This window comes from Alligator sinensis, unplaced genomic scaffold (assembly GCF_000455745.1).
Source record: "Alligator sinensis unplaced genomic scaffold, ASM45574v1 scaffold1153_1, whole genome shotgun sequence".
Taxonomy (NCBI): Eukaryota; Metazoa; Chordata; order Crocodylia; family Alligatoridae; genus Alligator; species Alligator sinensis.
This window is the reverse complement of record NW_005842549.1, coordinates 354,903-418,601: the sequence shown is the minus strand read 5'-3', so window position 1 is coordinate 418,601 and position 63,699 is coordinate 354,903. Positions and strand designations below refer to the sequence as shown.

At 45.2% G+C, this 63,699-nt stretch overlaps 1 protein-coding gene and 1 long non-coding RNA gene across 5 annotated transcripts in view; both read right to left on the bottom strand.

The window, feature by feature from the left end:
* Window positions 1-3,215, bottom strand: part of LOC102372178 — a 9,938-nt gene extending 6,723 nt beyond the window's left edge. The window contains exon 1 of the long non-coding RNA XR_324803.2: window positions 3,148-3,215. This is a non-coding gene — a long non-coding RNA (uncharacterized LOC102372178). The remainder of the gene's footprint in view (window positions 1-3,147) is intronic.
* Window positions 3,216-16,883: 13,668 nt separating this feature from the next.
* On the bottom strand, window positions 16,884-43,641 carry APLP2 (amyloid beta precursor like protein 2). 4 transcript variants are annotated; one of them, XM_025213818.1, is made up of 17 exons: window positions 43,469-43,641; window positions 42,030-42,159; window positions 38,199-38,311; window positions 36,524-36,705; window positions 35,736-35,953; window positions 33,819-33,986; window positions 31,494-31,624; window positions 31,086-31,160; window positions 29,802-29,960; window positions 29,257-29,385; window positions 25,725-25,824; window positions 24,953-25,126; window positions 24,231-24,266; window positions 21,247-21,329; window positions 19,935-20,009; window positions 19,315-19,479; window positions 16,884-18,376 (listed from the first exon to the last, which is right to left on the bottom strand). In XM_025213818.1, the coding sequence occupies exons 1-17, from the start codon at window positions 43,586-43,588 to the stop codon at window positions 18,275-18,277; spliced, it is 2,160 nt and encodes a 719-aa protein (XP_025069603.1). In that variant the 5' UTR covers window positions 43,589-43,641; the 3' UTR covers window positions 16,884-18,274. The 4 variants fall into 4 exon arrangements, with proteins under 4 accessions (XP_025069603.1, XP_006032197.1, XP_025069604.1 ...); XM_006032135.2 differs by lacking the exon at window positions 24,231-24,266; XM_025213819.1 differs by lacking the exon at window positions 33,819-33,986.
* Between the last annotated feature and the right edge of the window lie 20,058 nt (window positions 43,642-63,699).

The window sequence follows — 63,699 nt, the reverse complement described above, 5'->3', positions numbered from 1 at the left end:
CATCCCTGCCCGGAGGGGTTTTCTCGGGTAGCCTCTAGCCTCAGGGCCCACCCCATTGCAAGGGGCAGCTCTCTGAATACTGGGCTGCAGAGGGACAAAGCAACCAAAGAAAGCCACCCAGTCCAGGCTGAAGCTTATATGGCTAGAAGGGCCTCTCAGGGCACTGAACCCATACATATATTTGCAGGCCCCTATTATCCAAAGGGTCTGAAAAAAATCATCTGCTCCAATCCCTCTCATACACGACAGCCACAAAGCACATTACAAAAATAACCTAAAATGACCTACAGCATGTCACAGGAAAGCAGCGGGGAAGACGAGAGCACTGCCAAGGCTTGCAGCGATGAGCTAATCCTACTAAGGAAGTACATGAAATAATGGGATGAATAAATAACAAATTGGAAAAGATTACATTTATAAAACTACCAGAGGGTGGGGGGAGGAAGCATCCCATCCTGAGTTAGTGTCAAGCTTTTGGTCTCATCAGGAGTGTTCAGGGGAACAAACCAACTGAGGAAGAGTTTAAAGATGGTTTTCCAGGAATAAGGAAGCTCTCAATACAGTAGAGAATTGAGGGGAAAGAGCCCAACTGTCTCACAATTCATGCCCCTAGGACACTTCCTCCCACATTTAGGGAGAGGGTAGAATAGGGACTGGAGAGTTATTGTTTCAGGAATCAAAGAAAGAATGGAAGAACTAGCCAAGTGGGTACAAGTGCTGCCCAAGGCAGGGGGGGAAATGATGGAAACCTTGGCTCCTGTCTAGACCCAAAGGAACTAAATAAATGTCTTTTCAAGAGAGTAGAACATGCCCGGAGGCTCCAAGCAGCTTGGGAAGGAGACAGAGCTGCTGGATTAAAGTTAAACAAATGTAAACGCTGTGCAAGTAAAAGACCATACCTGCGAGACCAAGGTGTACGAGCAAGTAGCAGTAGGTAGAGGCCTGTACCAAGCTGTCTACCCTAACAAGCAAGGGAGGTGCACAACGATTCTTTGGAATGGTGAAAGGATTAAACTGAAGGAGGCTGAGGCCCCAGTCCCAAGGCATTATGACAGTAAACACAAAACTAAGTTGTTCAGAGACCTACAAACCCAACGTGGGCTGGCAGTAGAAAGTCATTGAGCTCTGATGACATCAACAGTGGTGCTGGTGTCATGGGAGGGATGGGGATCCATGCAATGTTGTAGGGCACCTTTAATTAGCAATGTTCAATTGGTTTCTAATTCAGCTAATAATAACATTAGTAACCATAGTGGTCATTCCATTCCACTCGGAAAGGATGATGCAGGTAATAATCGTTCCTTTAAGAGACTTTGACCTGAACCAGTGAGAACTAGGTGTGTGTGTGTGTGCGTGCGTGTGCGTGCGTGCGCGTGTATGTGCGCGCATGCATGTACATGCGTGCTGGAGCATTTCAAGTGAAGCAATGCAGATCTCTTAGCTCTCTCTGTAGCACTGATTTCTGTCACGCTCCGAGACACCAATGAATAGCACACACATAGAGTAGCCCTGCTGTGAGGAGTTGCATGTGCACAGATTAAGAATCATGTCAATTATGTTTCAATAAATTGCCAGGAGCTAGCGGAAGATGTTCCTAGGTGGGAGGCTACCCATTTAATGCCCTGATGCCAAGGGCACAATACACAGCTCTGAACCTCTCCTTATCCATGTCCCATGCCTCGCAGATGGCATCCAAAGTACTCCTAACTCCCCCGACCCCATTGCTGAGCTGCACTAGGCCACTGGCCCAAGCTTTCCATTATTACTCCCTCCCTGGCTCCATTGCCAAGCTGCACTCAGCCTCATGCCTTCTCACTGGGGCCTCAACTCCCACTCTGGGCTCTAGCCCCTCATACTTTCCCCCTCCTGCGGTCACTACTCTGCCCCCTCATTGGGGCTGTGGGCCGTACACCCCTTAGGCTTCAGGTGCCTGCTGATGTGCTTGGACCTCACTCTCAGCCTACGGCCCACTCGGGTCTCAGATGTTTGTCAACGTGCTTGGACCTCACTCTGCTTCAGGCCTCGGGCCTAAGGTCCTCCTAGCCTTCATGATCTTGCCCAAGCCTGGTGCTTTTCTGTTGGGGTGTGCTCCCTTAGCCTTTCCCCTCCGTGGGGTACCTGCAAAGCAGCAGGGGCTAAGGCTGTCTGGCGCCCCATACTCACCCTTCACTAGGGAGGCACAGGTGTGGCATTTCCTGGAAGCTGCCCTGCCACAAGCAGCTCCACCACGCCATCCTCCCCAGCAGGGTGTAGTTTTAGGTCACTCCCCAGGAGCAATGCAAGCCGACCTGCCCTGGTCTTTCTTCTCCCCTCCGGGCCCCTCATTCCAGCACCCTAGTGCAGCCTCCGTCTCAGACTGCGCTCCTCCTATGGCCCATCTCTCTCAGACTCATGGACAACTGGTGCCTCCCGAGTCTGGGAGGTGTGCCAGATTGCAGATGTGAGGGAGGGAGTCCCCCAGAGGGTGATTGCCGAACCAGAGGCAAAACCGGAAGTGCACTTCCGGTTTTGCAGCTGACGCTTCCAGGGGGTGCATGGCGAATCTCAGGGGGTACATGTGCACCCGCATGCACCCTCTACCAATGCTCAGACCCCTCATCAGATGCCTCCCATCCAGAGGCTGTGCTTCAGCCTTCTTCATCACAGCCCGCTGCCCAGCTGAACTGGTCCTCCCTTTGGCAGTGATGTCCCCCCATAGAAGGGACCTTCATCCTCTCTAGGCTTTGGCCCCACCTCCAGGCCAGTCAGGGTGCCAGTAGCTCTCCACAGCCCTAGCCTGCCCCTCATGGTGGGTGTGCTTGCCCTTTGGGCACTCAGGCTCTGGTCCCAGCCTGGACACCCTGGCCTCGGTGCAGCAACAGCTGACCCTTGCATTCCCCAGGGGTCTCTCTCTGGGCCCCACCATGAACAGCCATCTCCTACTGGGCTTGCCTCAAACCCCAGAGATTTTGTACGAGCCAGCCCTTCACTCAGCTGGGCTCCCCCTGGCCTCACCCCTGCCAGCTCCACTCAGGGGCTTGTCTAGCCTTGTGCAGGCCCACAAGCTATAAGCCCCTTCCTAGGCTGACCCTGCTCTCCCTAGGCCCAAAGCCTTCTCCTGGGGCTCAGGACCCCACTGGGCCTCTAGGAACCTGCACCTGCACCTACCCCAACCTCCAGGGGGTCCTGGGAGCAGCAGTGCTCAGGCAAGCAATGTGACCTCAGCAGCATCCCTCCAGCAACTGCTGGCTCTGCCCTGCAGGACCTGTTCTTATACTGAGGCTTTGCAGCCCACCTCTAATCAGGTGGCCTGCTGGCTGTCATGTGACCGCCTGATGGGCTCTGCAGTCACCTGCAGGATGGCCTCACAGCCTGCTCAGCTCCTTAAAGTGGCAGGCACCACAGGTGCACTGCCACACTGTCAAGCCAAAGATTTAGTTTGCATTCAAGGTGTATTTTTCATAGGCCAGAGATACTAAATCACAGCGTGGATTTGGGTCTGAATGTTGAGATGTAGTGGCTGAGGTCTAGTGACTTGATTTCTGGCTAATGCCCTCAGAATAAATACTAGCACCAATTTGAAATTGTTTCTTTTGTTAAACACTTGAGCCCATGGTGTGGATCGCTCATGTCTGCAAACCCTGGGTTGTTAGAAAGACAAAGAGCACAAGAGAAGGAAAAGAATATAAAACCTTGACTGCACGTCTGTGGAAATGCCTTCTTCAGTATTCAGAACACTCTTGTTTTAATGAGGTGGCAAATGGAGGAAGAATGATGGGGGAACAGGAGTGTTTCTGACTATAGAAGAAAACTTATCATTTTATTTTCTTCAGATTGGATTTGTGCTGTATCCCTACTGGGGAGGGCCATGCTGGGACCAAACCGACCAGGGCAACATTATGTTCATCACAATGTGCTTCTTCTGGCATTATTATCTAGCTGCTCCCTCAATTACAGGTACATCGTACCTGTTAGGCCAATGTTAGGCAGGGGTGGGTGGGAGGATGGTTTATATGCCTTACACAGAGGGTAGTCGGCTTGTGTTGTTGACAATACTTTTTGGTGGCAGTAAAATAGATACAGAGCTGTTTCAGCTCCATGAGGCCCTGCAAGTTTTATGATGTGCTTTGAGTGTTTGCCACTTAATGACCTGCTGAGGCCAATCTCATGAGACAGTGCAGAAGATGTAGGTCTGGTAATTATTGCCATTGAGAAAATTTTCACTGAAATGGTGTTTCAACAAAAAATAAATCAATCTGCTTTTCTCTAAATTGCCGTGCTGAAAAAATGTGTAGACTTTGACTAAATTTTGGTTGCCATAGTGCTTTGTTACGCTTGTCCAATGTTGGACATCTGACTTTTCCCCCATTTTCTAAACAGAATCTTTCAAATTTTCATTTCAAAATGAATGTCATTATTTTCATATATTATTAACATGTTTTAAACGTCAACATTGGAATGAAAAGTTTACAATTTTGAATCTAAATCAAATATTTCAATTGACTCATGACAAAATTTTTCAGAAGTTCATTTCTTAATCTTAATTTTGGGAATCTTAATTTTTTGTGTTTGTTTTGTTTTGTGTTTGCTCTATTGGTTGATTTTTTTGCTATCGATTCCAAAATTGTGGAACTTCATGCCATATGAAAAGTCTGGTTCCCACCCAGCTCTACTTATAATTAGAAAAAGAGAATACAATCGAATTATTGAACTGGTTCACTGCTACCAGATGCTAAATGTATCCCAGCTGCCTTTTATATGGGTCAGTCAGTCAAACCAATACAGTATTAGGAAGATTAGGCCTGTGTGCATTGAAAAAACATTTTCTCTGTGCATTGCGCATTGATGTGACTAAACTGATAATCATCGCTTTGGAGCTATGGTCATTTTGGGATATAATGAAAACTACCAGCAAGGAACCTCATGCGTAGTATTATTGTTTCATTTCCCTAGGCAAATGTGGTGAGATTCCAGAAATGTCTTAGCATACAGGAGGGAATATTTTCCCACTGGGTAAATTATAGGCAAATCTCAACTACGTTGAATGAAATTAATTCCTTTGCAGGGAACTGATGAAAAATGCATGCCTCACTCCAATAGGGTGACAGTGGGATTTAGGGGCAAATGTATGCTTTGTGCCAGCACTATGCAGAGGTGTGTGTCACTCCTCCTGCGGTGCTTCAGTGTTTTGTGTTTAACTGCACTTTTGTCAACATCTATTAGTTGGCAGCTGCCTTTAGAGGAGGAAGAGAAACTTTGAGTAGACAGAGCCTGAGAAAGTCAAATTAGACACTTGCTCCTATTTTATCCTATTGGATCAGATGAACAGTAAGGACTGCAAGGAATTTTAAGTGGAGGATTCTTTCTTAGAGTGAAAAGACCTCCCACATGTGCCCTGCAAATATCCTGTTTGTAGGAACAAGTGAGCAGCCTTCCTCCTTCCAAATCTTTTATGCATGGATCCAGATTTTGATGCATGTACTTGGTTTGTGGGGAAGGACAATCATTGATGCTGCTCCAGTTACTGCACAGTCAGTGTCAGTGTCTAGTGTAGACACGGCTTAGAAGTCATTTTCTGCCGCTGTGCAATAGGCCTGTGCGAAGTGGCTAGTATTCGCTTCGGATTCAGCTGATTTGGGGGACAGTGATTCGATCTGGTGATTCGAATCACTGTCCTGAATCAATTCGGCCAAATCTGATTCGGAGATTTGGCTGCTGCCGAATCTCCGAATCAGCCAGGCCCATCCCCCGCAGTCCGGCAATAGCTGCCCCACCCACCCCAGCTCCCGGCACTTGTTAACAAAAGAGCCCCGGTGCTCAGCGGGGGCTGCCGGGTGGGAGGCAATCCCCACTGGCCCCCACTGCCCCATGCTGCATGGCGGGCTCTGCACAAGCCCCCCAATCCCTCCCACCCTGCCTACCTCGATTGCTGCAGCTCTGGCCCTCCTTGAAGAAACAAAAAAAGAGAAAAACCCCACACTCCCCGTTCCTGCCAGTTGGGGGCGATCCCCACTGCCCCCCGCTGCTCCATGCCATGGGGGAGCTCTTCCATGAGCCTGCCAAAGCCCCAAGACTGCTGCAGGAGCAGTGAGTCCCGGGGCTTTTCTCTGTTTATTTTTTCTTAAAGGGCCAGAGCTGCTGTGGGCAGGGCAGCCATGGGTGGACTCAGGTGTGGGGGGCATCAGGGGGCTCGTATAGAGCGGCGATCCCCACTGCCCCCCGCTGCTCCATGCCATGGGGGAGCTCTTCCATGAGCCTGCCAAAGCCCCAAGACTGCTGCAGGAGCAGTGAGTCCCGGGGCTTTTCTCTGTTTATTTTTTCTTAAAGGGCCAGAGCTGCTGTGGGCAGGGCAGCCATGGGTGGACTCAGGTGTGGGGGGCATCAGGGGGCTCGTATAGAGCCCCCCATGCAGGGTGGGGCAGCGGGGGCAGCAGGGATCACCCCCTGCCTGGCAGCACCCAGTGAGCACCGGGGCTTTTCTTTAAACAAGTGGGGCAACCATGCTGGGGGGACTGGGGGAGTGGACAGGGGATAGGGGCTGGCAAGGGTCCCCCCCATGGTTCCATCCCCCCTTCCCCAGCCCTGCTTCCCCTACCCTCTTACTTACCAGCTCACAGTCCAGCTGCAGCTCCCTGCTGCAGCCACCGGGGACTGCCCGAATCATCAAAGCTCTCCAAATCTTTTCCAATGATTTGGAGAGCTTCGTATTGATTCGGACCTTTCAGTTGGTCCCGATTCAATTCGGATTCGGAGATTCGGGCACCTAATCAGGCCAAATCTCCTCCAAATCGAATCATCACTCAAAGCTTCGCACAGCCCTACTGTGCAATGTGGTATCTAAAGTTGCAGGTTATTGTTCCTGCTCCCTGAGTTTGTTACTGTGACTTTCAGTAAGGAGAACAAGGGAATGGCAAGCAAGACACTCTCTGGAGAGAATTTTGCATTCACTCAAAACAATGCCGCTTCAAATACCTTTGAACAAAAACAGAATATCTTCTTGTCAATACAAGCAAACAGGCACACCATCAGGAAAAGCTAACATTCCCAAAGTAGCTCCACAAAGGACTTGAAATAAAAACATAGTGGGTAAGGATGCCTGCATCTGAGCTAACTTCCAATATCCTACTGGATATAAGCCTCTGGCAGAAGACAAGCACAGTGTAATTAGGATGCTCTGGAATACCAGATGGGATCAAGGCAAACTGATTAAAGGTACAATTCTGTCTCTTCAACAAGGTAGATACGGCATAAAATAAGAGTGCAAAACATAAAACCTTCAACCTGAGGCAAGTAATAAAATGCTATGCAAGGCATCAGCTTCATAAACTCAACATCCGTTGGTCAGAAGTCAATAGCAGAAATTCAATTCGCCGCCACACAGAGTTTTCTTGAAAGAGAACTGAAACTGAGTACAGCCGTCTTGTCCATGACCTATTGAAACCATACAGCGTAGAGGCAGTGATGCTCCAGATGCGGAAGTTGAAAAGAATAGTGAGAACATTAAGTCAAAAGGCTAAACCAGATGACAAGTCAAGAGCAAACGTGGCGATTTCTAAGAGAATACAACAAAAAAGATATGGGAAGGCAACATGAGCTTCTCCAATTTATTATCTGATCCTGAGCATAAACAGAATGATGAAAAGATGTCAAAGAAATGATCTGGACAAACAGAGATTGATTAGAGGAGGTGTCTTGAAATGGCTGACTGCACAAGGGAATGGTAAATGCGTGGGCACCAGTGAACCTGAGCTCTACCTAGACACCTACTTCAATATCTAGAGAGTCTAGATCCTGTCTGTAGAGACTGACTCAAGTGTCAGCTAGCTCACCATGAACACTGGGCCCATAGAAGAGGGCTGACCAACGAGCATTGTTAATTTTCATGTTATAGTAACTATCAAGCTTGGAGGTTTGGATAATTCCTTATTTGATGAGTGGAAAAACTTCCTAATTGAAAACTTAGAGTAGTGGCAGCCAGTCTTGTTGGAAGACGTGTCATAAATGAAGCTCTTCACCCTCTTCAAGTGCTGCTCCGATTCCCTTCCCCCACCTGCTGTGCTTTCTGCTCCCTGCCCTATCTCCCCCTCCTCAGTGTGTTGCATGCCACACACACAGGCTGACCCTGCTACAGGTTGGCCACCCTGACTTAGAGACTGGTGAAAATCTGGCTACATGGTGTACACAGGTGATGTCTCACTGAGCCTAAGGCCAAGGGGCCATTCCAGATTGTCTAGTCTGACCTCTGGCTCGTGTTACATGGAAGCATTTCACCCATTTCATTTCACATCAAGCCAGGCAATCCTGCTGCTTCCCAATTGCTCCCGACAGGGGGAGTTGGAGGACAAATTCTGACTGCTTTTAAAATGGACCTTGATCACACTACGAGGGGAAACCCATGATGTAATTGCTTGCAAAAGGATTCAGTTATAACTGGATTCAGTTTTGCAGGAGCTCACTTCTAGCTTACTTGGATAGCACGAACTGTGCAGAAGCAGACACAGGCACAGGACCCAGCCAGGAGTGCACAACCTGTCTGGGAAGCTGAATAGATGCTCATGCAGTTATCCTGCTCTGGGCCCCAAGCTAGTGTGACCACACTGCTGGCAGTCTTCAACCCTCCATAGCCAGCCTAGCTCATTGAATTCACATTTGTCTTGAAGTCACAGCAGTGTAACATGCTTTGCCCTGTCAGCATTAAGTGTTCAAAAAGTTTTGATCCAGAAAAATAGCTTCAATGCAGCTCTTTGCAATTCTGTTGCGATCATTTATCCGTAGAAACAGCTAGAAAGCATGCAAACAATTCACACCATCCTCTTGCATGTTCTTCCAGTTACTGGTGAAACCCAAATGTTTTCCTTTTGTTTAAAGAGACTTCTAAATCTGTGGTGTGGTGTAGTGTGATGTGTTTGGAAGGTTGTTCTGTTTTTCCCCTCTAAAATAGATGAGATCGATAAAATTAGTTTACACAGATCCTTCCTTTATAGGTGTTTTGTGAGAAGGCTGGATGAAAATCCCATTTTCCTTCTGCAGCCTCACTTAAGAAACATCCTTCACTGTGTCTACTGTCAGGGTCCATATCTGGTAGAGAAAACAGAAAAAGTAAATCTTGGTCTGTGCAGCAGAAAGGAAGCAAGCATAATGCTGCCAGCACAGGCAAATCTTTTATACTGTAAAAGGGAATCAAAGTCTTGGGCTGGCACTGGGAGAGGACCAGGGAGGGTCAGGGTATGGTCAGCCATCTTCAGCAAGGGAACACGGTGCAGAGATTTTGGAAACAGCAACTTTGACAAGACTGTTCTTCTTTTGCATGGAGATGGAGTGGACACCCTGGGAGAAGGAAAATCTCTGGGGGAAGATCATTTCAGTGCAACCAGTGCTGCTTATTCAATCTGCTGGTTTCACTTGCTTGCACTCAGGCCTCAGCCAAGCGTGTGGGGTTTGAGGTTGAGAGCTTCATAAGGCCAGCTGCCTGACTGGACAGAACAGGAGTCCATCCAGGTAACTAGCTGCTGCCCCGCAGTGATGAGCACTTGGTGCATCAGGGGCCAGAGCAAGAAGCCACTGTAGGCAGGGATGAGGTTGCTTACAGGTTCCATAATTGTTAGAGCTTGGCTTAAACCCTGGAAATGAGGTTTTATTTCCCCACCAATATTCTTCTTATTCCTAGGAACTACTGAAACTCTGGATGCTCTTGTTTATCCATATAAACAGCCAAGAGGTTTCTTAGCACCTGGGGTGAAGTACTGATCCTGAGTGAGCTTGAGGGACCCTGTCCCTCCCCCAGCTGCCTCTACCCTCATCCCTTAACACAGGGGTGGGCAAAATACAGCCCAGGGGCCGAATCTGGCCCACCGGGCCATTCTATCTGGCCTGTGGGGCCCCTAAAAATTTTAGAAAATTAGTATTTATTTGCTCCTGGCTACCTGTCAAAGATGACAGGATTCAGGGGCAGTAGGACCCAGGGGAAGCCAGTGGCAGGACGCAGCAGCAAGGCCTGCCCAGCCCCACCCCACCCCCAACCAGAAGCCCCTGCCTAGCCCCAGAGCGGAAAATGCAGCCCTTGACAGCTTGCCAAAACTTAGTAAGCGGCCCTTCGCCCGAAATAATTCCCCGCCCCTGCCTTAACATCTAATTAGCGTGGCTGTAGAAGACAGCTCCTTCTACCCCATGTACTGGGCACAGGTTTAACCCTGACCAGCCTGGATGGTTTTGATCTGGGCCTTCCTTGAGTTTTAACACCTCACCTGGGCCTAGGGAATAGAGTTGTTTCTCTCCAGAGTTTGTAACCTTGCTGCATCTCATAAGACCTCTAGGGAGCTCCCAGGACATGGACTCTCCTCCTCCCTCCTTCCAGCGGTCCTAAAGGAGATAGGCCTGCTGGGTATATTTTCAGACTCTTTCTGGTAATACATCCTCTCTCATCATTGGGGCATGGAGAGTAGGGGAAGGGAGCCTCCCCTCCCTCTCCTCCACAAGGATATGACCTATTGAAACGTATTGCTTACAGTCTGTTATGCAATTAGAGCACCCAGAATCTCTAGACCTATTAATCAGATTATTCCATTGCTTTTAAGACTTCCGTAGCAGGCTTCGCTCATGAAAAAAAAGCCATCTTGAAAGCTGGAACTTTGAATGAGAAGCCAGGCTTCCCAGAATTACACAGGAGTAGGGAGATAATGTCTAACATCATGGGTGCTCGTGTTTTTAGAAATGGCACAAGCATAGACAAAGGTGCAAAGTGGAAGAAGAGCGGGGTACCTTGGCCTGATCTGCCTCACAAGACTAGGAGGAGGAAGGTATGATGGGAATTACCTGCTGAGATTTCCTGCCCTGGCATCCTCCTTGTACCCAGAGACTCTAAAGGTGTTCATTTATCTTCCAGAGGATGAGCCTTAGAAACAGGGCCTATCACCAGGTGAGGGATTCCTCCTGCCAAGCCACACTGTGGAGAAGACAATTATTATTCATCTTCAGATGCTCAGCTCTGGGAATACTGGCTGCAGCCTCTTCTCCCTGCTTTCCTGGGAGACCACTGTGAGTGCTGAAAAGCAAAAGCCACAACAAAAAGCACCATCATCAAAACAGAAGAGGGAGGGTAGAGGGGGAACCGCCTGATATACAGCCTACTTTTGGCTAGATTTCCTCCAGTGGCTTCTTTCAGGACGAATGTTTCGCTTGACTAAGATTTGCTATACATGTCCCGAGGGCTAACTACAGCTCCAAATGAAGACAAGGGAACTGCAGGCTGATGTTTGATATCCTTTCACACACTGAGTTCCCTAAAGAGCTGATGAACTGAGAAGCAAAGCAGTCACTGAGGCTGCAAACAAGGGAACCAACCCATCCCTCTGTCTCATCAACATCCTTCAAACGATCTTTTCTCGGCAGGTATTCTCTTTGAAGCTGCTTCCTTCAGGCCTTTGCAGCATTTCTTGAGAGTTGTAAGACCCAGGTAGGGGGTTCTCTGATAATTATATCCAACTACAAACACTTTTTTTTTTTCTTTTTGCGGGGGGAAGCTTCTCAAGTCTGTGTAGACAACTCCCCCATGCACAACATCCTAGCCCTAACTCTCTATGAGGGGTCAACAGGGTGATTCATCTTCTGAAGGAGCTGGCTCAAAATGGGAGGTAACAAGGGAACTTATTCTGAATGTTATGTAACAAGTTCTGGATGCTGGGTTTAGAGAAGCTTGCCATCAATGCTGAGATGATATAAGTCTCCCTGCAAGGAGAATAATACATCCAAATTCCTCCAAATGACTCAAGGAGAGGTGCCCAGAGAGGAGATCAGGAGTATAATCCGACTCATGCTGTGGGCCATCAAGGTCATGTCTCCATTTCCAGTAGATGGTTCTTCAGATACACTTGGGTGTCTGTATATAACTGGTCAGAAGGCAGAAAACATTCTGCCCTGCTCAGAGAAGTAGCCTTGTTTGTATCCTGGACAGAAGCTTTTTTTTTCTTGCCATTTCCACTCAAAAGGAAAGTTGGGGGGCACCTTGCTCAACAAACTATAGTCCAGATGAGCTTGTCTGTTGGTGTATCAGAGGCTTTATTCACAGGCTCCTGAAGGGTGTGTTTTACTGGGACTTGTGGCCCATAGAGCAGGATTGTGGCAGGAATTTACACACGACTTCAGCACTGCTAGGAGCAGTGGTTCGGGGGAATCTATGATGTAGAGCTGATGAGAGCTTATCAGTGCAATCTGCATTTGTAGATTTGCACTTCCAAAGTGGCCTCCACAGCCAGGCCTTCTCGTAACATGCAGTTAATCAGTTTCTCCTTTTTCTCACCAAAACTATGTGGCCTACTCCCCACCTTGGGACACCTGGAGCTTGATAGTCTCTTTATGAAACACTGGTCCCATGTGTTATCAAATATACTGCTTTGAACAAACCAGGGCTACATCATCCTGCTCACCAGTTTTCCTGATACAATAGGAAGTGACAGCAGTGTCCTTCTGGTTCAGGACAGATATCCAAGGAAGGCAGACATACCCAAACTAGGTGTAAACTGAGCCTGCAGAGGAACAACACTGTGGATGATGGAGCCACGCAAAGCCTTAGGCATGTCACTTATTGCTACCTGCTGTGATCCTTATCTTCTTAAAAAATGTCAAGTACATTCATGAAAGATCCTGTTTTCCCTCATTTCTGGTGTTCAGCATTTTCATCTTGCTGTGCCTGCAGTAAAGCTGTTGCTGGCCACTCTGGAGTCATTACTGAAGGAGTGACTTGATATGAGAAATGGCTCTGGTACCATATAACAAAAGTGGGTGTTGTTGAGGCTCATCTTGGTCTTCTGTGCATTGGCATTTCCTACTGCCAACGTATAGCTTGGAGCCCCAGACAATTTTCACTCTGCTGTTCGCATCGATTGCAGCCAAGTGAAGAGCGCGCCAAAGTCAGTGCAATCCAAGCACAGTGATAGCTCTTCAGATTAGCCTGTCCCACAAGATGGCCCAGAGCTGGATGGAGAGGCAGTGCAGGATGTGTCATGCTTTTACTGGTTGATGGGGTCTACCAGGTGGGCCATTGTGTGCTTGAGCAGGCATGGTTACCATATGGCCTTTGCTTTCAGCCCAAGCACTGTGCTCTGTTTACTGCTGATTTCCAGACCATTATTGCTTTCTGAAGGTTTGAGATATTTTTATGCTTCCCAAAAAACTCTGACTCCAGCATTTAACTCCACTTATCCTTCACATTCTATTTGTTACACTTTATTACTAATTTGCCCTGTTGCTGTGTGTCACGAGGAAGGACTCTCTCCCAAGCCATCTGCTTCCAATATTTGAGCCTGACAATGAAATCCTAAATACTGAATTTGTGCCATTGCAGCCACTGCCATGGGCAAGATGCTGATGCCAAGTGCTGGGTTATGCCTGCTTTGCAGACTGAGAGGTTAGATGGGAAGCTCAGGGGTTCTTGTAGGCCAGGGCACCAGCAGCAACCAGCTTGCTGCCAAAGGATTGAAAGCAAAGCATGTGACTTTGCTGCCTCTAGTCAGTACATACAAGTGCTACAAGGCTGGTGGGTAGGGGGAAGCATGTCAACAGAGTCGAGGGACTGTTGTGCTCCTGCCTGCAGAAAATACCATATCACTTTATTTTAACACTGGGTTGTATGGTACCAATACGAGGAGAAAGCAAGGCCTGGACCAGCCCAACCATAGAAATGTGTTCCTTACAATATGATGCTACACAGCTGCTCTCTTCATCATTGCTTTTAAATTCATCAGTGCTCACTGGAAAGGACTGAGTAATAGGAGAATCACTTGTCTGAGGGGACAGTAACACGCTCTGGTCTGCACTAGTGACCCAGTGTACCCAGGGGCTGAAACAATGGTCCAACAAGAGGAGTCTATCTCTGCTTTAACAGTCACTGTAGCCCATTCTATGCACACACACTCATATCCAAAGGAAAATCTAACCCCTGAAGTATGAGTGCTAGCTGTTTAATGCAAACAACTGAAATGGGAAAGGAAGCAAATTAACAAAATGCTTCCTGCGGGATGATGCCCTGTAGGACTGTGCATGCAGAGAACACTTTGTCTGTAACCCGATGGCTTAACTGCATCAGCACCAGCAAAATGGAAATGCAACCCAGCTGCAGTCGTCAGTCAAATAAATCAAGTGACAGGGTAGAGGACATCAGCTCGACTCCAACAACAGGGCAGAGCTACAATGACCCAGGTGCATCAGGCAGGAGTCTAGGATGGTCTGTTCCCATGCAGACATGGAGGGATCCTAAAACCACTGGGAGGTTTTACAGAGAAAACGTACGTTTCAGTAGGTCAGTGTCTCAGTAGTCAAATAGCTGTGCTAGAATTGAATACAGAGGACATACAAGCAAGCACAGGTGAATGGTACCTATAGCTATTAATTTCTGGCAGCTGGACTAACCAGAATAGATGCACCAGAGAACTGATATGGTGAAATCAGTGACACAGTCCTCTGCTTCCCTCCCTGCTAAAGCCACTGAGGAATCAGGAAGGTGAATCTCATCTGGTTTCTCAAGCCTCCCCACCCAGCGTTTAAACAAAGGATTTGGTGGGGTTAGTTGCATTCTTACTCTCAATTTAAGTTTTAAGAGGCAGTCCAGCCTAGCCAAGATAGGATCAGCAACTGCAGCGATTACGAACCTAATCCAAAGCAGTTGATCATAGTCAGGGCCCCATTGCATCAAGCCTTGTGTACACCTGCAATAAGAAGCACTGTCTGCCCCAAAGAACAAAAAGATGGGGAAAAAAGATGCAGGCAGAAGGATGAGAGCCATACTGTCAAGTAGCATATAGAGGGTAGAGGAGTTAGATATCTGGGTGGTTTGTCTATGAAGTGCAGGCACTCCAGGTTCAGTCAGTTCTTCCGGTCTATCAACATGAGCAGCAATGATTCTGCAGGTCCAGTTCTGGCTGCGACAGCCTTTGGTGGCAGAGTGGAAGTTAACCATGCTGTTGGAGAGGCGCAAGGAGACTGCAGTCCAGCTTGCTCTTCCCATCTTTCATAGTGACAGTAAGCAAAATCGCAGCACAAAGCATTTGCTCCTGAAGGCAGCAGGCAGGCCTCATAAGAAGTGCTCCAGCAACTCCTTCATAGGTACTTAGTAATGTAAAGCCATATTTGTAGCACATGGGCATTGTGATGCTGAGTGTGATATAAATGCCTTAGCAGAAGTAAAAATATTAGAGGAAGGGAAAGCGCATGCAATCATCATATCTGTCCAACTTCTGAAAGCTACTTATCTGGAAATGGAAACTCTCTTGGCCATGCAAGCAGGTAGAGGCTTTCCGAATGTGTACGTCTATCTATCAGGCCAGCTGTCACGTCCCCTAGTGCTGGTCAGGAATGGGTGTCGAACCCCTCAGGCTGGAACTGGATTGGACCAAATTCTTCTGCTCCCCCCCACCCCCCAAAGTGACTGGTACAAAACTGCTTTCTTGTGTTTTGTGCAGTTTGAAGTATTGAACAGCCCATTCTCCTTAAGCCACAGACTAGTTTCCCCAAGGGAACCATCTTAATACTCCATTACCACCAAGGTCAGAATCTGTGGCTAGCTGATGCCTGGAACAATAGTAGATTTTTAATATAGATCTTTAAAACAAACAAAAATATACACAAGTGTTTTCGGGTCCTGAAGTTTAAATCCATTTTAGCCAAATGGTTTTTGAGCACTTGAGCGTTAAGACATTCACTCAGATTTAGGTCCAATGTATTTGCTTTACGATTCTAATCAGATTAAGCCTAAACTCCCAAATTAGGACCCAGAATTCCTCTCTGATCTGAAATTAACAGTGAAAGTCCAGATTCTCTCCCCAGAAAACCAAGGCAAGGTTTTAGGTTTGCTGTAATGTCATTTAAATGAACTTCTGTTAATCAAACTCCTTCCCAAGTAGTTGTGACAAGCCAAGAGAAGGCTTTCTAGGACACCATCTGTTCTTTCCTGCAGGCACTGAATAATTTACCCAGAATGTGGCAGTTCCAGTAGACCGAAGAGCGCACATCCGAGGCTGGGCAAGTTGTACACAATCACATTTCTCATGTGGCTTTACTTTGCCTCTTGCCCACCTTTGCCCCATAGTACCTGTTGGATGCTGGCGTGCTGCAATAACTCTTGGTAATCCCGTATCTTAGCCTTGGAAACAAAATGCAAAAGGCAACAACCTCAGTTATTTCAGCATGATAGAAGAGAGGGAGAAATCATGCTTGAAGTCACCATTCAGAGGGAAGGACAAGGACAGCTGTTAGGTCTGTAGGTCATTAGTTTAACTATTTTGGAAAGACAAATTTAGAATGCCTATCAATTTGTTTCCTTTCCTAAAATATTGCAGATTGAAGGGTACCCATGACTGAAGGCTCCCTTGATTTCACCACACTAGTGCATGCAACACAAAGCCAAATCATTGCATTTTTAAATTCTGCTAGCTAGAAAATGGTGGGTGGGTGCCCAGGCAGCCAGAACGATTTGCTTTAGCTGTGCAGCTCTGGCATGGTTCCTTTTGAGGGACCATGCCAGTCTGCCTCCATCCACAGTGATTTTGGCATTTCAAAACTGATTGCAATGCCTCTCTGGAAGTCACCAGCCTACAAATAGCTGTGGCTCAGGGACTGAGCACCTGGTCATGTTGAACAGCTGGCTATACAAAGCCCCAGTTGCTGGTTTTATCTCATCTCCTCCTCTCTGCAAGTGAGGACAGGGCCTAGAAATACTGCAGAAAGCCTTGGCTAGAGAGGAACAATCCTCTACAACAAGCAACTAGGAAAAGCTCTGAACTCTAGTCCTTGCAAGAGGATGGGGATGAGGATTCAAGGCTGAAGATGCATTAGGGAAAGGAGGAAACAGGCCCCATGCCTTGCAAAGGGCACAGAGGAAGCCCAAGCGTGCCCAGCAGTAAAGACAGGAACCATTCTGGAAGTTAACGTGTTTATTGATGTGTTTAACTTTGTACATTCCCCACAGACCACATTAAGGAGTTTGCAGGTAAATCTGTGCATAGTGGGAAGAGACATGGAAGGGGGAAAGAAAAAAAGTCACAGGAAAAAAAAAGGAAAAAAAAAAAATACACCACAGGTTACCAGAACCTCCAGATTGAAAAAAAAAAAAGCTGTGAGCATTAACACCAATTATACAAGCGCTACAAAGACACGATGGTGACTGGAAAACACCCCGTTTCTCTCTACAGTTTTCGGTCAAATAGGCAGTATCCCTTTCCTATTCTCCCCCTTATTTAGAGTGAACTCCATGTACTTTCATTCCTCAATGCTGAGTATTGCACCAGTCATTCTTCTAGGCCTGGGAATAAAAGTAGAGAGATGGCCCAACATCACTGGAGAGAGAGACTACAAGGCTCCAAAACCAGCATCTCTAGCCTACTTACCGTGTTGGTGGGGGGGGAGGAGGGAGCTGGGGAAAGTTACAGATAGTGGTAAGAGGGGCCTGGTGAGCACTGAAGGAGGCTGGTTAGATCCTCTGGTGGAGGGATTTAAAATTCAGTACCAAGGACCAGATTCAGAAGGGGAATGTGCAGACCCCAGAACGCACAAGCCACGGCCTAACATTCCACTCAGGTGCTTATTAATGGAGATGGCAATAGCTTTGTAACTGAGCCGCTAGGGAGTCTAGGATCCTAGGAACTGTGATGCAGGGTGGGCACAGAGCACTGGCATCTGGGGATTCTTCATAAAGCTTTTTCCCCCTTAATCACCACTTTGATCTGCTTCCTGGGTTACACTTTTACTGCTCTGAACCCTATTTAATCTCTTTGCAACTTCCAGCAAAATTCAGTTAAAAAAAAAAAAAAAAAAAGAAGGAATACTGCTTTATATATAAAAGCCAGAATGACTGAAGAGCCACAAGTGCCTCCTTTATACAATGTGGGTTGGTACAAAGGCCTTCAATATACAAGGGATCTATCAGAAATAAAAATCAACATCTCCCGTTATATATATATAGAGCTCGTATCAGATGACGGTACAACAAAACTGGGATTTTCAGAGTATTTTTTTAAAAAAAGAAAAACTACATCTCAGTCAAATATCTGCAATAGATCCATTTTTCCCCCATTTAAAGATTTATATATCATCATATTGTTATATTATCATTTCTTCACCCATTTAAAAGAATGGAAATTGCAACTCTACAGTAGTAATTATAGTCTTAATGATCCAGGAGTTTTGAATGTAAGATGAAGTCCTCTTGAAGCAACTGTTGGTCAGTAGTTGATCCAAAACACTGGACCATTTTGGCCCTTTCTGCCCTGCCCCTCTTCTAGTCAGGGCTGCTGCATCTTCACATCCTTTAAATCTGCATCTGCTCCAAGTATTTGTAAGTCGGGTTCTCATAGCCATGGTTCTGCATCTTGCTCAGATGCCGCTCCTCTGGAGTAAGCATGGGGTCAACCTTCAAAAGACAAGACACCGACCAGACAATGGAATCCAAGTACCACGTTCTCACATACAACATGCAACTTTCCCCCCTGCAAACAAGCTGCTAGAAGTGGCAGCGTGCATTATACGTGAGAAATACATTTTAGACCAATTTCTGCCACTTACCAGGCAAAAATGAAAGAAAAATCTGCAGATGACCCACAGAAGCACAACAATAAGCAGGCTACTCAGTTACTTTCTACAAGGAACAATCTTTTTCTCTTCATTCTGTCTTTTAAAATGAAGGGGCATATTTTATTCTGGGGTGTGTTATATGTGGGAAGATGCAGCAACTTCCAGGTTCCCCTAATCTGAGTAGTTGTAATAGTCCAGAGACAGACATTGGTTCCATAGGCAGCAAGATACAAACAGAAATACCAGTAGCCACTGGAAACAGCCTGCTTATCATTCCTGAAAAAAGCGACATGATACTGAAAAACCCCTCATTGTTCAGCATAAAGGCTGCCTGCTGGCTCCTGCAGGCACAACACTGCCATGGGCTATTCCTACCTCCACATCCTACACATTGGATCACCATGCCTCAACAGTTGCTAAGTTACCCAAAGGGTGAGTTGCTATAGATTCACTCTTGCTTATTACCTTGCTCAAGACTTAAGACGTGAAAGCTCATTTAATGCTAAATCCCTTCTTCAGACAGAAAAGGAAGCTTAGCCAAAATCCTTCTGATAAGTGCAGTCGACAAGTCTCAGCACAACACACAAATGATAAACAGCTATGTGCAAATATAGCAGCAAGTATCTCAGCATCCAAAGGGTTCAGTCTCCTCTAGATGAAAGGAATGCAACTGATGGCTCAGCAGCAGCCACCAGTGCAGTGTGCATGTGTTTTTAAAGAAGGCAAGCAAATGCAAATTGATACCATCACGCTAAGTTATGTTCCAGGAGTTCTCACCTCCACAATCCCATGGCTGATTGTCCCATACTGCCTCTTCCTCAGCATCACCAAGCTAATGACAATGACAGTGGCTATGGCAACTGCAATCACCAACAGACCAATGAGGGCACTGCTGCTGAAACTGAAGTCATCATGAAAGGAACCAAGGGAACCGTCATCATCCTGCAGGGAGAGAGGAGGGGTGAGCAGGAGGGAGAGACTTGGAAATTAAAGCAGGAAATATAACCCCAGGAGGCGGCCACCACTAAGGTCTTCAGCCATCTGTGATGTGGTTGCATGACTGATTGATTCCACATGGCAGCCTGAATATTTAACATCTCCCTGTCTTGGAAAAAAAAAATACACACAGATTGTTTCCTCATTTACAACTGCTAGAAGATGCTCTCCCACAAAAGCCTTCTAAAATAAAGTCTGTATCCCTACATAATACTGGTAACAACTTGGAACTGTGGTTCTGTGGAGGAATTCAGTATAGTACCATGCTCTGCAAGACTTCAGCACAGGTTTGCAATTTGCCACACACTGAAGAAGACTCAGAATTAAATGGATACACAGGAGCACTAATGCTGAAATTTATTTTAGAATTCATCAGCCAGTCTGAGCGGCCCAATACGTACCGGCTCCTCCACCAGTCCTCCAACTCGCTCTGCATTGAAAATCATTTCCTTCACATCAAGGGTTTCATCAATTACCTGAAAATAGGCAAAAGCCTTTTACACAAGGAGCCAGAGAAATCGGGATGTTCTGAGGGAGCAAAGCACTAACCATTGCAAAAAGAGTCACATTTGCCACAGCATTTCCATCACACTGACATTGGTCAGCTAACAATAAGTTATTCTAGAAGTATGTGGCCCATCAAAACTGTGTACCCTGTAATTTGTGGGATTCTAAAATGGGCAAAACTTAGGCATATGTAAAAAAAAAAAAAAAAAGTTATGGTGTAGAGGGTACATGAAGGACATCCTGGTGAACTCCGACTAGAGAAGAACAGAGAATCAAAATGGCACCTATTTATTGCTGTTGACTCCATTCTCCCAAAGCACTACACTTTGATATAGCACAGTTTTATCTACATCTACCTCATGTGAATCTCTCAGGAGTCCTCAATCCATGATACCTATTGAAACTATTAACTGGAACTACCACAGGTTAAATAACTGATAGTTCTATTAATAAAACTCAGATTATCCAAAAAGACTACAGAATAGTACCAGGACCTTCAGGAATACTGAAGGAAGTCAAGACTGTTTGCTTCCCTGACCTGAAGGCTCTAATTCAGCTGCAGGCATTTGCTTTGAGTGAAACAATTTTGTGAAGCAAATCTAAATGCTGATTTTAAAATGAGCTTAAAAAAGGTTAACCTCCAGAGCTGATTTCACCCAGGAAGGAGCACAAGGGACCTGCAACTAGAAGTCAGCTCAATGTCAACACTCCACTTAAAGCTACAAGCTATTTACTGTTAGCTCTACTGTACGCCAAATCCTATCTGCCATTCAAAATGTGTTGGGGGGGGGGGGGGGGTAGGTAGAACCACCAGCTTCATAACAGACAGACTGAAACCAAAGGTGGAACAGCATAGCACTCGGTGTATTTGGTGCCGTATTGAGAGGTCACCTAGTAAGGGTAGGTCTCCAGTGCAGGTGTTACCATCTTTCAGAGGGATCGGTTTTCTACCTAGGAAAGCTACTGCAGAACAACACACTTCAACAAGTCAGTCAACTGCTGACTACTGGGCTCTCTCCCTCCCTCAGCCTCCCACCTTTCTGATGCTAGTCGGTATTAGGAGTTTGCAATAATCAGAACGCTGCAACTCCTCTGCACCATACGGATAATGAACACGCTGACATTTAGAAAGTAGGAAAGAAGCTGCTCACGTTAATTAGTCTCAGAGTTAGGTTTTTCTTCAGAAAACAAAGGCAGAGGACTCACCACATTTTCATCCACTTTGTTCTTGCTATTAATCACTTTCTCCTCAGCCCCAATCAGCCCATCCAGGTCAGCTATGCCAGAACCTGCACCAAAAGAGTTATGCATTTTGTTAGATGTAGAAGAGACCATTAGAGGCTTTAGCGGCATCTAGGAAGAATAACCTACTCTCTTGACAGTGCTGTCACTCCTAGTGCGATTCATAACATTTTGCTGTTTACTAATCCCTCTTTGTGCTAGATTCAGTAGGGGAGTTCATGTGCAAAGCCAGAATGACAAATGATCTGGGGGTTTCCTGGTCAATGAAGGCAAATGAGGTGGCTCTGATGACAGCGGAGAAGGCTCACCAGGATGCACTGAATGTATATCCAGAGCAACTGGAGTGCTCTTATGAGAAGGGAGTTGGGAATATTTACATCTCATCTCTGCTTGCTGCTCATGGTTATCACCATAGCTCCACATAACATGACCCCGTGAGGACCAAACATTCCTTCTCTCCACTGAACCAGCACAGAGGGAGCACTTATAGTAGGCATGGTCAGCAAGAGCCCTTTCAAACGAACAAAAAAAAAAAAAAACAACCCCAAAACCCGAACAAAACACACCCCCCCCCACACCCACGTGTCAGCAAGTGCCTCAGGAACCAGAGAGTCTCAAGGTTACCCAGCACAGCCCTGTGATGAGCCATGAGTCATGTCTCCATGTCTGGCACAGGCTCAAAACCCAACAGATCCCAGGGCAAAGGAGGAAAGTGATAAACTAGCCCCTGTGCACTAGCATGCTTCTTAGCCATCTCAAGGCTGAAAACTAGCACAGGCTGAAGAGGAGACTATCAATTAGCAAAAGGCTCCTCTGCATAAACTGTTTTGATCTGGAGCTTTTATAAATAGATCAGATCAATAACAGAAAAGGCTGATGCAACACACACACCGACCTACAGAGCACGGAACAAGCTGAGAGATGAAGCTTCCCGATACCAGCATATGCAAAACACTGTCCTTCACAATGCCTGTGCCCTCCCAAAGCAAAAGCAGGGGAACAAGGAGTCAGTTGTCTGCTGAGCCTCTTCTTCAAAGGGGCATGTGTAGGGGAACTACGTGTGGCACTTAACATTTCATAATTGACTGCACGCAACCTCTCTGCAGTTGCTGATCTTGTAGCTCGGTTAAGACAGTATGTTAACTGCTGCTGAAATCGTTGCAGGTTCTTTGATTAAGTGAGAGGAAAGAGTAGTTGGCGGCTCCAGGGCGACTTCTCACTGCGACAGGCTTTTTACTGCTCAAAAATGCCAAAAGAAACGAATGTCTCACTCCAGCTCCTCCAGAAAGGAGCAGCAGCTTGGTTTTTATTACAGCCCGATCCCCATCAGCTTCTTTGGAGACTGGCATTCAGATTCCAGACACGGCTGAGGTGGGGAGTCAGACTCCCCCAAGCTGCCTAGGCAGGTTATGTTATTACCGTGAAAGTCAATGATTTAGAGCTTCTGGAGATTATGCAGAAACAACTTCTAGAGACCAGCCTAGTCAGCTTCTGGCCTGTGGCTGCTTTACCCCATTCTCAGGAGACAGCCTGCTAGCAGTCTCCAGAGCAGGGTGTTCAGCTGTTGTGGCGAGTCTTGCTGTTTGTTAGAGTGCTGTGCACTGTCACAGCCCCAGTTTCTGGGAGTGCACCAGTCCAGCTGTTCAGATTATACACCTCCCCAGAATACAGCTGCTGTTATGCCATATGCTGAAACAGGAGCAATGCTGAGCCCAATTCTCAGCCACTGGAGGCAATGGGAGTTCTGCCATTTACTTAAATGGGCACAGAACCAGGCTTGTATTTAAGCTTCTTAAAATGAGCGTGGCCGTTGCCAGAATCAAACTTCATCCCAATCTGTCTAGAGATCTGCTGGGATCAGCTGCACATTGTTCCACAGCAGGGATAAAGCTCACATCTAGCAGAAGGCAGAGAAATGTTCATAAAAAATTATCAGGCCATCCAACCTCCAGTGGGATACAAGACTGATGTGTGGGCTGAATAAGCCTGATCCCAAGGAGAAGCAGCCTCTGCTTGTCAACTTGAAGCAAATTTGGAACCAGAGGTAGGCTGAAGCAATGGGGACGAGTCCTAGTATGTGGCATTAGTACCAATAAACTGCCAAGGTGCCCGTGCACTTAGCAGGAATCCTACCAGCCTCCCACTGCTACTGCAAGCAGGTCTAGGCTAGCAATCAACTTACATTCGATTCCACATCTGAAAGTACCTGCCAAACCCACTTGTTTAATGTCAAGAGTTCTCCGACTCCCCGCCCCACCAATCCCAGACTAGTCGGTTCCTCTTCAGCCAGAGACGCCTTTGCTACACGTATCACAAGTGAGCTACAAATAGCAATGGATGAACAGTGAGAACTATCTAAAGAAATCCTGTATGTAAGAAGGGGGAAGTGCAGAGGATACTAGAAAGCAAAGATATGAATTGCTCACGTGGGTGTTACTAGTAGGTCTCTCTAAGCACCCTGATGGGTATTAGTTTGGAAATACAGCAAGTTTGTTCTGGTGCTCCCTCACTTCTTGGTTAGGGCTGACATTACGTAGGAGGCACAACAGATGCTATTGTACACAAGGGAGTGTGTAGATTATTTACCGCCAATGCTGTCAAACTTGTTTTTAGCATTGGTACAAACAAAGCAGTAAACACTGCTACCCATTTCCCAGAAAGAGCACTAAGCCCGAGTTTATTCTGGGGGCAAAGGAACTGATCTTTGCACCCTGGGACACCTTGTCAGCCTATGGAGACTGCGAGGAATGCTAAGAAATCACTGAGGCGGCCAAATGAGCTGGTTTCGTTAGCAGAACAAGGCACGTGGCTACATCAGCCCTGCTGATCTACATGGAGAAGGGAGGTGAAAATAAAGGTGAGAGTATGAAACTAAAAATGAAGCTACCAAACACAGAGAAGGTGGAAGAGTGACAGAAAGCACTTAGAGGGAGCAGCTTAGAACCAACCTTTTTTCATTGGATGGTACAAATCCGGCTGAGGATCTAGCAGGAGGGAAAACAAAAACAAAAATAGCAGAAAAAGGAGATTAAGAGAGAAAGGAAAAAAGGCTTGTGCATGATTTTCGCCTCAGACCCTTGACAAAGCTTGCATTCACAGCTTTGAGTGAAGAAGGCTGTTCAACTGCTTGTTTGTTTTTAAATAAATCAAAAACCACACACCACAGCAAGCTGTCAGTGTCCCTTGTTAAAAAAAAAAAATACTTGTTGCAGTTTACAGCAACAAGGTTCATAGTTGCATTGGAGCATTCGAGTTAGAAAGACTAGGAATTATAGATTCCAGCTTCCAGACAAAAATCAAGAGTTTAGTGCTCACTGCACAGGGAAATTAAAATCAGATTCCAGAAAGGGCTAAAGGTATTATGAAGTCAAGAACAGCAGTGATTAGACATGGCAAATTACTAGCTGCACTGCCTGTTCCAGACTGACAGAGCATCTCCTAATAATATGGGCAGCTAAGGATCCAGGAGCTTGCTTACTCCCTTTTCACATGACATAGGCAGCTTTGAAAATAGACCTCATGGCTAATTCTACATTGTTGGCACGACTGCTTCAATCCCGAATGGTCGCCAGGGGTTAGACCCCTTGGGTGTCGTTTGGGCTGGGACACTGGTTCTGACTAGAGGCACGCACATTTCCTGAAGTGAAATCACACTCTCTGCTCTACGTACCTTCGCTTTCAGGCAAGGCTGGGAAGGTTTTCACCTGGAATGGGCGGAAAGGTTTGCCCTCCTGGAGGGGAATCTCTTCGCTTTCCTCAGAGCTCACTCGGACATCTACCAGGGACTCTGAGATGGAGGATGTGAACTGGTCCATGTCCGCACGTTGCTCCTGCAGCAGCTCATCTAAAAGGAAGAACAAGGGGCCAGGCAGGAGAGAGAAAATGAGGAGAAAATCGTTTCAATGGGTTCATGGGAGGGGCGGAAAGAGGCAGATCCTTCAAACCAAGTTGGTCTGGGACAGGGGCACAAGCAAAGCTGACCTGGGGCAGTCAGATTTGTGAAAGCTGGGCGGTGTGTTTATGGCAAGCAGGGTCCCATCCTAGGTTGTCAAAGGTCCTGGCTGGATAAGCAGGTGAAATTACAACTGGCTGACTGCTTCCATAAGGCAGACAAATATACTTGTATTCACAAATCTCCTTTTTACCCACATGAAGTAACAAAAAAGGAGACTGGAGTGAGACACATGCCTTTGTTACTGTGGACTTTTTGTATTCTCTGTGTGTGTGTAGTTTTTCCAAGGCTAGCAAGCCAGCAGGCCTAGATTATGACCACAATCTAGCTGGAAATCATGTACGTATAGCAAAAGCCAGAGAACTTTTACCTTAAAAAAGCAAGCCCAACCACCTCTGGCTGGACTGGAGTATTTCTTAGACTACAATATTTCTGGGCATGCTAGACTTTCCTAATACATCAGCATCTACACCAGCACAGAGATACTAACCAATCTCATCCTGGATTTCTTCAGCCACATAGGGTACCTTGTAGAGCAGAGATAGGCTTTGATTCATCCTCTCTTCAATCACATGGAGATGTGTCATCACCTGCCAACACAGAGGAAGGGCTGAGGTAAGGGCTGTCAACAGTCATTGTTTCTGTGCTAATATTTTAATTATTTTAATAAAACAGGATCACAGTTCACCCTAAGAGATCCAGAGCCATCAAATCTAACACCATGACTATGGCACTTTCTTATCCATCTCATGCTTCATAGGAAGGCAACCTCGACATTAAGCTTTTGTACTTTGAGCTGTAGGTGCGATCAGTCTTCTTCTGGCAGCACAGGAGATGATGCTTCATATTTAATAGTGACTAGAGTTCACAGGTCATTTTGTGTAACTGCTGTCTGCATTAACATGAAATGAAACCCTGCCTCTCCCCACTACTAACGAGTGCATAGAGATTCAACACATGGGCTGAACTTATGCGCAAGTCCAAAGGGTGGAGAGAAGTTTTACAAGCCAAGTCAAAGCAGGGTTCTGGTTATACCAATGCTTTATACACAATAATTTACCACACTGGAGTTTTGAGCTGCTCCACCCCCACAGTGGACCTGACTATTAATAAGCATGTGTGTCAAGAAAGCAGGTGGTGTTAATTAACCAGCCCAATTTTCAAACACCACCTAAATTAGGACATACCTCACATTACAACTAGCCTGTACACAAGGTGCCTGGCCATTCACTGTGACCCAACGCACAACCCCACACAGCGGTTTGCTGCCCTTATTTAAAAGTTAGGATTGTGCATTTAACATGGCTTCAACCCACCCCATCGCTGCCAGGCATTACATAGTCGGTAACCCCGAGCTCTAGCTGCAGAGGGTGCTGCACGAGCATGGATTGTGCAGACGAGGGAATCCATTAACATGGATGACCAAACACTAGAGAAAACTAATGAGTTGAATGGACCTGCTTTTATAGTCTGAAGCGATTCTGACCTTTAAAAGCAAGGATGAAAGCAATTTAATTTTACAAGTGGCAGCTTGTCAATCAAGCTAATCGATTGAGGAGCTTAAAGTGCATCTGAAAAGTAAAGTGAATGGAAATTGAACTGTACCACCCACGTTCCTCGCATGTCAATTTGTTGACATTGCAGCTTTCAGGATGAATTAAAGGCTGTTCAGGATTTAACTTAAGCACACAGTTTGCACACCCACTCTGTTCCAGTGCTGCCAAAGCCCCAACAGGGTCAGGATGGACCATGTTTGATACTCTGAGCTGTCTTTGTGAAGACTGTACTGGGTGCTCTGTGTTAGGAGCCAACCACAAGTCAAAGGAGCACTGCCATCGCTATCCAGTCCTGCCTCAGATGTGTAGATGGACAGAAGAAGGACTGAAGGCAGGAAGAAGGCAGGACAAGAGCTAGCCAGCACCTAGAATCCACATCTCATGCTTGAAACCAGGTACTCCAAGAAACTCCAGCAAATAGAAACATAAATACCAAAAAGCAGTCTACCTGACAACTGCTGTTGTGCTTTATCCCTCCGAGTACAAGATGGAGCTGCAGTCCCCAGTTCTGGGCTCACTCTGATTTTTGTCCTGCCTCCTTGAAGCAGAGGCTCCTCTGATTTTTTTCCCCTGCCTCCTTGTTGCTTACTGATTACCAGGGATCCCGGCTTTCTCATTTGAAAATAGCAAATTTTCTGATTAAAAGCTGCCAAATGTGTGATTAAAATGAGTGGGCAGGGCCTGGCACAGCAGGGCAGAGTGGGGCCAGGCAGAAAAGCTCAATGCTGCCACCCTGGCAAGGTACCTCCCTGCCCACCTGGCAGCAGCAAGGGGCACAACCATCAGACCCCCTGGTGCTGGCAGGCAGGGGACACCTTGCCAGGGCAGTACAGGGCTTGCAGTGGCAAGGAGCTTCCCCGCCAGGCCTCACTGCACCGGGTCCTGCCCGCTCGGCCAAGATCCCTGATGATTACGGTATTGGGAAAAAACAAATACATTTTTTTCTTTAGTGTCTGGTCCTTTTCTCCATCTACTTGGCAGCACCACATACATCCCATTTTATTATCTTCCCATTACAGCCAGTTCCCTTTTGTTTGTACGAGTCTTTCATATATTAGGGAAAAGAAAAAGGCATTTTAGAAAGAAAAAATCAGCACGGTCCAGTGGATAACACACCTGACTGAGACCTGAGACTGGGGCTCTAGTTCCTGATCTCACAGGCTGCTGGCAGATGTTAAAAAGTGGTGCTTTACTTTAAGCTTACTGTATTCCTGCACTGAGCCCAGCACATGCTCAGAAGCCATACAGCGTTAGTCGGACCCGGCTCACCCAATATCTGTATTGACTGGGTGCTTCAGTGGGTTTTTTTGGCACTTTTATTCAACAGCTGATTGTATCAGCTTTAGCTAAAAGCACTAAATAAGCCTCACTGATGCACCCAATGTGTACAGATGCTGTGGGGCCCGGTCCAAGTAACACACTGCTGCTTCCTATAAAGCACATTTTTTTTTGTTTTTTTAAAATGTCTGCAAGCAGCCATAATGAGCACTGGAAAGCTGCAGAGACTAACAAGGTAGTTATTTCCCTTGCCACCTTTTGCCTGGTCTTAGCCAGTGCAAGCTTTAAAATGGCCTCTGCTCTGATATGCACATAAAGTGTTTAGCAGATGTCATCTCTGATCTTGTTTGGGTCTTTAAGGATTATTGTAGCAATTTTAGAGCATAAAAATGGAAATGTGCAACCACAGAAAGGAGGAGAGGGCTGAAGGGTAAATGTAGCATCTGAAACACCTTTCAGAAGAACTGAACCAGCCAGATACAGTGTTCCCTTGAGCCAGCATGTTTAGATGTTCTTCCAAGCTGAGGGGAAAAAAGAAATCAGCCACTGGGTCTCCAGGGATGAAATGTGATGCAAACATGCAATACGCCCTTATTCAAAGTGGAGGGTTTAAACACAGCCAAGAACAGTGGCCAATTTCTTGGCAAGAGTTAAATCTCCTACTCGTTGGAAGCTAGGGAGAAAACTGGCAAATGCAAGCCTACTAAACAAAATCCACAACATAGTATAGTACATCCAAAGCATAAGTGCTCAGGAGACTCAGGGAAAATATAAACAGTGTGCTGGGAAAAAAGGAAGCTTGCCCCTTGCATCTGCTCAAGGAATGACCAAATCCCAAGCAAGTCACATACGTGCAGCGCAAAAAGACGCACTGCTGACGAGCCAGGTCTAAAATCCTATTCAGATTGAGAATAATAGTATAGCTGTGATAGACATCATCACTACTGCAGGCAGCTCCAGGTCAGTAACTGAATATCAAGTACTTAACATTCAGGAAGTGGTAAGGAAAAGTTGTAAGGAGAGCATCTTTGGCAACAAGCAACATGCATACAGAACAGCTAATGAAAATCCCTCGTTAGAGCTGCTACAGTATTCAGCTTTTGCAGAACCAGAGTGAACAGGATTGTGAGGCTCTTCCAGAGCCACTCCTGAAGTGAAAAGGCTCCCAGGATAGCAACACTTACATACCTGAGATTTCATCTGCGCAGCCTTTTCTGGGTCAACTGCCAGGACATGTTGGTAATGGCGGATGGTGTGCAGACGGTCCTTGTTCTCAGCCCGGACGTAACGCTTCAGAGCTTGCAGGATGCGGTGAGGCTGCAGGATTTAGGAGTAGTTGAAATCCAACTGCTTACTCCAGGAACTAAGCCCTGTTCAGCGACTGCACTGGAATACAGCACTTGCAAAGTCTACTCTGCTTGACAGATCCTGGAAGGAGCACACCTATGTAGATCTCTCTGGTGATCCTCTTTTACAGCAAGTGCACTAGACAGCCTACTACACTTCACAAACAAATGTGGCATTAACCAAGTGCAGCTTCCTGCATAACAAGCAGAGTCTGCAGATCTTCAGTACAAGTTACCAAGACCTGTGCCAGGAGTCTGCTTTTCCAGTACCCTCAGCCCTGCCTTACAACGTCACAAGGCTCACTCCACAACAAGGCCTTCTCACCCTCCGCACCTCATCCACGTGGTCCCCGTCTCTACAATGCAGAATGCTCCAAGAAAACTCACCCGAGGGGGGTCTGCTTGCAGGGCTGCTAAATAGTTCTCCAGGGCAATGCGACGGCGGTCATTCAACATGGCTTCTACTCGCGCCAGGTGAGTCTCCACGAGCTGCTGCTTCTCGCTGGCTGCCTCTTTCTCTAGAGATTTAACCATTGCCTGGAAGTGCTGGAAAGGGGAAGCAAGGAGCTTTCGTAAGGTTGCTTCAGTGCTCTAGCAAAAAGGATGAATTCTACAAGAACGCCTACTTCTGCAGATCCAATAACTTTAGACAAGCAAGACGGGCAGGGTATGTGGGAGGGGGCCAAAGGCATTTTATGGTAGGGGAGAAGGACGTTAACAGAGGATCAATAAAGATTTAATATATGCTGTTTAAGTAATAATTACAATCAGACTTTCAAACTCAATTTACAGTCATTTTAAAGTGCTTGGAAAGCAGATAACCCTGTACTCTGCCTTCAGAACTAAGCGTCAGGAGGTGCAGACTGTCTTCTCAGTTCTCCTGAGACCTTAAGATCACCACCAACTCATTTTTATAAAGTGAGGACACCACCGTTACCTCCATCACGATATGGCTATTAACTCGTGTTCTGAAAGACTAGGAGATCAGATGGAAGGCACTTTATCAGAGTACCTGGGGAGTTCACCTAAAGAAGCTGTAGGATGCACATGTAGATAACATCAAAATAGAGCAGAGGACAAAAATGTATTTATTTCGGTCTTACAATGAATCCTAAAAGCGAGTTTTGTACCAACTGAGGACAGCCAAATGTCTGGAGATACTGCCCTCAACAGAAATCTTATTCTAGGTGCTTATTCCTTAAGTGTGCAGCGAGAGAGAGCTCACACTTAACAGAGGAGTCCAGAACTTGAGCGAGTTTTATTTTCAGCCTCATAGGTTCTCTATAGCTTTGCACAATTGGCCCCCAACACACGAGAGAAATTTTGGATCAAACCAAACAGGACAGACTACAAGGCCATTTGTCAGTGCAGTTGAACAAAACAGATGCCTGAAGTCTAAAGTTCCCTTCTGGCCGAGCTGCTGATAAGCCTGATGGGTAGTTTCATTTCCTGTTACCAGAGGGCGGATAAAAACTAGCACTAACTCCAGCTTCAAGAATAAGAGCCAGTGGATTCCAGTCTCACGTTCTTGGGCACAATCCAAGCAGGGGCAGGGCTGGCTTCCAACATTCAGGGCTTCCAGCTCAGGACACCAACCTCTTTGTCTGCCTCACTCAGGTGGACACTGAAGCTGCTGAGAACAGGAAACTTTTTGGATCCTCTGATTCTTACCTGGATGAGGGTTTGTCTCTCTGCCTTGGGGAGATTCTTGGCTTGACGCTCTGCTTCCTCCCATTCCTTTTTCACCTTAGTAAAGAAAAAGGAAGCTACATTAATAAGGTTCAAACTTACTTTGGGGCTAGCCTACAGGCACAGAAAACCAGCTGCATCAGAAGGCCTGTAATCACAATCAGATGTTTCAAATTCAGGGTCGTACTTGGCAATTAACCCTGCAGAACAGAATGTTTATTGCTCCTGATAACCATCTTTCCCAGCACATGGTGGGGAAGTGGGGGATAAATATAAACCACAAAACCATCGGGCCTTGATGCAAGACCTCCAGGGAAGCCAGGTCTAACGGGAAAAGTAGCTGGTCAAACACACAAGCAGCCACTATGCACATCAGGGCAACAAGCTCACCCTGTCCATGCGGTTGTGATGTCGGACTTCTAGCTGCTCCTTTGCTTTCTGGAAGCGGGCATGCTCATTGTCATCTGCTGGGGTTTCGAAGTAGACATCCACGTCATCGGTGGGTACAGGAGTAGGAGGAACTGCAGAGAGAGCACAAGGGATTCAGACACTTTCTACCATCTGGGCTTCACTTGCATTAGGTGCCAGGAGTGGGGAGGGAGAGGAGTTTTCATGCCTGCAGAATGGACCCTCTGTTAAATAGACCTTGGTGATCTACTACCCATCAGAAGTCCATTTTGATATTAAGCTATTAATTTTGTTTCAGTTACATCATTCCAGCTACACAGGAACGCACCAGGGCAACCAGAGCCCAGACAGTCTTCACATTAAGTTTGAGGAAAGTATTGTTCAGCTCCACAAAGAAAACTGCTGCCTAAACTGCAGAACAAAGAACTTACTCTCCCTTCCCTTCACGCCTTTTTTTCCTGCCTAAGCATGATGTTTTGTGTATTAGGTGCTGGCTGACAAACCAGCTCCAGGCAGCTGACACACAAACCAGGAGACCTGGTCAGAAAAGCCACACCGCACAAAGCTGTTCAGGGATCCATGCAATCTCATCGACTGAGGGATCTGACAGCAAGCCTATAACCTGTACCAAGTATGACAACAGGACTAACAAGCAGTGAGGTTAGACAAGAAAGCACTTTGAGGATACCCACCAAGATGAGTTCACTCATCCAATTGATTGGAAGGCTCTGACTTTCCTAAAGCATTCAAACGTGGCAAAAAAGTTACAATCCACCAATGTTTACCTGTACAAAAGTTCACTATAACTGTGACAGTGGCCTTTGTGCTGGTGTATTATGACTCAGTGGAGTATGGAGACAAATTTGTTTCTGCACTGGCCAGATTATAGAAGAGCCCTGGTATCATGTCACGCATTCAAAGCCCTTTTGAAAAAACAAAGGCACTACGACTAGCATTGTGGTCCTTGTATGAATTTATTACACAGCCTTAGGTGCATATGGGGGGCAAGAGGAAATGGAGAAGACTCGTGCCCGAGAGAAGACCAGCTAACCCCTATTTAAAGTGGGCCAAAACATTCAAAACCTGACTGTCTTATGATATAGGCAATAGGGACTTTCATTAGCCATCTTATCTCAATTAAGGTGAGTCTCAAAATCAATGCAGGCTACATTTCATTCAGTACTGTAGCATCAATATTGGACTGGCGATCTGTCCCAGCATCTACCTGAACCCACAGCTTTTGAGTACTTCTCTTCCTCAAACTAAGTGTAACAAAGGCTAGGCTAAGTACAGTCGTGTGAAAAAGGCACCAAATGCTGATCCAGGTTACATTTTGGGCCTGCTCACAGCATCTTTGACCCAGGCATTGACAGAGACCTCCATATCCCTCCCCAAATCCCTCTGGGACAGGACAAACTTTTGTACAAAAACCTCCTGACATCCGCATCTTTATTTCACCACTTTGGTCAGATCAGCCCAATCTAAAGCACTTGCATGAAGCCTATTTTGTAAACAGGATTATGGCTGTATAGACCAACTGCCAAGCCCCAGATAACACAAAAAGCCTTTCAAAAGGCTTTAACAGCAGCTGAAGTGGAAGTGCTGGAATTCAGCAATAAGATTAATAAGGAGGTTAAAATGTTTTTGGGTAGCTTTATCATCAGCATAAAAGCCAGCTGAAGCTAGTGCCAAAAACCTCAAGCTATCAAATGCAGGATTGAGTCATGGTTCATATTTCTAATGGAGCAGAAGATAGGAGTTGGAATTCTGCATCAGCTTCACCAGGGATTTTTCCAAAAGGCACCAATAAGAAACAGCCTCCTCCCAGCAGAACTGACTAACAGCATGCATTTCAGGATTGATCAGTCAAACCCATGCATAATACTCTGACTGGAGAAGACAAAGGTTCCCTCCCAGGGCAGCTGGGAAAGCAGCCAGCTGGGTGAATGAACCAAGGAGGCAGTCTCATACCAAGAGAGTTTAAAGAAGTTTCCCAGTTCTCTACTGCAGACCTGGAGAGGGATAATTGAGTCCTGTGTTAATTAAAGTCGCAAGCCAAGAGGTGAGCAGAGACCACGTATGTTGACCAGCCAGTTTCGCCTAGAAAGGAAGCTAAGTCTATAAAGCTAGAGGAACAGAGACAAGAGGACTGCTGCAAAAAGGACAGAGGGAAGTGCTTCAAACACCAGAACCAACAGGATGGGCTACACACGCATCCTCACTTGGCCTACGCAAGGAGATGATGACACCAAACGCCAGACAGGACAGTGGCTTGCTGCAAAAGGGCCAGTGGGAGGCAGGACTTACTTATCTTTTTACACACAGCCATACAATATTCCTCTGACTCAAAATTGTTCCTGTTGCCTCCGCAGCCTCCATATATAAAGCGAATGCATTTTCTCTTGTTAGGGTCGAAGTACCAACGAGGCATCACAGCCCGGCAGGGACCTGTCATCGCCTCCTGGGAGCAGACAACTGTGTGGAGATGGGTTAGAACATCAGCTCATGAGGAGTACAGGCTTGATCGAGGTGATTTAATAAGTCAGTGGTGGCTCTAGGTCAGACTTTTCACTGGGTACTTGTGTTGGCTTAGGGAGCCACTACTATACTCTGGAGTATGCTTTTTAAAGGGCTATATTGGAAGTACTCTTCAGTGTTCATGAAGCAGCTACCACAGCAGCCCAGTGAAGTGCTGCTGTTAGGAGACATTGGAGCAGTTGTCTCGGCACAGAGCCATCCCTTGTGGAGCAGAGAACTGGGGTAAAACAAGTTCCTCTGGCTATGCTTTGGGTGTTGCAGTAGTGGAGAGTATCCACTACTGAAAACACACTTTAGGCAACATGATAAAACAAGGTCTGTGGAGGCAGCTTGAGATACCCCCAAAAGGGAGGCCTTTACAAACCTGACACCTTAAGAGAGGAAGAGATATAAAGGCAACTGAAAATACAAACTAAACACCTGGGACTGTGTTGCTGTGGGGATCACAGCAGCTGGATTTGAGAGTTCTGAGAAACCCAAGCACTCTAAACAGTAAATTGCACAACAGTGGTATTTTCAATGGCCCTGGACATCACTGCAGCAAGCATTCAGCACATTATATAGCTGCAGGATTGCAGAATTCTAGCTTGTATAGCAAATAACAGTTTAAATGCTTAGGGAGAGAACCAGTCGTTTATGCTAGACATCCTCTTTTCTAAAACACTGTAGAAGGAAACAAGATGGGCATCCCTGGAACAGACGCTCTCAAAAGCCAGCAAGATACATTGATCTCCTTGTTTCAAGTCTATTTTAACATCTGCAGATCTTCGACAGCCCTGCACATACAATCTAGGCCCTGTTTCAGTGAGTGAAATTATCTGCAGCATGCTGGCATTTTACCAGCAAGAAGAATTTTACCCGCAAGATGCAAGAACTACTGGCAATGATTCAGTGATTTGTAGTTAATTGAATTTCACTTTCACCCCCCTCCTTCTGCGGACACTTATACACTTCAAAATATAGGACGATCTACAGCATGGAAGCACAACAGCCAGTCAGCAGATGCTCCTCGGCAATAGCACCTGCTGTCTGACAAGAGCAATAGCAAATATTTAGACAGATATAGAAGTGACGTTGGCTGTAATGGGTTCAGTTTCCTTTAGCAAAGAGACAAGACTTTTATGCTAAGGCTGGGGTATGTAAAAAGAAAGGGGGAAAAGCAGATTCAAGTGAATTTTTTATCTTGCATAAGGTAAGGAAGCCAGATGCTCAGCTTAAAGTCCACCCCAATTCTAACTCCCTGGCACCCATGTAGTAAAAAGGAAGACAAACGAAACCAACACTGGTCACTCAGAGCTAGAGAGATCCCAACTGGAAGAGTGCCACAGGCTGGTTTACAGGCTTTTCTAAAATTAGGCTATGCAAATATTCTCTTCTGGCTCAATACTACACCTTGATGGAGGTACTCATTCTATGTGCCAGTCACCATCGGTTTTGCTGGCAGTGAGCCCAGCTGTCTGGCAGCATAAGGCCCATACTCTAGTGAGTTAACTTCACCTTCAGTACTTGTAAGGTAGGCATCATCAGCTGTTCTTTGTTTGCTGACCTATCTGGCAAATAAGGCCAAAGTGGCATCTACTGGATGGATCAAAAGCACCATTAACAATACAGATGGCAAGGTCCATTAACAGCCGATGAGCATAGCTTCAGTGCATCAGGGATGTGACAGGCTGAAAAGCGACTTACCTTTCACATCACTGATAATTTCCTTTTCAGAAAGAGACTTGTCACTGCTGGGTTCTGTGGGGGTCTCTTCATTGTAATCATCCACTTTATAACTGTCATAATAGTAATCGCGATCTTCCACCACTTCCTCCTCCTCCTCCCCTTCCTCATCTTCCTCCTCATCTTCCTCCACAGCTGTTTCTGTGAAGTCTTCTACATCTGCCTCAGTAGGGAACTCACTAAAGGGAGACAATTAGAAGGGAGAGTTAAAGCTAATCACTTTGCAGCCAACCTTTGATGTAGAAGAATAATGATTCTCTTTTCATCTCTTTTAGAGCCACTAGAGATGGGAGAATAAATGTACCGACTGTTGATCATCCAGTCAACTGCAGCTACAGGAGTTCTCTCATTACAGCTACACCTGCTATTATAGTCATAGCCTCTTTAAGCCTCTAGCTCAACAGGGCTTTATAATGTTTTCCCCATCGGCTTCATTTCACTAAGCTGAGGACTGCAGCTTCTGAAGCCAGGCATCTCTGGTCACAGCCAGACAGTAATTTTTTTTTACTGGCTATGGATTGAGATCGTAGCAGCAAATCACTTGGCTCTGTACTAATTTTGAAAGAGGGTAGTGAAGCCATTTGTTCTTCTCAAGAATGAGCGACTTCTCCACATCCATGATGCGCCTCCTGTGAAACCAAAAGCAAAGAAATTCCCTCCTCCATCCTCCTGGCAAGGGGAATTGGTAGTATTAAGCCAATAGCCTCATTACATCCATGTTAGTCTTGCAAGGCAATCAGAAACCCTACCTTTTATAAAGGTCATAGTCTTCATCTTCATCCTCATCTTCTTCCTCTTCCTCTTTGGAAAGGGCTTCGTCAACAATTTTGGTCTGAGGGCAACATACGTACTCTGTACCATGGAACTGGTCTACTCCACAAGGAAGCAGCATGCCATAACTGTGCAGGATCATCCCCTCTGTCAGACATGCCTGAAAGGGAAGCCATAGTCAAGTTAGTCTTCTCTTAAAACAGCACGTTTGTAGAGCATCACATTTTGCTTAAGGCTTCATCAACCATGCAATTCCAGTAACACTACCAATAGTATAGGCTTTACCATACACAAGACACAAGGTATTTTAATCCTGGTGTCGCAGAGCCTTACACAAACAGTGCAGAAAAGTGGGTAAAATTTTGTAGCATAGGTACAATCTTAGAGAGATCTTACAGTCACACAACACAATATTCCTTGCTGTTGATGATCTGAACTGCCGAACAATTGCTAATGTGTTTTAAGCTAGTGTTCAGTTCTGGCAAAATAACCAGGCTCTGAGTGCCAAATTATTCAAGTTGTTTCATGCCAAAGAGGCAGCACTTCAAAGTAACGGGTTTTTTTTTTTTTGGTCAGTCATTTCATTAACTTTCTCTCTGTAAATAGGAGTATGTGCGTAATTGCTTAAATAGGCTTTGCGTTAAGTTTATTTTTACATGCTGTGGCTGAAAAAAAAAAATCTAATTGGGCAATTCGGGACAAAGTCAAAATGTGAACAGCAAGTAGAAACATTAACAGCACACTGATTTTAAACTGGGGAAGTATATGGTTTTATGGCTACACAAATGAATGAAATAATAAAACCTTTATTATATACACTGGAGCTCTTTTGTATCCTTTTTGTTTTGCTGCATTATGGATGTAAGAAAGATCCAAGTTTGTTATCTGGATGAATTTTGCAACTCCACGTCCAAGACAAACAACTTTTAACTTTCCATGTACTTAAGGTTGGCTACGAAGGAGGCCTTCAAATTTAAAAGGTGCTCTGCTGGCACCAATTTCTACAATAGCTGAGCAGCAATGGGATGTATTAACGTTCAAAAAATAGACTTTTCAACCTTGTCAGCCTCAATGCTAAGTGGCTTATTTAAAGCCTATATTAACAATACTGCATGCACTCTAGTCATTGACATCATTCCATCATCATCAGTTGAAGTGAGTGTGCATTGATTTTAAATAATTATTTTTCCCCAGTTAACCAAAGAAGATGGGATACATTTTTTCTTGGGACTGAAGAGGGGGTTTTATTCAAGACAGGCTTGCAATTCCAACCTCTCCAGCAGTAGCTGCCACACAAAATAACATCTCCCTACAACTCCAATTCTTATCCCTGGGAATGGTAGCCTGGGAAACCAGAGTCTAGTCCACAAATTGTGCTTCAGCTGGGACCATGACCATGGATAAATCCCCTGGGGTGACACTTCCCCGAGATAAACGATGCACGTAGATTTAAGTCCCCAACACGTTTCTGAAATTTTAGCTTTAGCCTCGTTCAGAATTTGTAAAACGAGGATAAGAGTGCTTTAACATATTTAACCTCTATACCGCTGTAAAACAGACACTGAGTTGTTCAGAAACTCTGTAACAAAGACAAAATAGCCAAGATTGATATTCCCATATACAGATGTTGTTCTGGTCACATTAGCCAATTACCTCTTTGGCCACAGTGTGCCAGTGCTGGTGACTTTCACACACATCCATCCGTTCCTTGTGGAAGAATCTGCACTTCTCTGGAACTAGAAGGACATCGCTTACAAACTCACCCACTGCAAAACAAGAAGTTTCCATCAATAACAGTTCACGTCCCTATAGATACATTCTTGACCCTCAAACTCAAGAAAAGACTAGCATTAAAATCTTCAAACGGGACATTTGGTTATTTACTCCACTAGGTATCTGCATGGTGCTGCACAAAACTTTAAAGTTCAGGTGTACATCAATAGCCACCTTTGGAGAGGTGCTCTAATATAATGCCTACAAAGCTCAGAATTTAGGTATAAAAAGTAAAAACCTAGTGGACTGATCGAAGTAGTACTACTAAAAGCCTGAACAGAAGCTGAATGCAAACTTAGAAAGAAATTACAACGTACAGTAACAAAGTTTCATGCAGATCTTTGGTCTGAAAGCACTGTTTGTATGGTATTCTGTAAAAAACGTCATCATCTAATTTCTACGTGAGCTTGCATTACGCGCAAGAAGGTAGCTTTGGGCCACCAGTATTTCCAAAGCCAGCATATTTGCTGTATGAGCATTTTCCATGGTTGTAGGGCATTACTAGCCATTTTCTGCTTATGTCAGGAAATACATAAGCTCCTAGCTCACTTCATTGCATCAGTTTTGAGACAGTTTGGGGTTAAGATTAAAAACAATTTTTGCTTCAGTTGTTCAAATACATGCTACCCATACACTAGATCCAGGGATGAATGCAAGTCACCCATGGCTAAAGCATTTCTTCAGCTGGATACTCCAAGAGAAATGCTGAAAGTTGGAAAACAAAAGCCCTGTAAGCCCACACAACTATGTAAAGCAGATGTCAGACTCTGACATACAAACCCCACCTACAAACTGAACAGTATGTTTCCGATAGCCCTGGCTACCAACTTCTGCACTGTAACAAAATCACTCTGCTTGATCAACTTAAACCCTACTAATGCAAATGGTTGAACACAAGTCCTAAATATCTACTACAGCTAAGTGTAGCAACATTAAAATGACACAAAAAAACAAGACTCTATCCAATGCAACCACCACCTTCTATGTCAAAGCCAGGGCATTCATATTCTAACTGCAAAGTAAACCCCCACCAAAGTCCAGAATTATTCTAGGTAGCCTTGGAGATCCAGACAACACTTTCAGTAACTTTAATCAGAAAGGTGACCAAATCCCCTAACCAAACTAGAACATCTTAAAAACCCAGATGTTCTGAGGCAGCAAACCCATGCTAAGTTAAAAACACACCCTCATTTCTACAGACTGATCAGTGTGTCTATGCATCAGCTCATGACTCAGGGGTGCACTTGGTAGCCGTGTTGGTCTCAGACCAACAAGACATCCAAAACACTAGAACTCTTGGTTCCAAAATGATACCTTTTATCATTCTGGAACCATGAGTTTTTGTATGTCAACTCATGACTGACACCGACAAGATCACATTTAGGCAAAAAAATTTTTTTGATTGACTGGCTAACAAAAAAAAATATGGAGGACAAGCACTTCAAAGGACAAGGTGGTCTTTTACTTGGAACTCTAGGGAGTAGTTGTCCCAGCCACCTTGAATGTGTCCTCTGCAGACACAATCTCAGTAGTTCAACACACAAACTTTTGCCAAGCCCACACAATTGATGCCAAAGATACAGATGTCCCAAGCATACTTCTTCTGTGCATGAAGTCAAAATAGAGTTCGTGGATTAAGTTACCTGCAAACTAATGAGGGCAACAGTCAAGCAACTACAGACAACTGTTCATCCCCACCTCTCATCTCTTATCACACCAGTTCGGAAGTTCTCTCCTCTCCTGAAAGACGGACCCCATTTAGAGGACCAAACCAGCACATGCTGCAAGTATATGGCACATTCCCTCCCCAACCCCCCATCCCTGATCAATGCTTACAAAGCTCTCTCCTTTCAGAGATCAGCCAGCCACATCAGGCATTTCCATGCTGTCTAACAACTTAGCCAGAACTGTCAGCAGTTTGCCTTTTCACACTTCACCAGACTCAGTCCTGCTCCCAGCATCCTATTGTTAAATTTATTTTACAGTTCATTGAAGGTGCTAATGGGTTCTCCTCACTCCCCCCCACACTTTTAAAAACAAAAAGCTTCATTGACAGTGGGGGGAAAAAAAAGGTTGAATATCATCTGGTGGAGAGATCCTGTCTGAAGATGAACTGGGGATTAATGCAGCATGGAAGAGACAAGCAGCACAGGGAACACAAAAGTACTTTGTGCAATGAGCACAATAAATGCTTTGATAGGAGGAAAAATCATACCTTCCCTCCATTGCTGCAGTTCACCTGTTTACAACAAGTAATTCAGCAACTGATCACCGATGCTGACAGGTAAAGTTAATAGGGAGAGGTTTTATTCACATGCAGACACCCCATCATCTGCAACCAGGAATATTTGAGAACTGAAGCTGCCTTATGAGCCGAGTCCCCTTTTTCAAAGCAACTTAAAGATACTGCATATGGTTAAAGAGTTTTTGATGTTTCCTCTCAGGTAAGCACCACTGCGGAGCACTGCCTTTGCTGTTTCCGCAGAGTCCAGCATGAGCAAAATGGCACCTGGCACGTTTGCGTGAGTCAGCAGAAACAGGGCAGCACAGCTTAAGGACCACAGCTTGTAGTTACAGGCAGTTTGTAGGAAGGAGAGTCCTGACTTTCCTTATCTTTGACAGATGTACCCAGTGTACCAAGCATTTACTCCGCCGTACCTCAGCTTCCCAAGCTGTAAAGAGCTGATAGCAATGGAGCCCTCCTTGATAGGAAGGCATTAATGTTGGTAACATCTGTGAAGTGCTTTGAGATGCTCCGGTGGAAGGGCTGTACAGAATGAGACCTCTGTAAAAGCCCATCAGTCCACTTTTCCTTTCTGACTCGAGTTGCATTCAGTCCTCAGAAAGGTCCACAAATGGAGGCGCTGCAGAGAGAACTGTTCTCGCAGCACTTCCTATGAAGCGCTCCCCACTCCACCCCCAGGCATTTTGGAGAATGCTCTGCACGACGGCACAGGATTTGTTTTAAAAAGCTAAGCAAATCTGCTCAAGCAAAGAACTGACAAGGGATCTGACTAAGCTCAGTCTCCCTTTGCCACTGCCAGAGCTGTCTGTGATGGGCTTGAGCTGATGTTCACAATGCACAGGTCAGAAGTCCCTGCTGTAAACAAGGAGACCGTTTATCTGGGTGCACGGATTCAATAAATGCAGTGTAATCTTATCACATCTAACGATCGCTGGCAGTTAACACTAGACACATTTTGGGATCCCACTTGGGGGAAGAGGAGCCATTTGAAATCACTAGGTATCAATACAGTCAGTCTAAGAAAAAGAGAGATGTCAAATCTAAAACAGGGAACATGATCATACTGAGAATCTGAGTCTCTGAAGTAACAAAATATTAAACCTTTGCAGAGAGAGGATCAATGTACTAAATCCCAAGGTCTATGATATTCTAACACAATAGCCTTTAAGTTATTTGACAGTTGCAGAGAGAATATGGATTTCTTTTTCATGTCAGTCACCGTTATTCCTATGTAGCTGCAATCAAGCTGTTGATCTGCTGAAGCGGGGTTGTGTAGGGTGCCACCTTATAGAAATAGGTATTTTACAGGAATTTAGAAAAGTGGTCTCTCAGGTGAAAGAAACCTTTAAGAGGTTGGCTCCTTTCCAAGCAACCAAGCTGGGTATCAGGATCTAGAAGACAACCCCCTCCCACCCCCTGGAAAAAGTTCTTGCTCCTTTGAGACCCACTTCATGGTACATACTTACCCAGACACTTGTAGGGCACAACAATGTGAGTGTGATCCTTGCACTGCTTTTTGCCTTTCTTGCACCAGTTGTCAATGCTGACCGGTTGGTTGGCTTCTACCACATTTGTAATCTGAAGCTCTGGATAGATCTGTTTATTAATGGCAACAAAAAACAGAACAAAAAAACCTTTATTAGAAAGGAGCCAAAGCTATTCCTACCAAGACCATGACACAGGACACGTAAGGGGGTCTCTGAATAGGGAAGATACAAGCAGGTTCTCTAACTCAAAACAACCTAATGAAGTGTTAGATTATCTTTAACCCACCTATTTTGTATAATGTATTAATACGATAGCTATGTTGTGCTCAAGTTCTCCTGAAGTCTAGACACTGGCTTATATTTAGGTTAGTGCTATGTGAACCAGATGCAGTACTGGTTATATCAGCCTTGTAAAATAGTCATGCAAGCCTAGACATGGTCTGCTGTTCCACCCTTATGCTTAAAACTGAATAGCCAAATGATATTTTTACTTGCTTGTCAACAATCCCTCATTCCAGATGAACAGGAAAATAGATCTCACAAGGCTAATACGCTGAAGTACAAGAGCATATTGCAACGAGAACAGGAGTTTGCAACAGGGGAAAAAAAAAAAAAGCTTTCAAATACTGCCAAGGTTTACAAGACGACATTTTTGTAATATTCTAGCAGCTTTGTGCCGGCCTGAACATAATGCCAATGATAACACAACTACACTTTAAATATTTAGATTAGATATGGAATGCTGTCAGAACTCCACTTTGCACGTACACATAAATCAGCATAACGTGTGCTAGTTTTGGTTAGGAAGCTTAGAGGCTAGGATGGTCAAAGGCGCTCAAGTCCCTCTGAACTGTAATGGGTCACAGGCATGCAACTCTCTTGAGGACTCCTAGCCTAAAGTCAGTTACCTTATACACCTCAATCTTCTTTGGGGAAAGGGATCTAACTCCTTCTCCCTCTTCCCCCTCTCCCCCCACAGATTTTATCTTGGTCTTTTTGGGCTCTAGCTACACGCTCGACAGCAAAACAAAAGGAACAGGATGTCATGCATTGGCAAAAGAGCCAGTTTGCTGGAACACTCATCCTCAAACACATGAAGAGGCATGTGAAAACAAGACCTGATCAGATAGAAGAATAAATTTCCTGTTTTCTGGCATTCTACTAGCCGGCATACTCTATTAACCGGCACCGTGCCGCCACCGCTGTACCACTACCATCCACCACTCTGCACCGCTGTGTGCAACCCCCATCCACGTGCCGCCACCGCTATCTACCACCCCGTGCCATTGCACGCAAGCCCCACATCCAGCTATTTTTAGATAACCGGCACCAGGCATTCCCCACTCATGCTGGATAATAGGGATTTTACTGTGCAAGCTAAAACTTCGCAATTTCTTTCCAGAGAAGAGCCGCCTCACCTCCTGACAGTACTGCAGAACCTCTTCCTTTCGTCCAAAGCAGCTCTTGGTCCCAGAAGTATCGGGCTCCCATTTCCCAGTCTGGATATTCACGTGCATATTTAGCTTACCACAGAACATGGCAATCTGAGGTTCAGCCACAGCAAACCCTGTTCCAGCATTGGCTGCAAGTGCCTATAAAGAAAAAGCCAAGGTTACATTTTATTCCATTAACCAGAGTCCATTCAGAATGGGTCACAGCAGAAGGACCGTTTCAGCCCTTCAAGATCAAGTTATTAGCCCAGGCTATAAAAGGAATCTATTACCAAGTGAACACATCTAGAAAGGTGATTTTAACCTTCTCCCTTGAAGATGGGAGCATATCATGTTTTTCAACCAAATTGTTTATTTTCAAGTCTTATCACCTTCCTCCTCCTACTCTGCCATAACAGTTTACAACAGTCATTTACATTTGCAGATGCTGGCACACACTGCAGGGCACAGACCTCTAGAAAGATTAGAGCTCACCGCCAAACCATAACATCGGGAGGGAGTGTCACATTTTTTCCCATGTTAACAGCTATGAACCAGAGGACTGAACAACGACCTTGAAACCCATCCAACAACTACACTGGTTAGTGTAGAACCCAATAAAGCCACCCACTGAATAAGGCCTGCTCAGGTTTTAAAGAGGCTGTTTCTCAAGACTACTCTGGGAGAGAGAGAGTGGGACAAGGAAGAATTGGGATCTAATTTCTGAAGTAAACCGCCCCCCCCTCAAAAAGCCATTCCTAATGAAAATGCACAGGAGACGAGTAGCTGTTGAAATGTACTCTGCAAACCCTGCCATCCTCCCTCTTCTACCACAGCCCGATGGGTATTTGTATTGGCAGTGCCTTCTGATGCAAATGCCATAAACTACGCCACCCACCACCAACTGACCCTAGAGTTGTACAACTGGCATCCTGCAATACAGACATCTTCTAGTCGTGTAACAGATTTATGAATGAAAGGAAAGATTAGACCCCTTCTGTTCTCAACTCCTGCTGCTGCCTAGTAAGGGAGATAAATGGACTCAGACAACAGGGTTTTTGTTAAATCAGACCAGGGGCATACCAGGAGTTTAACAGCCTGCTTATTTTTACTAGCTTCTAGAAAACAGGCGTACCTTTTCAGCAGATGGAATACAAAATCCACTTTTCACTCTAAAGCAATTCCAAATTTTGCAAGGCAATGGAGACTTGTTGCAAGATTTCCGGCCAAGGGTCCAAACAGCAGCTAGACATGGAGATTTTGAAGCATCTCTGCCCGCGTGCTTCTTTCCTAGCAGACACCGATCTTTTTAGCAAGACCGGTGGCCTTGCAGACCCAACCCTCCAAACACTTGCACACTACTGCATGTCCAGTTTGTCCCCATTGCCTGAAGATGTTTATTAGGTACGTAAACAGGAGTGTGCTTACAGCTAATAATCATGGATTTGACTAGGCCACAATGCACTGGTTGCCCTGTTAACATCCATATTCCAGTAACTGAACAATGCCAGGTATAAATGTTTCCGATCTTGCTATGCCTTTGACCAAGTCCCAAGACTGTTTTAGCCTTTAACTTACATGCAGCTGACAAAATGTCTGCTCTGTCCAAAGTTGGCTGGTACAAACCAATGAACTGCTATTTATAGCAAATCCTATTTGCCATTACACACGAGATAGGCCATAGGCCCAAAAATTAAATCTGTAGCAAAAACAAACTGGAACTCCAGGTCCCAGCTTGGCTCTGGACCCTGAGGCATGGAGACAGTTTAAAGCAGGGGTGGGCAATTACTTTGGGCAGAGGGCCGCTTACTGAGTTTTGGCAAGCCATCGAGGGCCACATGACAGGCAGCCAGGGGCAGATAAATATTAATTTTCTAAATTTTTGAGGGGCCCCGTAAGCCAGACAGAATGTCCTGGCAGGCTGCATCTGGCCCACGGGCTGCATTTTGCCCACCCCTGGCTTAAAGTAATTTCCAGTGTTGTTTCTTCTCAGGCTAAGGAGGAGTCAGGCTTGAAGATATCCCCTCCTTCCCGTTTCCCCCTCACTTGACTACTCTGTCCTCTTGGAGCGGGGCACAAGAGATGGCAAGCGTTAAGGAGGAAGAAAAACACCATATGCTTTGCTTCTCACTATTCCAGAGTAGTGACGAGCCAGGTCAAAGGAACAGCATCTTGCTTAGGAAAAAGGGTTGGACAAAGTCAGCAAGGTCCCTTACAGGGACAGTCAGACAGGACCAGAGGCAGTGCAATAGGTCCGGGGAGAAGATTTCTTCCATACCCCAGCCCAGTGCTGGGAAGGAACATACATTTCATGTCTAGGAGTTCAGCCCACATGCCTTAGCTGAACAGAATCAGCTCTCTCATGGAACAAAGCTCTTTTATAGCAATCACATGAGGCATCAGATAAATCATGTATGACAGCAAGATCCAGGTTTATGCATTTCACCCACCACTGTAGCACCCAAGGTCCTTTCCAGGAGACCAAACAGAGGTCCATATCCTATAGTCCCTCAATGAATGCATACAAGATCAAGTCCTCCTACAGGGAGGGCCCAGTGTGGACACCAGAGAATACATTCCATCTGGCTATATGGAAAATTTGGAAACAGAGAGATGAATCTAAAATGAACATCAGACTGAGGAATCTCCAATGATTAAAAAGGGATTTTCTTTTGCAGCAAGCCCAACTCTGGAAAGTCCTGAGCCTCCTTACATACAACATTCTCTTTTCCCTTAAACCAGGATGTTTTCCCACTTGCTGTATAAGTGGGAGGAGAGGACTTGCTCTAAGTATTACAAATCAAAAAACCCCACAGAACTCTAACTCTCCCCCCAGCTTCCTGGTGAGGAAGAGAAGTTCCTTCTAAGACTGAGACTTTTTCAAAACAAGAAGAAAGAGAGAAGTTCCTAAACCCCATTGAACTACCAAAGTCACAATAACACTGTGATTATACACGACTGCAAAATGCCAAATCCCTGGAGTACTAGACCAATAAGTCCAAGAGGCTGCAAACAGAGACCTGCTTACCCCTCCTACAGAAAGATACCATGAAGGTTCCCAGCTGCCGAGATCATGGTGGCCCAGTGAATTAGGAACTGCATAATGGCATACTATGCTCTGGAAAATCTCCCTCGTCCAGATAAGAAAAGGGGAATTTTACACAGGCAAAACACAGCAAACCAATGGGATGGACTGGCTTGGAAAGGGACAAACAGCAGAAGCCCAAGCTGACTATAAAAAGTCCCCACAATTCCCTCCCCCTTCTCTGTACACTTCCCCAACTATTGCTGATATGCCATCGTAAGAACTGATGCAGCTTTGGAGACATCCCTTACCTGCCTGGCTAGGGGTCGGTTTGCTCACAGGGCTAGCCTGTCAGTTCCTGTTATTCCGGTGTGGCGCGATAAGCCCATGTGCACGTAAACACATTATTTATCTAACTCCGTTTTCTAACTTTGGGTGAAAGAACTTGTATCCGAGTACAACCAAGACACAACCCTAACTCAAATGTAAAGATTCCACCTCTTGCTGCAGTAAAGAGTTCACTATGAACAACCAACAGACTTACAGGAGCACGCTTATAGCCAAGACTTACACAGTTTAAGTCTCAGATGCCATAGTAGGCAGCCAAATGCACTGCCTTATGGTTTATAAGCTTAAGTAGCTCTATCTGTTCTCATCCTGGTACCACTGGTTTCCTTCAGGACACAAGACTTAACAAGTGCTGTAGGAATTTAAATTGACTAGACATTAAGAAAAACCAAAACCAGAACCCCTTTCAGTTGGTGATCAGGCTACCAAGCAGACCCAAGGATCCAGAATCAGGTGATGGAAGAGCAAGTAGAGCCAAAAGAAATGAGAGAGGGGATGCAAAATGAATGCTGGCATGAACAGATGCTACAGTACATCAAAACAGGATGTAGTACTTGGGCTGTGCTTGGCTTGGAGGACTTGGCAGTCATTAGAACAGGCCAGGCTCAGAGCACTCCTTTGAGGAAGACTCTTTCAAATACAAGTTCAATAGGTGCACACTGGAAGAACTGGGTGCTTGCAGGTGCAGGGTACCACCTGGATAGGCAAAAATATCTAGTAAGAAAAACATCCGTTCAAAATAGCTTCTGCACGAGCACAAACCTTTTCCAGCCCACAGTCACACGACTCCTGCAACCCAAGGCCATGCTGCGTTTAAATACTTCTTGCCATCAGTGATTATTTTTGCCGTCTTTTCAGCTTACAGCCTCAGCGCTGGGGAAAGGTATCTTTCCTCTCTGGATTGTTCAAATAATTCACATATCAGTGGAGTGCTGTTGCCATAGCTACCTGAAGGTTCAAAACCTTAATTCACAGCTGAACAAACACCCTAAGCACTTGCTCAAAAAAAGTTAATTTCATCACATCACAGATCACACAGGTGGTCCAATAAGTTAATGAACTTGGGTGATATGTAAAGGTTGGCTTAAACACAGTCTTCAACTCCTAGCAAAAGTCTTCACAGACATGACTTTAGTGATGGGCTCCCGTTTATCACCAGCTACATTGCACCCCCAGATTCAGAGAAGCTAACTAGTTATCTCAGCATTGGTAACTCATCTAAATTGAGACTGGATTTACTAATTAGCTCCGCAGCAAAGCGTCACTGTCTACATGTGCACCAATATTAGGGTACTGTAAATTAATTGACTCTACAGTAAGATGTGCTGTCCCTGACAGTATTACCTTACAGTGAAGTAATTTAGTCCACCGAAACGCATACGTAGGTGGACAGGGCTGGCTGGGGCTCAAGGGTACTGAAGTACAGGGGCTGCCTGCCACCTAGGCCTGCAATGTAGCATCTTTGTGCCCTAGCCAGCACCTCTGCTGCCACCACCCAGAGCCCAGGGCTCACCCTCTGGGCATCCCGCTAGCCAGAGGCTGATCCACCCTGGCTCAAACCACTGTGGTCCCAGGTGTATGTGTACGCTGCACCTGGGAGCAGTCTTCTCTGACATGAAGTATGCCAGAGTTAATCATGTCACCTTAATGGCATATGTAGATGCACTCAATGAGAACAAGAATGCCTTCAACAGAAATACCAACAACCATGATTCAAGAAAAATTCACCAGTTCTGCTTTCTGTACTGGAGAGCAAGTTGAAAACACATTTTCCTCAAGGCTTCCTTATGTTAAAAGGCAGCATCCATTGTTATTAGTACTGGTAACTCGCTTACTAGATCTTCCAAAGAGTAGGCAGCTTTCACAAAGAAAGGCAAGCCATGCAGCAAAGTTGGTCCAGTCTTACACAGCCTGGGAGAAAATTTAATTACTGTTCTCCCACTAGGAAGATAGAACAAAGCATCTGTAACACACAACTTAAGCCCACCTTACCAGAAAGATTTGCATAACAGCTGATCTCACCCGTACAGCTTGTGGTCTAGTTTCTGATACATTTTAGAAAAGATTTCTCTTCCCCTTTCCATATAGTTGCATAACCCACTTTTAGAAGCATTTCCAGTTCGCTTTCTACGTGTTCAGTACATAATGACTACCAACATCTCTGACTGGTCAATTTTGCTCAAATCCATGGATTTAGTTTCTTGATACTCCTATGAATCGAGTCAAACAGTATTATATCCATTTTACAGTCCAGGACATGGAAGCTCAGAGGCAAACAGCTGGCAGTCAGGAAGGCAGGGGCAGAGCCAGAAATAAATATTTCCCTAAACCCCATGCATTAGAGCAGCCATCTCTTCCAGTTCAACTTCAGTATCCATAAACTGCCAAATTATTCCATCAGGCTGACATACAAGTTAGTTTGCAATAAGTGCTTCATATGTTATAAGATCAAACAGCTGAGAAAGGCACGAGCTCTTCAAGTGTGCGTTATGAAGAATAACCTGCCCCCACAGGGGCAAAGTCTCTTCCCAGCCTGTCACTTAATGGTTGATTTATAACCCTGAAGCAGAAAGGGTTTAGAGCTCTAATGGACAAGTGGATGTTGACATAGATACCCATTCCTTTGACTCCATCTAAACTCTTCCTCATTCAAGGCACTGGTGCCAGCTGGTTAGTTAGGTAATGTGTAAAACTAGTATGTCTACATTAAAATTTGAAAATGTTTTGTTTTGGAATTTCAGCAAGGCCCTTTGTGAGAACCAGCAGACGGGGTGCCTAGTAGGGGTGTGTGAAATGGGCCATAATCTATTCTGATTTGGCCTGAAATCAGGGACAGTGAATGATTCATTGATTTGGATCAGTGTCCCAATTTGATTCGGCTGAATCCAACTCTGAAGATTTGATGCCAATTTAGAGAATCAGCGACTCGGCCATAGATACAGCTTTAAATGTTGTTTCTACATATTTTGAGATACCAGGCACAGCTCATGAATGCTGCGATGGCCGGGTGGATGGAACGTCCTACAGGAGAGTGGGGGGGCCCCCCACTATATGCTCGGCAGGGGACCCACTTCCAAGTGCACTGGGGACCCCCCTGGCATGGCAATCAGTCATGGGGGGACCCCAGGTGCCCCCCCAGACCTAGGAGGCACCAGTCACCAAGCTGGGAGGGGGGGGGGGGGGGGGAATCCCGAGTGCTCGCTGGCAGACCCGGAAGTGGACTGAAGTGCTTCTGGTCCACTTCCAGGTCTGCCGCTGAGCACGCTGGGGACTACCCCCCACTCCACGCTCTCGTGGGACACTCCATCCGCCCCACCAGCTCAGCGTTCATGAGCCACCTGGTACCTTGAGGTATGTAGAAAACCCACTTAAAGCTGTGTCTATGTCCGAATTGTCAAATCTTTCCAAATCTCTATGAATCGATTCAGAGACTAAAGGGTCTCCTGATTTGATTCGGAAATTTAGTCACTGAATTGGGCCAAATCTCTGCCACACTGAATCAGTGACCGAAGCTTTGCACAGCCCTACTGCCTAGTCAGCAACTGCTGCAGAGTAACTCTATCGTATTCCTTTGCTACATGAAAAAAGCCCTGAGCTGCTCAGACCTCCAAATCATTTGTTTCCATTCTCAGGTCCTTTCTAGTTCTGTCAAATCCCCAGGCAGGTAAACAGAAATAAAAACAGTGTTCACAATCTCACACACGCTTCAGATCCCTCTATTACTTTCCAATGACTAAGGATATCACACTTCAGTAGCCTACATTTCAGGAACCTTCAGGTCTGCTTTCCAACAGCCTCCATTTTAGGCCTAAAAGACACTTAGATGTTACTAGCTTCTTTCTGGTGGACGAAAGTATCAGGGATTGAATCTTTTAAGACACACAGAAGTGGGTAAGATGGAACAGAAAAAGAATCCTGATAAAAGTGATTTATTCCTAAAGACTGTAAGTTAACATGCTTCATGCCGCTTCCAACACTTGGGTAGAAGCAACTTCCTCTTCAACCCAACGCATTGGCATTACACAACTGAAGGGAGACAGTCAGTGCTGCTCACACAGGGACTGCAAAGGGCAGCTTTTGGGTGTGCTGCTACAAAACAAGCCTTTCAAACCCTTCCTCTAATCATCTTGCTCTTTAAAGAGACAGTTTAATCAATCTTCCAAAGGCATCATTAATTTAAAAAGAAATGAAATGGGAGCCTCACTAAGTGCCATAGAGACCCAGGTGGAGACTGAAAAGCTGCAGTGGCCTGATTTTACTCTTTTATTCACATGCTACACCCTGGCAGAAAAGGGAAAGGTTTTACAAACAGGAATTGGCCTTTTGCATGTTTTGCAGTTGCCAGCAGGGCTCAGCTGCAGGAAATTATTCCAATTCCCAGGGCCAGGAAAGGGTAGAAGAATCAGCAGCTTGGGAGATCTCCACATAGAGCTGACACCTATTTCAGCCAGCTGAAATGTGCAGATGTGCTTTTGCTCCCTCACTACTAGATGCCTCTGGCAGCAAATACATCAAGCTGCAATGAGTGCCACTGCTACCCATGCTCCCTTTCCAGGGAAAGGGTCAAGAGAGGGTAGGAAGTTCTGATCCCAAGGACAAACAGAGGTAAGATATCCAACAGCATGAGTTCTACTTAGGGGAACAGGCATGGTATCACTCCTCATTAAAAAGCTTTCTTTTTCCATCTTTCGGCCTCTATGGCAGAGGCCTCCAACCTTTTTAGGTCGGAGATCACTTTTGGAATTTAAACGAACCGAAGATCTATCTTCCTCCCCCATGCAGATTAAGGCCCCAGCGCTAGCCTCACTCCCTCCCTCACCGCTGGGGCCTCAATCTTACCCCCCACAGTAGCAGGGAGGTAGGGAATGGGGCAGGGGCAGGCCCTGCACAGCCACCGTGGGACGGGACAGAGCCGCAAGCGGCTCATCCAGGGAGTGCGAGGAGTGGGGGAACACACAGCCTGGGAGGGGACAGGGAAGCATGTGCCCCTGGATCTGCCAGTGGGGTGGGACAGGGCAGTGCTGGTTCTTCCCAGCTGGGCTGCGGCAGCAGCACTGGGAGCAAGGCCATGGGGGGGGATATAAGCATAGCCACCCCAACCACTGCTCCCAGTGCCAACCACCCCGAGCACAAGCATGAGCCAAGCCCAGCGAGAACAGCCCCAGTGCAGCCTTCCAGCTGCAGCCTGCCCTCCCCTCACACCTGCTGGGGTGGGGAAAACGAGACACAGGCTGCACTGAGCTGTTCTCGCAGGGCCTGGCCCACGCTTCCGCTTCATACAGGCAGTGCTGGGAGCGGTGGTTAGGCCCCCCCAGGGTGGCTTCGTTCTCAGTGCCACCACAGCCTGGCCAAGAGCTGGTGGCACACTGGCTCCAGCCTGCCCTGCCCCACGTGCAGATTCAGGGTCATGCGCCTCTCTGTGCCCTCCCAGGCTGCATGCCCCCTTCCCACACCCCACTGACAAGCCGCTCTCAGCTCTGTCCCTTGCCCCGCACCAGCTGTGCAGGGCCTGCACCTGGCCTCTGCCCCATTCCCTACCTTGGAACTGCTGTAGCTGCCAGCGCTGCCCTGTGTTGCCGGGGACACATGCACCCCCCCCCCCCGGTCTGTGCCCAGCAGGAGGCAGCTGCCACTGCAGGCTGGGCTTTATGCCCTGGGCCCCGTTGCACATGCCATCTGGGCCTCCACCCCATCCCTCCCCCACTGAGTGACCTGCTGGGCTGGGGGGAAGGGAAGGGGCATGCATGCACTCACCCCCCCCCAGCCCAGGATCAACTTCAAGAGGCTTCACCACTTGGTGACCACTGCTCTATGGTAATTCCCAAACTAAGCCCACCTTCTGAATGTCTTCCAACAAGTGAAGTTCCATTAGTCTAAAGTCAAACTTCATTACTGCGTAGGCAGGTGATGTCAAACTTCAGGTTCACACACAAATTATTTAAGTTAACGAGAAAAGTGTTGCCTGCACTACTTTGTGTAGATTATATTCCTTTAAGTACGGACAGTACAAACAGGAAGTACGAGAATGAACACTAATGTAAAGGGTTTTTATATAGCTATATTATTAGCACTTTATATCAGTAAGGCATGTAGTTAGACTGACATGAAATCCTTCAATCTCCCGAGACCTGCTGAAGATGAGGCGTGGACGTAGTCACAGCATGACTAGGTCTACCACCAGCCTGTGTTTGACAAAACGCAAATAAAATTTCAAACAAGGGGACTTTCAATTTAGGTTAGTCTATGGAAGTGCCTATCTACTCTAGACATTGCTCTGGCCACGTATCAAAAGCCCCCACTATTTCAGAAAATGATTTTGATAACTGCACCAGTGGAAAGTAAAACCTTCTCAGGCCCTTGTCTTTTCCATAGGCTTCAACATACAGAGAGTTTACGGAGCGTAGGAAAAAGCAAAGAGAATATTGGTTCCTCTTTTACATTTAAAGTGTCAGACTTTGCAGGCAGGTCTGGGGATTTCTTCATCTCGATAGTAAAGTCACTGGAGTTTCCCCTTTGTGAAAATTATTGTGCTTAGTTTAAGAGGAGGAGACTCTAGCAAAAGCAATATGATTAATTTGACTTCTTACAGGTATGTTCTGAATTTTCAGAGGCTAAACGTTACAGAGTCTCCACAACTATCTTCTCATCTGACTGGATTTGTCAGTAGGTCACAGGTCAAAGACTTTATTCCAGCAAAACAGAGCTACAGGAAGGTAACAGGAGAACCTGGATTCATTTTTCATATTACCCAAAGATTTGTTCATGTAGCATACCGCTTTCTAAGATACAATCTGTGGCATATAGTAAAGAAAATCATTGTCTCTACAATATATACAGCTCAAACAGCACTTGGATTTGAATTCAGTGTAGAGATGCCAGAGTGCATTAATCAAAGCTATGCTGTCATAGTCTGTGGCTCAATTGGGAGTTGGATTTCCTACAATGTCTAATATTTAGTAGATATTGTCTCTATGCACATGCTTTTAATACAACAGTACTTTATTATAAAATGACTTTATCTGGTAAGTAAGGAAATGGTTCAAATTAATTAACAATTAACAGGCAACTGCTGTGCTTTTGAAATGTTTAGTATTAGAGCAAGTGACCTGGCAAATTCAAATTTAAGAAAGCAATTATGGAATACAAATAAAAAGTGCTTTGACAACAGAAACCTGGAATCTGGCGTCATTAAGCAGCCTACTGGTCCAACCAGCCCAGTACCATTCCTCTGGAAGTGGCCTATAACCTATATTTCAGGGAATTAAGTCTCCTACCCCAGTCTACTTTGTGCTTCCATACTTGGAAAAAGGAATCCCAATACAGATGCATCTTGTGCTTTGGCTCATCACAATTACACTACATGCTGGCCCTCAATTATCCTTTATTCTCCAGTGTTATCCTGCTCTTCTAAGTATATGCAACAAATAGACTATGTAAAGTTGAACTTCCTCCCTTTGTTTCAAGCTTACCTACTACCAGCCAAGGGACACTACTTGCTTCAAGGGACAGCTGACGACTGGAGATTTTTCTAGTAAATCTAAGTTACAAACTCCAGCCTCTAGCATCTGTATGCTGCTGAGCAAAGCAGATCATAAATTACAGGGGCTTGAATGGTCACAAATCACAAACTAATGGGCACTGAGGACACTCAGCTTCTCAGAAGGAGCTGTGTGACGCTTTGCTGGAATGGCGCTGTGCAAGCAGATCGTTTCCTGTTTGGAATGGCAGCATGCGCCAGAACTGTCTGCCGGCACAGGGATAAGGAAGATGCCACCTCTTCCAGAGTTTTTTAGGTTTTAGCTTTTGTGAAGCAGTGTCAATACCCCAGAATCTATCATGGCTGGATTCCTTTAATTATGAAGCAAACATAATTCCCAGGCAGCAATACTGCTGATAAACCAGAGTGCACATTTCACCGCTACAGATCATGCTGCCCGGTGCAGCGCTTGCCCTTCCAACTGAAGCACAGATGCTGCAAAGCAAGCCACAGACCAGTCAGTTAAAACAGCAGATTTTTCTATTCCAGACTAGAATCCGGCATAAAGGAGTGGCCACAACTGCAGCCCTTCCTGTGCTGATGTAATATCTTCCTCATGCCTGGATATTAAATGAACTCATTCAGATGCACTAGGGAATTCTAGCAGCTCCTTGGAAGCAAAGATGAAATCAGATGCCTTATCAGCAAAACCAAAAAGATCTATTCACAGAAAAGTGATCCTTACAGGCTCATGTATTCACTTTTAATTAAAGTAAAACAATGCATGTATAATTTTTTATCTCACACACTCTATACCCTGCCATTTCACCTCCTCTTTAGTCACAATGACTTGTCAGCTGCTGGTATGCCGATTCTCAGTAAACAACTTGCAAATTATGGTGTTTCTGCCTTCCACATGTCGGGAGTGCACAGGGTCCTCTGTTCCCAAGGAGACTGGTCCTTGATGAGATTAGAGCAGAACTGGAAAATAGAAGCCTGTTTGGTGAAAGTCTCAGCATGATTTGAGATTTTAATCTGAGGCATTTAGAAACAGAAGACCTGGGCTGACAGTAGGCCCAAACCCTTTCAGGTCACTCCAGAACAGCCTTTAAGCACTCACACCACTGTAAAATACAATCACAGTCATCACCTGTGAAATGGCAGCTTAGGATAGGCTAGTATTCAGGAAGCCCAAAAAGTTTTTAAATCAGGAAGCAAGGAAAAACCCAAGGAGTTCATGCTTGAGAATTCCTGAATACAAGGTTTGAAAGTCCCTAATTTTAGAAGGATTTTGGATTTATAACTTCTAGTAAACACGGGCTGAACTTTCAGTTTGTGCTTCAAACTGCATTTCATGCTTTTATTTGTCCTTAGCAGCTCTTCCTACCTTTATTTAGCTGCTAGGTGGCTTGAACCCAGGAAGGCTAATTAATGCCTGACGCAGCAGGCAGTAAATCTACAGACTAGCAGCTCATCCTAGCTTTATTACCCCCCCCCCTTTTTTTTAAATTGCTGATAATTACAATAATGCACATGGGCAGGGGTCCAAGACAGGAAGAATTATTGTCTGCAGGCAGATCTGGTGTGAGCTGATAATGCTGGCTTGTATTTGCTTTTGAATTGAAATGGCACAGATCACAGCAAAATGATCTTTGGCTTGCTTTAACTTGCTGGAAGAGGTGGAGTTTTCCTTTATCTGCTCCTCCCCGAGATCTGTGATGAGGAATATAGCACAAACTACAAATTGGAATCAAGTGCAGGAGCTGCAACCATAGCTTGGGTGCAATTTAAACACAGACTCCACTCCACTGCTGACCCCACCCTAGTTTAGTTTTATGTATCCCTGGTACCTGCAGCAATATTAAACAGGAGCTGTTTCTGCTCCCTGCTCTGCCTTTCAATGGCAAAAGAGACGCAAAGGTTTGCAAAAGTCTTTGGTTCTTGGGCAATCTTTTGACTCTCTGGAGTTTGTGTAAATTGGAAGCTGTGGAGCAGCTTATTTCTCCACCCGCTCTAGTGTATGATGCTCCATAAACTGAGCATGTATGAGTCACTGGGCAGATAATCTGCCATCAGGCATTTGCACTCTGGAACAGCAAAGTGGCAAAGCGATACTGTAAGCAGGGCTGACGCTAGTCTCAGCCAGTGGCAGATCTCAATACATCTGTGGTTCAGCCTAAGGTTGGCTGCGTGACAGGCTGTATAATAAAGTTCCTTCTGCATCGTTTTTTCCTTCCCCTAGAGAGGGTCAAAGTTCAGAACAACTCAACGGGAACCTTCCTCGAACAAAATGTTACTGCATTTGGAATGGCTTCTGGCTGAATTATGCGGCAGGTCTTGCAGGCTTTCAGAACTGATGTTTAGGTGAGACTGGTGAGATTTTTTAATCAGATCTACCCTAAAGAATATAGTGTGAAGAGAGCATTATGGAAAGGATACCAGCATAACCACCATGCCAAGAGATTTTATGCAGCGAGCAACACAGGCTGGTTTTGTTGATATGCCCAGCTGCTTCCAAAAGGCACTCAACTGTTGCAAGTTTTCTTCCTGTTGTCCTGTTGACTTCTTGTGGCAGCCTCCCTTTTTAAATGATCTTGACGGTTTGTTTGGCTGAAGGTTTTTTTTGTTTTGTTTCGTTTTTAACCTATAGGGAAGTTAAGTCGCATGTTGCATGTAGGTAAAGAGATGTATTTTATTTATTGTCAGGCTGAAAGAAAGTATACAAATCAAGTGACTTGCCCAAGGTCACAATCAGAGGTTCACCTGGGGTTCGTCCCCACCCCCTCCTCATTTCACCAAGCTGTGTAGTTACAGCATCCTGCACAGCAGGACTAATTCTTGCTTTCCTACAACTGATCTGGGCATCTGCTCTACCGGGGCCAGACACCCAATTCTCTCTGCACGTATCTCAGAACATATTAACTCTCCCATATATCAAGGCCCTGCTAAGGCAAAAAATGGTTGGCATGCGGGCTCACACTTTTTCTTTAAAAAAAAAAAAAAAAAAAAAGATTCCCTTTAGAAAAAGTAAAGGGTCTCACCAGAAAGGGGATCTGGAGGTTATTCTGTAAAACGCTGCACCACGTGGCTTAAACAACAATTCACCCCTCCATTTTAACACAACAGTAATTTGAGATGTCATGTATTTAGTTGTGCACGCTTATTAAGCAGACTATCTGCTCCATGGTAGGAAAACATGCTTTAACCCTCTACCACCTCAGGAGCAGATTACACATGGTATGTGGTTTATGGTTGTTTCAAGCTAAAGCTGAAGTTTCAAAAACCAAAGCATCGCTCAAAACCCAAGCATATTGATAGAAACCTTGTTATTCAAGGTGAACATTTTGACCTCTTGTGCAATAGGATAGGGTGCAATGGAAGACAAGATACTTTGGGGGATATACAGGCATGTGATTTGGGTCATGAGGCAAGATAATATTCCCTTTCAACACCAGTTGTACATTAATTAGTGTCTTTAAAAAAAAAAAAAAAAAAGTGTGCAGGGGAGGGGGGTGGCGCTGGGGGAAGGAGTTAAAACATTCTAGGCACTTTACAGAACAAAAAAACCTGTTCATGCCCCAAAGGTCTTGGTTTAAAATGACAACCTTTACAGACCAAGGATACAGTATATGCAAGAGAGCAGAGACAAGGGGGTGGAAGGGTACTGATTTACCAAAGCATGAACATGTGGTTACTCAGTTTAGCCACACATCCTACCAATTAAAGTCTTGTGGGTTAGGTAATGCTGCAGAAGTGGGTACTTCCTCTAACAAGAGTAGGGTTTTTTGTTTGCTTTTAGGGGTTTTTTTGGAAAGCAAGGGTGAAACCCTGATGAAGCCAATGGGTACCTGAGCATTTGGGGTGCAAAAAGCAGTATACAGGCAGATTTGAAGGCAAATGAAAGGACTGCAGATTATATCCATACCAGAGCAACTTTTATTAAAAAAATTGCAAGCTCAAAGCAAACCTCCAATAAACTTACTTGGTGCCTAGGCTGGATAGCTTTGTGCCTAGACTGCAACTGTTTTGGAATGTGCTCCCAAATACTGGATCTGAGGCCAGAAGTTCTGTAATTAGGTTAAGCATCAATTCCCTCCAGCATGCAGAGATAGCTCCTGAAGCCTTTTTGCTTTCAGGTAGTGTAGATCCCTTCCCTTTGTACCCTCTTCCAGAATTGCAAATATTCTTGGACAGGTTTTTTTAATGAACTAGTCCTTGGCACAAGCATTCAAACACAGTACTTTGGAAGTCAAAATGCCTTAAGGTATCTTTAGTCCAAAGCATCAGGATCCATAGATTTAAAACAGCAGCAGTGAGTGTATAAAGCATCAGCTTTACAAGCTAAGCTAATAACATTCTGCTGAAGGTTGAAAGCCTACTGCTTACGTATAGGGGCACTTTTGATCTTTGCTCACAGCTCTTAAACCCTGCCAAATATATTTTTGATCCAGACCAAAATTAACACATTACCAAAAAAGATCTGGGAACTGAAAACAGCAAAGCAATTTCCTAGACAGTGTTGTATTTATATTTCAATCTTTAAAGTTCTATTAAAAGCATAGGTTAATTGTATAAATTACAGTCCTATGAAAATAGCCAGCAGCTGGTAGATGTCACTGAGAATGATGGTCTTTTATAGCAACAGCTCTTATTCTATATTCAGTTTGGAGATGTTGCTAACCAGAATTAAGGCTTAAACTCAGAACTTCTCACTACAATTATTTATTCAGGTCACTGTTTAAGCCTGATGCAAATTGTCATTTGGACACAACCTCGCATTGCTACACATACTGAACCCTTTGACCTCAGGAACCTTCAGTGCCTAAGCACCATGGTGACAAGTATTTTAGAAATGCATCCATCAGCTGTTTCTAGGTTGTCATAATGATTCAGCATGACTTGGGTTCCAAAGCACAGATAGTAATGGAATCTTCATATTAAAAAAAGCAGGAAGGTGATGTTTCAGGTCCCATTAAGGGTGACTTTCATTAAGAGTTCTTATTATGTAAGGTTGAAACATTGTGAAGGTTACCAATTCAGCACAGCCTCAGCTATTTACACAGAATCAGCTGTTCAAAGCACAGGGGAAACTGGTCATCTTCCCTCCAATGCTGCAGGGAGCTCAAATGAGCTTTAGTTAAAGCACTCCCGCTGCTACTTTGAAGCACAGGAACACTGATACACGAGATGTGGAGGCTGGCTGGAGTACAATAATTGCTATGCTTCAGCAGACCCCATTAAGAGTCTGTTCCAATGTGCCTCACAGCTCACGTACAGGCACCCATATAGTCCAGTAAAATGGATTCAAGCCAAGGATTTATCCATTCCAGAAGTTGCAAGGGGAGAAGGGTATGTGAAACTTCAATTAGGTAGCAATCAGAGTTTGATTAAGAAGCCAGAGATCATTGCAGCACAGGTGCTAGTTTTGAATCTCAAGCATTCTCTCCAGGCCATTGGAGAGAAGGGCTGCAATTGAACCTTTATCCAGGGTCTTTTCCTTGGATGATGCAGCCAGATTTGTCCAGCCAAGCTCTGGCCAGACAGTCAAACTTCTTCTGGTGTGCTCCTGCACCCTATGGATTATCTAAAGGTGCCAACAAGAGTGGCTTTTTCTGCCACCACGGCAAAACACAGATACAATCTTCTAAGCAGCAGCTTGTCCCCTTGGGGATTGATACCACAGCAAAGGTGTGAGAGTGAACTTACTGCTTTCTCCACATTCAACCCAATGACCAGAGGAGCAAGACCAGGAAGTTCACACAAGTGTGAAGCACTGCCCTAGGCCTAGAGCCATTTAAGGCATGTTCAGAAATGTATGGCACATTGGACATTGTTAGCTTTTCCCCCCCCGACTGGTGCAAACAAGTTGCTCCAGTTTTAGCCTGCCTTGTACGCTGCAATGCAAACTTTTCTCCAAACTCAGGAGAGGTGCAAGATGAACACAGCACAAAGGGCTTCTTTCTAGTGAAAAGTGAACGGCCTTGTGTGGCTATGTTTTACGTATTCAGTAAGAGCAGCTACCAGTGCTTTGCCTGGTCCCGAGTCAATATGAAAGATGGACTGATGTTCTGTGCAGCAGTTCACAGCCATGTATTACTTCCTTTTCCACTACTTGGGAGATATTTTAGTGATCATGGTCAGCATTACCTTCCTCTAACAGAAAATGGAATCCCAAAAGAAATGCAACTGCATTCGGTTTCTAAAGTACATTCAGCACAAAAAGCCAATTTGATGGTAATTGGCATACAGAGAAGAACGATGGTAAGCATTAGTTTTTAGTTGAGTAAATATATCTACTTTAGATTACTTTCTTCAATGTTTATGTATGCAAAAGTTACTTTTATGGTTTCTAGTTGGATGCAATCACATCACATTTTTCTACAAACTGGCAATCGCAATTGACTGATTTTCATTAGCTACAATTCCATCACACAAAGGACAAAGAGTAAGGGACAGGAAAGGAGGCTTCTCCCAAGACAGGTTACCAGCTAGAACTCCATTCAGAATTTAGGATCTTAATTGGAACTTAATTGGAACTCCCAATGGGAGAAAAATCTGTGATCTAATCTGGAAATGTAAATTAAGCTACAGTTTTGAGGCTGTCAATTTTAGAAGCATGGATTTATTTTTGCACACATTTCCATGGCATCTAATAATGGAGCTGCTGGCTTTGTGGCAATATAAATGTTAAAAGGAAAATGTGCTCGCTGGTAGACTACAATCATCCAAGTTACCTCTTGGCTTTAGAGTAAGCAGCTAAAGACAAGTTTATATAGTTAGAAACCACCAGAGCTAAAGTATCCCCCATCCCCACTTTTTGTAAGCAGAGTTGTCATGGGAAGAGGGTGAACGAAAACTTGACAATAACTTCAAATTGTCACCGTAAACTACTCTGATTTAGCAGTGACTTTTCTCCCAAAGCATTAATTTGTCAGCCTGTGCTTGTTAGTCACTAAAACGCCATGCTGTGCTAGACCAGGATTCTGAAATTCAAATGGATTCTTGAAATAGATCTCTACTTAGACTAACTGCTTAATGCTATTAGGAAATTAAGTAGTAATTTATAGTACACAAAAAGCTGGTTCAGATCAGATCCCCTTTCTTAATTTTGCTCAATCTCATTAGCTGAACACTTTTGCAAGTGGTCTTGTGGTTACTGCAATACAAATGTGATCCAAGTAACATATTTACTGTTTGCCCTTTTGATTGTGCCCAGCTGCTTTAAAAGCATGCCGAGTTTTACAGCTCTCAAATCTGATGAGCTTTGTGGATTGTGGCATTGCTGGGTGGATTTAAAACAAACCCACCAGCCTTTAGTTTCTGGTAAAAGCGCTTTCAACTAGTCAGCTTTTGTACACAACCTCTTCCTGGTTCAAGAGGAGAGTGCACAGTACAAGCTCTGGAACTCCACTTCCCCATGGTTTCTTTGAGAGACCCTCCCCTCTCCTGCATTTGGACTCTGTTCTTGAACTGTAAGCATTTCATGCAAGTATACCGTCTTTTGCTAGCAGGCTGGTGGTGGAAGTGGTTAGCTGCTTCGGCTGATTACTGGTGGAAGCACAATTTCTGGTGAAAGCTTGCAAGAAACCTGAATCTTTGTAAAGCCTTTGAAGCACTAAAGCACTAGGTATCAACCTTCTTAGACTCAAGACCCCTTGGAAAGAGGGACATAGTTTTCACTCAGTTGTTGACTACAGAAAGACAATAGAGCAACCCTTCTGTTGCAAAGAAATGGGACAGACCACAACAGGTCAGAATGATTTTAACATTCTGGATACCTATTTGAAACCTCTGGGTTTATCTTGTGAATCATGGTTGCGCACCTAACTGTGCTAACATTGCAGGGCACCCTCTGGCACCTTTGAGAGGATCTCATGGCACCCTGGTTGAGAATTACAAGACTAAATTTTAAAGTCATTACAGCCAAACTCTAAAGTACAAAGGTGGAAGAGACTGTCAATTTTTCTGCAACAGTAAGTCAAGTAATACAAACGGCTATTTCCAAGGGGGAGACAATCCACTGTGATCTGGAACCACACTCTAAGCAGCCAAGAAGCCTTAGCCCTAGAAAACATCTTTCTGAAGCTACTTAAAAGCACTTTTTAAACTCTATGGTCACGTGGGAGTGCTTATCTAACCAGCACCTGGTCTTGTCATCCAGCTACAAAGATGCTAATTTCCAGGCTTCAAATCTTAGAGATCCTAAAGATACGGAGTAGAAGAGTCTCAAAAAGGGGAGACTGCGTTTCATGTCCCCTCCAAAATAAAATAAAAATACAATAAAATATAAACTAAACCCTATTTCTGAAGTAAACAGCGGGAGTGGTTTTCCAGGGAAGAATTTTTTTGGCCATGCAGTTGATTCTTGCCAAAAGTAAGGCTTCCACAGAAGGTACATGAAGGGGCTGGAAATAGTTTGGGCACTTAAGAAAATCCACAGCACTTGAAATGAGTTACTTCCATCAAGAAGGGTGAAAATTTAAAAAGCTGTTCAATGTGCAATACTCACACTTTAAAATTTTGTTGCATTTAAAAGCAGAGCCAGGCAGCACCAGAAGAGCTGACTTAGCATAAAAAATCCCATCAACAGCATGTTGATTGCAAGGCAGATTGATCTGAGTATTGATGCAATAGGTCACTTCAGCCTATGGCTAGGAAAATGGTGAATGGTTGCAAGAGAAATTTTTCAAAGTCAAGGGATAGAAACACCGCATAAAATTGACTTATTTCCAGTTACGGCCCCCAGGGAGGCTTTTTTTGATTAGTTGACTGTAGACATGGCTCACTGCTGTTTGTTATATTTCAGACACATTCATGAGTATGTCTGTGTCTCACAATCATAGGGATTAATCTGTGCTGAAATCAAGGGAATCATTGCAATGGATTAGCCCCCTGGAACGCATTCAAATTGCATGCTTCTCCTGATAACAGATTTGACACTTGAGATGTGGCAACTCAAACTGCAGCCTGACTACACAGTAACCCACAAGACAGCTCAGAGCATTACACTAGTATCTTGTAGACTTCCAGTAACCCTCAACAGGTCAAAATCAAAGTCGGGACCCAAACCTCCCTCTCCCCCAAACTAGTACTGCTAGATGCCAGGTTTGGCATCAGCTACTGCTTGGCATCCTAAGAAAGGGAACCATCATTCTGGTCAGGGCCCAACAGTCGCACAACTGCTGTTCTGACCCTACAAAGCTCCATATTTACATTCACTGATCATCCCAACCTGATAGCCAAAAGGTCTCTATAAGCAGTCAGATTAACATCTCCAGGAACAGTTATTTCTCAGTTTGACCCAAAGGGCATGGCCAAGGAGTTTAAAATGATAAGATATGCAACACCTGGAACCACAGGCTCAACTCA

Bases quoted from the DNA above. Each gene is read 5' to 3' on its own strand.
- APLP2 (XM_025213818.1), bottom strand. From the start codon at position 43,588: ATGTTCTGTGGTAAGCTAAATATGCACGTGAATATCCAGACTGGGAAA. The intron at 38,312-42,029 runs GTAAGTATGTAC...CTTGTTTTGCAG, and splicing joins TGTGCCCTACAAGTGTCTGG to TGGGTGAGTTTGTAAGCGAT. The intron at 19,480-19,934 runs GTACGTATTGGG...CTCTCCCTGCAG, and splicing joins GAGGACTGGTGGAGGAGCCG to GATGATGACGGTTCCCTTGG.